Source organism: Rhea pennata, unplaced genomic scaffold (assembly GCF_028389875.1).
Source record: "Rhea pennata isolate bPtePen1 unplaced genomic scaffold, bPtePen1.pri scaffold_41, whole genome shotgun sequence".
Classification (NCBI taxonomy): Eukaryota; Metazoa; Chordata; class Aves; order Rheiformes; family Rheidae; genus Rhea; species Rhea pennata.
In genome coordinates, this window is record NW_026907682.1 from 2,058,797 (window position 1) to 2,129,108 (window position 70,312).

A 70,312-nucleotide genomic window follows, 5' to 3' on the forward strand; every position below is an offset into this window, starting at 1 on the left:
CCTGCCTTTCTCCAAAGACCACCACACCACAAGGCCTTCGCTCCTTCAAAGGGATTCCAGCAGGCTAAGGCCCAGCCAGAAAAGCGCATCTCCCACAAAGTCTTTCCCTCTCAGCAAACACTGCTGCAGACCAAAGCTCTTATGAGCAAGAGGAAATGAGAGGAAAGGAGGGAAAACGCAGGCTTGGTTCACATCCGGGAGCAAGGAGAAACACTCCCTGGCCTTCAGGAAAAATCCATGCTGCAGGTGCAGGCAAGCGCTTGGCAACCCCAAGGCCTGAACCTCAGTGCATCAAAGGCAGCAGGCTGCCAGCAACTCTGGCCCATGACACCAGGGCAGCCTAGGCCCAGCCAGCGTAGTCACGCCCTCACCTTGCAGTGCTCCCCAGCTCCACACTCTGGCAGCATTCATCATGCACAGCACCGCCCTCTCCAGCTATCTCCTCCCATGATGAGTACCAAAATACTGGGACCACCACCTGGCTCCCCAACAGGGAACCCCTGCACTGTGATACCCTGCCCACACCACTGCTCGCCTGACAGACGGGGGCCAGCAAACGTGCACCTCTGCATCAGCAACGCACAGTGCCCCACAAGTGCCCCACAACACAGCCCAGCTCTCCAACTCTGCAGTTCCCTTCTAGTCCTCCAAGGCTTTGCAACACGCACTGCCTCTCAGCATCTACTCACAGTCCTACACATGGTTACTTCCCTTCTCCAGGAAGCAGACGAGTGCTCTCACAAGCCCTGATCAGGCCACCTCTTGCCATTCGTTTGTGCCTCAACTTCCCTGAACAAGAAATCTCTTTCAAAATGTGGCCACTACCTGTTTGGGGGGGACATTCCTTCTGTCTCCTCCAACAGACTTTGCACCCATTCTCCACTGGCTGCATACTCGGACAAAAATCATCAATTTCTAAGGCGTTACAGATCCAAATGTGTCATAAAAGCATGTGGACACCTGAAAGACAGGCACAGCATTTAGACCTTGCAGGAACATCTCACAAGCTCCCTCCTGTTTCCACAGGGGGAATTTCCAAAGCACACACAGATGCTGGCAATCAGAGATAACTAACGCTGCTTACACTAGCATTAGATTGATTTAGCAGTTTAAAAAGCCCAGCTGGACTCCCTAGCTGTCTGGCAGCAGGGTGCAAGCTTCTACTTAGCAACAAGGGGGAAAAACAAACTCCATGTCCATATTCACTGGAGAACATCATCCACATTTTAAATGTAGTAGTACTAACTCAGGATCATGGAGTGGAATAGAATTTGTGTCAGACGATGGGGAACATCTGCTTGATTAATTAGTTGACTTTCTCTACTGCTGTAGAGTTCTGCAGCAATCAATCCCTCCTCTGGGCACACACAACAAACCCAGGAGTCACCTCACCACCACCATCCAGGCCATGTGGCTTCTCCTGACCTGTCAGCTGCTCACAAGGGCAAACCCCCAACACATGCCTGCTGATGTCCTACGGGCTTCAGAGACACTAGTTGTCTCAATATAACTTCCCCAGCCATGAACCACTGCTGCCTGAGCAGGGACTCGGACAAAAGAGACCTCACACTCAACGCCCAGGCCTAACTGCCTGCTGCTGGTCTATCAGGGACTCAGACGGGACCTCGCAGTCACCTGACCAACCAGGTCTCTGTCACTGGCCAGGAAGCCCCCAAGGCAGGAATTACCTCACTAGAACTTCCCCAGCCAGCAGACAAATCCTGGCTGATCCGCTGCTCAGGCAGAAACCATCTCAAAAACACATCCCAGTGCGGACCTGCTGCTGCCCTATCCACTGCTCCGCGGGAAGTGACATCACAAGCAACAGCCACGCCTTCTCCCTCCAGCCGGCCTATCAGGGACTCGCGCAGAACTGACCTCACCATCAACAGCTGAGCCATGGGCCTCCTCCAGCCCCACCAGCTACCTACAAACACTTGATGGGACACAGGGCATTTTCTCATACAGCCCTTTTAAACACTAGGGACCTCACTGCCCACCCTGCTGCTGCGTGCAGCTCCCCTGCCCTTTCCCACGGCTGAGCCACCTCCTGATTCACTTCCTGGCTTCACAATGCTCACAGTGCAGCAAAGCACCCATTACGTAGCAGTTGCAACCCCCCAAAAATACATTAGCTTTCACCTAGACAGTCTATGTATGTAGCAAGAGAGCAGGGCCTCATGTCCCAGTCAGAGGGAGAAGCCTTCCCACAGCTCACAGTCTACTTCCTTCCCCATTGCTGAACAAGCACAGCAAATCCTCTACACACCGAGCACAACAAGCATTCTCCTATTTTACACACTGACAATTTGAGACATGGCAACGGACTCCGTCCAGGACATTTCAATTGCTGAAACCAGCAGAGCCAGAATTCAGCAATTCTTCATCCTCATCTAGGATTATGGGAATAACAACGGCGAGTGTGAAAATGGCCTTTCGTCAACTTCCAAGGCCCCTGAAAAGCAAAACACCTCACACTTAACAGAGCTCTTCTGCAAACACCCTTCAGGCTGCTCCCAGGGTCACAGGTCCTGGAGCACACCAAGAACTATGGAGCAAGCACAACGACTTGGGCACGACACCTTGCGAGGACAGCAGCAACCTGCTCACACTTTGACCAGCAGATCCCAAACACAGCTCTGAGCAGCACCTGGGGGCTGTGGGGGCAGCAGCAACTCAGGGAAACCCTTGAAAATGCATCTCAGACCCACAAAAGGTTCAAAGTTTCCTGCACCCAAACCCCACCAAGCCGCCCAGGCCCAGCTGCTCGGCGCAGGCCGGCACGCCTGGCTCGCAGGTCAGTTCCCCTCGGTGACAGGGCGCTGGGTCCCCTGGTCACAGCCCCAACAGCCGCTTTGGGAGCCCCTGCAGGGAAGCAGCCCCCTCGCCAGCACCGCTGCCCCTGCTGCAGCGAGAGGGCACCCGCCGGCATTTGAACGCACGCGCAGCCCTCACCAGCCCCACTCGCACCCGCCCTCACTCCCGCTCCCGTCTCGCCTGCTTCGCTCCCTCCCTTCTCGCAACTCTCTCTTCTCTTGGCCTTTTCCCACTCTGGACTACGATTGGCTGACACAGCCGTCATTCCAATCCATCCCCGCGCTCCTCCTCAGGACAGCCAATAGGAGGGCCGCACTCAGGCGATGCCATGGCAACACTGCGCCCTCCTGCTCTGGCAGCCAGCTCTGCCCCCTCCCCTCCCACCACGGGCCGGCGCCATCTTGTGGGTGGCAGCGCAAGGTGTGGCGGGGCCTCAGGGCAGCCCGGCGCTGGGCAGTGCAGGGCCCTAGGGGCGGCCGCTCTGCCGCAGGGTCCCCGTGGGGCTCCTCGCTGCCCTGCGCCCTGGGGGCCGTGCTGGGCTTGGAGGGCAGCCCTGGGGCCTGTGCTGGTGCCAGCCCTGGTGCCGGCGGTGGGGCCCTGGGAATGGCCAGGGTGCCGGAGCCTGCGGGCAAAGTGCTGCTGCCGCCAGGGCAGGGCAGTGTCCTCTCGGCCCTCGTGCCCCAGCCCCTTCCCCAGGGAAACAACAGGGCTTGGCAGCCCTCCTGCTGCACCTGGCAGGGCTGGGCCACGGCCAAGCAGGGGCTGCTCTGTGTGGGGCCGGGCTGTGCCCCAAGGGGTCGCTCCAGAGAGCTGAGGAGCCCCATGGGGGCACAGGGCAGCGAGGTGGAGAACAGCTCTGGGCCTGCTGGTACCAGGGAGTGGAGGTTTTAGGTCAGGAGGGGGCTGGAGGAGATGGCCATATTGGGCTCACCCCATCAGTGCACCCCATAGAGAAAAGTCCTTGGGGTAGGGAGGTCTTACAGGGTGACAGTGTCGCTTCCACCTGTGCACAAAGTGCTCTTCCAAACAGGCTGCCTTTTGGGTGCAGAGGTTGGAGCCTGTTTTGCAGGAGGACAGAGGCTGTGGCCATCTCAAGATGGCATCTCAGAGTCCCAAATCTGCTCTGCCAAGTTACAGTCATAAAAGGGTAAAAATGGTGTCAATCCTCACTGGAGAGCTACAGAAGCACTGGAAACAAGGAAGTGCATTCCTGGCTGATGGTGTCCCTGCAGCAGTCCTCCATCTCGCTTGTCCCTTGCCCTCAGCTTACCTCTCAAGCCCAGGACAAGGGATGCTCTTCCCATCTCATCACCCAATACTCCTTTTCAACATGATGCTGCTCCTCCGCATGTCGACAAGGGCTCCTAGTGCAGTCCTGTTGCCTCCTGTCCCCCGTCATTGCCACGGAGCCACCACGAAGGACAGTGGTGGGGACTGCGTGAGCAGTGCCCAGCAGCGCCTGGGCCTCGCAGGGAAGTGAGGGCCCCCACCCACGGCACCAGGGAGACCTCCCTGTGAAGCAGCACGTCCCGCTGTGACCTCAGCTCGTGTCATGTGGGGGCTCATGATGCCATTGCCATGGAGATGGCCCAGCCAGGGAGCAGAGAGATTTCCTCCCACGTCCTGGAAAGCCATCCCCTCCCTTCCCCCAGTTATTTCCCAAACATTTCTGATAAATTCCTTCATCTCCAGAGGGGCCTTGGGCATCAGGGCAGCCCCAGCCCCAGCACCCAGGAGTCCTGGCTGCCACACGGTCTCCCGAGCCACACAAGCTTATCAGGCAGGATTTTGCCCGGGATCTACAGCAATTTTTTTCACTTAAGGGTTTCTGAGTGCCTCCTCAAACAGGAGCCCCAGAAGGCTCCCAGGGAGCTGCAGGAGCGTTGGGAACAAGCAACTGTTGCCTGGGCTGATGGTATTGGTCCAGCGGTCCTCCATCTCACTTGCTGCTTGTCGTTGGCTCACCTCTGTAGCTGAGGAGGAGGGATGCTCTTCCTGTTTTGGCACCCAAAACTCCTTTACAATGAGCCCCTGCCCCACTGCCTGCTGGCGAGGGGCCCATATGTGGACCCATTGCATCCTGTCCCCACTTCTTTCCATAGAGATGCTGTGGAAGACTGTTTCTTTACTCTTCTTGCTGTCCATTTCTTGCTTTTGCCCATAGCAAGACAGCAGAAAAATCTCACTCTTTCAGCAGAGTTCCCTACTTTTACACACCTGCTTTCGGCACTTTTTCAACACCCTCTGTATTCCCTGCCTACCGCCACCACTCACCCCAGCTCCTTTCCTTTGCTGCAGCAGCATGCTAAGATTGAGAAAGTCAAAGTGGGGTGTGTATGTGAGGGAAATAAAATAAATAACAAGATGCCAGCACGAACAGCAGTGGGATGGCAAAGCAGGTGGTATATGAAAATGCCATGTCAGACACCCCAAAGAAGTCACGTCCTTCCAAAATCTGCCAAGTGGAAATGACGTACAAAGCTAAACAATTCTGAAGGCTTGTGGAGTTTGGTGCCTCTGGTTGTACATGATGCCAGGGACACAGGGCTGTAAGAAGCACTTGGGAGAGGGCCAAGCCTGCAGGAGGCAGCCTTGGCTGGAGCTGAGCCCTGGCAGGAGCAGGAGAGAGCAAGGCAGGGGTCTTGTGGGTGCTCTGCTTCTCCTGCTAGCCAGGCTGTCTGGGCAGAGGCTTTGTCAGTGTGGGGCAAGAGATGGGAAATGGCAGCTGCCTTGGGCACCCCCAGGTAAGTCCTTGCAGGCTGCCAGGCAGAGCATGCAGTCAGCGTCCAGTAGGCAGACACCTCCTGCTTCTTGCCAGCACTTCCCACTTGCTCCTCGGCAGCTCCAGGAAGTCAGGCAGAGGCTTTCAAAGCCACCGTCATGGCTCAGCTCTACACCATTCCAGAAGCACGTGAGCCCTGTGCATTTGGCAGCCGAAGCAGCCTGTGCCTTTGGTGGGAGCAAGCTGGGATCCAGCTGCACTGCACTGCTGCGTGCAGCTGCTGCTGGCCACCTGTGGGCAGAAGGACTCACAGGGTGGAGGTGGTTGCCTTGGTCTGTGGCTGGTGAAGATGAGGAAACCTGAGGGCTGTGTGCAAGGGAAGCTCTGGCTGCACGCGGCCTGGCTGAGCTGGGCCCAGAGCTGCTCTCTGCCCCTCAGCACAGAGCTCATAGGCTCTGTGGGGGCCTTGGAGCATGCAGGTTGCTGTGCTTTGTCCCAGGGAAAATCCCGAGGACCGGCAAGAAATTCCCACCTGTCCACAGCAGCTCCTGCCTGCCTCTTTCACCCCAGCTCCTTTGCCAAACCAGCTGCCTGCTCTCCGGGCAGCTCCCATGCCTGCTGCCTGCCCCTGCCTCCAGCCCCATGGCTCACCTCGCCCCTGCGCTCCGGCGTGCCTGGCAGTGCGTGTGCAGCCTGGCAGCAGACGTTTGCTGCCGCTCCTCGTCCCTCTGCATGATCCTCTGCTGGGGTCCTGCTGCTCTGGCCCCAAGGGCAGCTGCTGCCTCCTCAGGGAGCAACTCTCCTCAGAGGGAGGACCCCGGGGGCTCTGTTCACAGCAGGGACACAGTCCCCATGGAGACAGCCCCATCAGCAGGGCCTTGGAGGCACCATGCCACCACCATCACAAAGCCCTGCTGCTCACTGTGGCAACAGCCCTCACCAAGCCCCGGGGATCGCTGGGGGCACCCCCAGCACAACGCCTTGGCAGTCCCCATGGGCACACCCATCCCTATGGCCTTGCCTCCAAGCCTCTGCTTTCAGCTTTGGAGCCTGCCTGGCAGCTGAGAGCTGGGCAGCACCACCAAGTTGCCTCTCTCCACCCCTGCACTCCATGCCCCTTGCACAGGATACCCTTCTTCAGGCACTCCAGAGCACACAGCCACTCCAAGGACACCCCTTGCTCTGCCCGCTAATCCTCCCGGCACCATCCGGCACCTTTCCTTGCCATCCGAGGCCATCTCTTCCATACTCACTGATCTTACAGTTACCCTCTCCTCCAAGTTGCTGGTGCTAGAAGGCTCTCCTCTCCAGCTTGCCCAGCTGATTCACCCTTACCAGCTGCAGCGCACAGCCCAGCTGGGCTAAGAGAGGGGCTGGGAACCTGCCCCAGGGAAAGCAGGGCTGTCAGCAGGGGCACCGGGGCGCTGGCTGCCTCCTGCCTCCAGCCTAGAGACACCACAAGCACCGCTGCAGCCACGGCCTCTCCTCACAGATGGGATGGTGCTGAGAAACTGGCACCACAGCTGGCACCGAGCCACGGGGCTGTTAGGAGAAAGGGTGCAAGAGCCGGGGACTCCCAGGGGCCGGAGGCGGCCCAGGCCTGGTCGGGCCTTCCCCACCGCTGCGGCCACACGGCCGGGCCGCGGCGGCTCTGGCTGCCCCACGCACATGGCCGCTCGCTCTGCCCAGCCTGCAGCCCTCGGCCCCGGCGCGGCAGCTTCTGTCGCTGCGGCTAAAGGCTCCGGGCGGCCCCGGGCCGGGAGACGCTGCCCCACGGCAGCAGCCGCCTCTCACCCCCTACCTGCCCACAGGGCCCGGCCAGCCCCACCCCTCACCGCCCTCCTCTGGGCCACTGCGCATGCTCCGCCCTGACCAGCCACGCCCCTCCCTCTTTGCCACGCCCCTCTTGGTCCCTCCCATCGGCTCCCCTGCCCGCCTCTCCCTCCCCACCCGGCCCCTGAAAATGCATGCGCACTGCTGCCTCCCTCCCGCCCCTCCCTGGGGTCCCGCCCCACGAGGTCACGTCCAACGGGAGCTATTGGAGGAGTGAGGGGTGGGAGGGTCTGTGGTGCAGGGGGCGTCACTTCCGGCTGCGGGGGCGGGGCCTGTGTTTCCCTGGCTGCTGGTGCTGGTGCGTGGGGAAATGCTGCTGCCGGGCGCTGCTGCCACAGGGCCCCGCTCTGCCCTGGGGCCTGGGCAAGTCTGCGGGAGGGGAGGAGAGGGGAGGGAGATGAGAGAAACTTCTGCACTGCGCTGGGGGCAGGTGCTGCCCGTGAGCATCCCTGGGACACAGCGGGGGTTTTCAGCCCGCGCTGCGGCCTGGCGGGTGCCGAGAAGCCCTGAGCTGTGAGAGCTGCAGCACTAGTGACCGCACAGGCATCAGGGGAGGAGGGAGAGGAACAGAGCAGCTGCTTCCTGTGCTGCTTCTGCCCCGGGATGTTCTCCCCTCATGGAAAGCTGAAACGCTCTGGGCGTGTGTGGGGAAACTGTTGGTGAAAGCAGATAGGCAGGAGCTGCTGTTGTAGTGTGCTGGGGCAGTGCAGTATTCAGTTTTCTCGATCAAGCTGTGAAAATTTGATTTATTTTCAGCTTTAAGTTACAAACGTTAGCAGTCTGTCCTCTGCAGTAATGAGGAAAGAAGATGGCTGTGAAAAAAAGCACGGCCTGAGCCCTGAGGTACGTACATGTAGAGCTCTAGTGCTGTTTTGGTATCTTCCTCCTGTCCTCCTTTTGCTAAGGAGGAAAGGAAAAAGATGGCCATAAATGGGCTCTGTCCTTGCTAGAGCAAGGAGAAGGATGTGAACACACCCTTGCATGGAGAGCTATTTCGAAGAGCTTACAGGTCAGACCCCGTTGTTACTGTTTATTTCTATTGACCCCGGTGTCCTTATTCCTTTTTCCCAGGCTCTTGGTTAAACCTACATTTTAAAGCCAGAGCATAAGGTGTGCATTGCTGTTGGAGACAAAGGTATCTAAGCAGAGATAGATTTCTTTTTCTTGCGCCTGTGTTGTGGCCAGCCGTGTTCCCTGGCTGCGGCTGCTTTAGCAAATCCAAGCTCTCTCCATTCATTCCTGAGTATGAAGAGAAGATGGCTCTTCCCGTCTGGTCAAACTACTTCTGACCCCCCCCCCCCCGAGTGTTTGATAAGGGCAGAACAAGGTCTCCCACATGGTGAGTGCTCTCCTAAAACTGGAGAAAGATATGCTTCTGTTCAACAGTAGGTATTGCTACTACAGCCAGGTATTTAAACTGTTGTCATCCCTGAATGTCACCTTGAGCAGGCTGTAGTGTTCTTTCTCTCTGCTGGCAGGCAGATGCTGGCCAGTTGTGACTGAAGAGAGCTCGGCACAAACTTGTGTCTTGCTCAAAGTTGACCTGGGGGACACAGAAATCATAAAAATCATAGAATCACAAAATAGGAAGGGTTGGAAGGGACCTCTGGAGATCATCTAGTCCAACTCCCCTTCTCCAGCAGGGTCACCTAGAGCACGTTAGAGAGGGTTGCATCCAGGCAGGCTTTGAATATCTCCAGAGAAGGAAAAAGATTCTGCCCTTATCACATGGGACAACTGAAAAGAGTTTGTCCCTGTCCCCTTGACACCCTCCCTTCAATACTGACGACATTGATAACATCCCCCCTCAGGCTTCTCTTCCCCAGGCTAAACAGGCCCAGCTCTCACAGCCGTTCCTCACAGGGCAGACTTTGAGCGTCTCTCTCTGCTGGATTCTGACCCACGCTTGCCCGCCTTGCGGTCACACCTGGTAGGTAATAGCAGCTGGACAGTGTGCATTTAGAAGTATAGCAACTGGTGCATAGGTGAAAATCCATTCCAAATGATATACTCAGGCAAATGGGGACTATCAAAATGTAAAAGTACCACTGAGACTGATGTTACCTCCTGCCTCCTGGGCACAGAAGCAAGACCATCCTAGCAGGGAACTGTACTATTTTAACACAGTGAAAAGACCTAAAAAATTAAATCAGTTAATGCGTGCACTGTTCCCAAGTGTGGGTGTCATCTCTGCCACCCTTGAAATCATTCAAAATGCTGCTGCTCTTAATTGCCTCAAAAAATCTAAAAGTAGAAGCGAAGTCTTTCTCTCCATTAGTCCTCTAGAATCGCTGGGCTTTAGATTACCTAGTGGCCACACAGAGGGGAGTGTGTGTGTGTTGGCATACACTGTCTGTGTCTTTTATGGAAACAAATAAAAACAAGTATTATGCAAACATCATTCAATGACCTGAGCGTACCTTCCATCGAGTAGCCAAAGAGCAGTAACTGCTTAATTTCCTAGCAACAGAACTGGTCATGGTTGTGGTCATGGCTGCCAGGTCTGGGAGTGTGGACCAGATGTGTTTTAATAATTTTAACATTAATCCTGGCAGTAGGAACGGTGCTTTTCTCTTGTCTCATGCATGGGTCAAATATGCCTCTCCATGTGTAAGGAGATATCGGTGTAGACCAGCGTAATATTGAAAGGTGGTATGCATGAAATGAAAGGAGGGAATGTTAAGGGAATTTCCACTGTCCTCTAGTTTAGCAGAAAAAAGAACATAGAAACTCATGTACCCTGCAAGCAGAACATCTTACCTGACTTCGCCTTAGGCCTGTTCTTGTACAAAGTTGAAGATCTGCAAAGAAGCCAGGTTAATCCAGCCAGCAGTACAAAAGTTGTTCCAAGGTACCAGCAGAAGAGGTGCAAAATCAGCTCATGAAGAAGATGGACCATATGAGGCTGTCACAGAACTCTCTTGTACTGTAACACAGCAAGAGGATGGGTAGAAGTAAAAATTGTGGATCGATCTGGCTGGTTGTGTAAATTAAAGTATTGAACATGTAACAATTAACTATTGCTTAAAAGTTGTAACAAAAAGCTGCTTGCGGCCCCTTCTTGTGCTGCCAGACAAGAGGCAGCTTATTGCTAGCAATAAAAATTAAAAAAACTTAAAAATCTGACTCCAGCTGCTCATTACTGGTGCCTGTGAATGCACAAACGAGAACAGGTAATTTTGACACCATAACCCACTTCCTGCTCACACAGTACCTCTGCCCTTCAACAGTTTTCATCCCCTGCCCAGCAGTTTTGCGGCCTCGTGTCCGAGCAGGACCTCTGGCTCACGTGTTCCTATTCCCATCATGTTCATTTTCTCTCTTTCCCACCCAGGCCCCTCAGACTTCTCTTGGCTCTCCCACTGGTGGGATCTGTGAGTGGAAGACCGTTTTCCCGACCTCCGGATGTCTCTCCTGCCTTGTGCTGACACATTCACTTCAGTGCAGGAGCAGGCCCTGCACAAACCTCCCAGCTTGCCAGACTCGAGCAACGCACTTGTGGGTGAAAAGGCTCCCTGCACTTGTGAATAGGGGCTGTCTGGTTTGTCAAGGAATTCTGCTCGGGAGGATCTAACAGCTGAGTAGGAAGGCTGAAAGCGATGTAGCAAAAAAACAGGCTTGGGGGAAATGTGAGGAAAGGTTATTGAAATTCTTTTTTACTCAGCAATATTGCCTGCCTCCTGGAGGCTGGGTTACAAAAAGCACTTAAGGTGTGCCTTACTCTGCTTCTTTACTGGCACGTCCTTTCCAAAGTCTATCAGGAGGTGTTACGTAGTTAAGCCTTGTTCTTGGCGCGTACTCACTGTTAAAAGGTATGGCCTTCTCCTAGAGCAGGCAGCAGATTGCTGAGCACATCACCATTTCTATTCTGGTTACAACACCCTGGAGTGAATTCGGGGCTGAATTTCTGTACTTGTGCACAGCTGTACAGGGATCCTTCACAACATCTCCTGCCCCTCCCTGCCCCAGCTATGTCCTGATCCAGCTGAGCAGTCCAAAGGACTTGGAAGGATAACCATTTTCCCTTCTGAAAGGGAAACCTTAATGGCAGCCCCGATGAGGACACCTCCGGGAGGCTGGGGGATCAACAGTGTTAGGACCAGCACCCAGCACAAGCCATACACTTTACTAGGGCTAAAATATAATCAGTCAGCGTTATAGAAGGCTCTCTCTTCTGCCCTGTGTCATCTTCCAAGAAAGAGAAGAAAGAGCATCCTGAGCAGCCACAAATGAAACCCAAGAGTTTCCCAAAGCATCTCCTGGCTGTGTCTTCACTGGCCTCTTGATGTGCTGGGAACCTTCTTGTGCCTCCCCTGCTCATGGGAAATGCTCTTTTCTGCTACCAGGAACTGACCCGGGAAACCCAGAGGGAAAAGGGAAAATTCCCCTCCTCACAACAGATGAGAGTGTGCAGGGTTGTTCAATTCAGCACTGCCTACAAGAGCACAGGACATGTAGTTCAGACTTCTCCCTGCTGCTCAGTCCCAATGTTCAAAAAAAGAAAAAAATCCTCACAAGTCCAGAAGTACCTACAATGGCTGGATTTGTTTTATTCAAAGTTGAAAAATACCAACTGCCAACAACAGCATGGCAGTGAGGTGGCCAGGGGGTTTACAGTGATGCACTGCTAATCTGTTCTGCACCATGCACACGGGCTCAATCAACATCCTCATCAAAGATGCTCCTGTTCCTGACTCAAGATCAGCCCGGAAGGAGTCTTTGGGGGCAGTGGGTGGTCTGCAGTCACTGTCCCCACAGGCAAGCATTTTCAAGGTCATTCTCAAAGCTGCCCAAGCAATCACCTGCTTCTCCCCACTCCTCTCACTTGAGCTCAGTCACAACAAAAGCCAAACATCTCTGGAGAGTACATCCCTGGGTCGGCAGACCTGCTGATGCCTGGGACATGCATGCTGCTATGGGACATCCTTTCTGGACCATATGGGATGGCCAGAGAAGCTGAAGAGCAGCACGGAGGATGCATGTGTGTCTTGTTGAAGCTGAGCTGAGCTGAGCTGTGCCATCCCCCTCCCTGATACAAAGGACAGACAAGGACCAGCATGTATCCATTTTGAGTGGTCATGTCTGTACATCTCCCTCCTGAATGGGGAGAAGGGAGGGTGCAGTGCCGTGGGGCAGCCAAAGAGGCCAGTTGAGTCCCTGCTCCTGTGACTGTGTGGGAATGTGGGAGCGCTTCAGAGCTCTGCCTGCTGTGCAGACAGCTCTGCCAGAGACCCCTGTGGCAGCGTTAGACCTTTATCTGCCCGGAGCACAACCTCAGCTGAGTGGGCAGTGCTCTTCCTCCAGTCTATGCTCAATCCTTGGCCTGACTTTTTGGCCGGAGAGAAGCTGAGACTGGAGACGGAGCAGGATGTCCTGTGTCACAGATGTAGCCGAGCTCCTGCTGGGACAGCAGGGTTGCAGCAGCAGCAGAACTTCTTCCCCTGTGCAGAGACAGGAGCTGCAAGGTGCTGCAGTTGGGCTGGCCCTGGCAGCCTGATGGATGAGAACATTTGGGTAAGGAAACTGGGAGGGGGGGGGATGCAGACATTTGTGCCGTGAGCTGACACAGAGAACAAAAAGTTCAGGAGATGTAGAAAAACCCAGTAAATTTGTAGAGCAAAACTGAGTAGCAGTCTCTGATCTGGGGCTCGTGTGAAGCCAAGGTTTTACAGTCAGGTTTCACCCTGCCTGCTACATCCCAGGGGAGTCACTGCGATTCTGCTGTGCCTTGGGCCCTTTCAGCAGGAAGGAGCTGATGCAGAGGAACATTCATTAGGGGTCCCAGGCAGATCTCTCTGTGCTCTTTCTCTTCCACAACACAGCCTGCTTTTTCTTTCCCTTTTACACCTCTCATTCCAAGCACCAGCTCCAAGAAATCTTTGGGGAATAAATCACAGCCAGGGATTCTGCATTTTTAACCATTTGCCCTTCCAAAAAGGAAACCTTAATGGCAGCCCTACAGAGGACACCTCAGGGAGGCTGGGTCCAAAGAGATCCATCCTTTCATGGCCTCCAGCACTTCACCTCAAGTCTTCAGCAGCTGCCACTGGCTTGGGAACAAGTGTCTCTCCTGGTTTAAACAATGTCATGCTTTATAAGAAACACCCTAGCAGAAACCTGAGCCCTTTGAAGGGACATCCCTAACAAGGAGAGGTGCCTGTGGAAAACAACATCGTGATACAGACCTCTGGAAAACATCCTCACAGGCTGATAACTGGAACCGCCCAATCAGTGGTCTAGGTGCCTTCAGGGTGTCTCCAGGCTGCTAAGGGCATTGCAGCATCAGCTATGGCCCCCTGAAAAAACACAGTATGCAGTTATACAAAGATACACAGGCTTGGAGTGACTGGGTTCAGCTACTGTCAACAGAGGCTCTTTTTCTGCAGAATCCAATGACATGCATGTACCTGAGAAAGAGTCATCACTAGGATCGGATCTGCTCCAGCCTCTAGGGTGAAGCGAAAAATCTGAAATATCACCATTACAACACAGGGTGTCCTAATTCACTAGCAGTGGACTAAGGCTACTCTTCAAGTCCTCATTTTCCATGGCAATGTCAGCCTCCTGCTTTCCTCGGCCTGAATTTGCTCTGCCTTCTTCCCTTTTACAGGCAGTGTTGGTGACAGGCCTAACTGGTTCCCTGATAGAATAAAAGCAAGCTTCAGCACAGCGTATTTGTTGGTATGAATCACAAGGCCAATTAAAAAACTTGAGAGCAGAAATCTCAACAGGACTGCTGACAGCTCACTTTGCATTCCACAGCACTAGAGCTCTGAATTGCTAAGAGCAGCCATCCACCAATACATGGGGAAAATAACGCAGTTTACCCTTCTCTCTTCTTCAGCAGCAAAGGGACTACTACCACCAAGACTACCCTCGCCACTACCACACCGGAGATGACTTCAGAAGCTATTACAATGCGTTTGTGTAGATCTTTATCAGCTGAAGCCTCCACTTTCTTCTTCTTACCCCACCTGGAGGAGAAATACTACCATTCTGCACACTAGAGTGGCAGACTCTGCATTACTCCTCACCTAATGGTGCCTCCAGATTTCCCAGGCAAGCTGAGGAGTTAACATGTCTGCCTGAGAGAAAACCCTGCAGCTGCAATGTTTTCTAGGTTCCACGAGGAACAGCGGGAACTCCCAGCTCCCTGCCAAGGAAGGCACTCCCAGCTCAGCACCCTAAGCCCAGCTCACAGAGGCAGGCTCTCTTGTGCTCCTGCTCTCTTGCTCAGGGACACTGGGGCCCTGGCTGCAGAGAGGCACAGCTGCAGCTGGAACAGTACCAGCTGCACTTCCCAGCCCAGCAGTCACTGTGTGCTCTGGCTTCCCTAACACACAGGCATCACCTCACCTTCCTCCTCTCACAGCTCTTCCAGGGAACACTTGAATGCATCCGGGTTCCAGCACTGCTCTCTGGGGACTTTTGCGTCCCCTCACAGCACCAAAGGCATGCAGCTAAGTGCGGGAAGCCCAGAAATAATCGTTACACCTACAAGCTGGTCCTCTAGCCTTGGCCAACAGAAAAATGCCCTTTAGGTCTCAGAGGCTCCCCTGAAAATGTATGTGAGGATCAAGAGAGACACGTATCGTGGGCTTTCACCACTATATTCCTCCTACAAGCAGCACCATTGCTGCACTCACAGAATCTTCCAAAATGTGCACACTACCTTTCCGTCAAGAGCAGGCTGCTCTACTAGACTCAGGAGAGAACTAGAATTCACACAGTGCTTTCCGAGGTTCGATTTGATGAGACCAAAGCGACACACCCGGGCTTCAGAATTAAAAGCACCAAACACAACAGGAGTCTTGCACAGGGTCTCCTTCTCCTGTCTCACTGCACATGAGGGTCCCCTTGCAGTTACACAGACTGCAACAACATCTGCCCCAGTAAATCACAAACAGCAATAATCGCCACATACCAGAGATGAAAGGCCGCTCCAAAAAGCCACTGCTGGCCAATCTTCCTATCTCCTAAGGAAGGAGCCCAGAGGCACACAAGCAGTTAGAGGTATTACACCAGCTGACAAGGGACAGCAATTACCTGGCATCCCTCTTCCTTCCATAGGCTTGGCTCCTCTATCGGAGACAAGCAGTCTGTGACTGCCTCCTTTCCAAAACATCTCCTCTTCCACAGTCTCATTATCTGTCCCTTTAGAAAGAAAGAAAGGAAAGGTGAAAGCAAGGGAAGTCTTTAGAAAGCAAGGAACTGTGAGCAGACCTAACTGGGACCTCATCAGGAACACAGTATCTTCAGGAGGCAATACTTCCCAAAGGGCTTGAAGACCAAAACTTCTGTCCTTGGTGGTCCAGCTAGCCCACTAGCCCAAACAATGTTTCATGTGCGGAGAAAAAGGTAAGGGCACAACATCTTCCAAGAAACTGGTGCAGACAGCAAAACCAGACAGGCTGGATGATGAGAAACTTGCATGTGCTCTTCCTGCTCACATGCCAATTTTTGGCATTTTGGTGGGGGCAATGTAAGAGGACACTGAATCATAGAATGGTAAAGTTGGAAGGAACCTCTGGAGGTCATCTATTCCAACCCTCAGCACAGCCCATACAGGGATTGAACCCGCGACCTTGGCATTAGCAGCACCACACTCTAAACAACTGAGCTAAACCTGCCCCCCAAGGATTCACATCACAGAGGACAGGAAAAAAGGGGCAGGCATTTCAGCTGGGGACAAAATCCTTCTGAGAAGCAAGTCCCATCATGCCAGGGAGCTTAACAGAAATTCCCCCTGCACTATTTTCCTCACAGCTTCTGAAAATCCCACAGAATATTCCGATGCTTTATCTAGGAAGCTTCTCTCTGAGGATCTTCAGAGAAAGTAGTAAGTTACATTTCAAAGAATACAACACAAAAACAGAAAGGTTTCTTTGTGCATGGAAATCCATGGAGACCATTAACCCACAGGATCCCTCCCAGGCTTTGAAGTCAGGAGCCACCTGAGAGGCAGGGTCACAAGTGTCTACAGGCACATCTACAACCAAATACAAATGAGAAGGTACCAGTGTTTTTTTTCCAATATGATACAAACTGCAGGGAAGGCGAGTGGATCATGTCACTCCACAGGATGTACATGTGGGTCTAGATTCTCAAAGTTGCAGAGTGGGGCAGGTGCCCTTTCAACTGGAACCGGCACCTCCCCAAATCCTGCATTGATGCAGGATTTTACATCCCTCAAAGATCAGCTATACCAACAGCCTGGCCCTTGGTGCAATGTCCCTGACAAGGAGGTCTCTAATGGGACATCAAAGAAGCCACAGCTGGAGAGGCAGCATTTTGACCCAGCACACAAAACAGACCCTTTACACTTGCCTTGTACAAGAGCCCGTTGTACAATTGGTATGAATCTGGGCTTCATACCAAAGATGTTTGCTGGGTAGCCTGGATTCATCTGGAGGGCAGACAAATATTACAAGAGAAAAGACGATTTGTGCCAGTATTGAATAGCCACACCTCACCTGTGCAATTCAGACCTCTCTCCAAAACCTCAGCTAGCTGAGAATCTGCAGAAGCCTCCCTCCAGCCACATCTGCAACTGGAGAAGAGATTTCCTTCACTTACGTATTCAGATAGATGGCTTTGGAGTCACAAAAGTGATCCCATAACATCACAAGCTGCTTCATTCAGGGAAAAAAGTATTAACTGCTTGCCTGTAGTGTTCTGCAGAGAGGCCAAAACCTCGTCCAGACGAAAGGCTGGGAAAGCTTCACCTACAGGCACATCTGCAATCAGAGAGGAGATTGGTTTTGCTTCTCTGTCATGGCAGACGTCTTTTGAGCTACCATCCAGATTACAGCACGGAAAAAATTGTTTAAAAAAATCTTGTCCCTGGCAGCAAATAAAACCTGACTCCTTACCCCTGGGGTCCTGCAGAGGCTCCCAAACCTCATCCAGCTGAGCAGCCACATGTGCAGCATCCACAGGCACATCTGTAAGTACCGAGGCACTGCCAGAGGCTGCTGGAGGGCTGCAGCAGAGCCAGCGACAGCCGTTCCCGTCTATGGCACAGCTCGGGGCAGCAGCAGGTTTGCAGGCAAAGCCAGTGCTGGGCTTGGCCAAGCTTTCCTCTGCCAGCCTCTTCAGGCTGTCTCCTGCCGCACCAGCTCCCCAAAAGGCCCCGTGGGCCCCATGTCCCCTCCTGCCCTGCACCTCCACACTACCTTCCCACCACCTGCTCACTGCAGGGGCCTATATTGGCTCCGGCACCAGCCCTGGCACCAGCACCAGTGGTGCTGCCAGCCAGGCCAGCGGTGCTGCTGTCTCTGTGCTGTCTGTCCACCCTACCTGGGCCCAGCGCTCCCTGCGCAGCAGCCTGGGCATCACGGGCACACAGAGACCCTTTCAAAGGTGAGAGAGTGCAGCCTTGCAAGGACCTAGGCTAAAACGTTCAGCTCCCACAGATGCAATCTGTGAGGGGCCCACGCACTTCTATGGGCAGAGCTCTGGCAAGGAATCCCTCCCTCGAACCTTGCACGCTGCCTGTAGTTCATCTCCCCCACAACCCCCCTCCACTAAGCATAGGAGCTGGGGGTGGGGGGGATGTTGTTGTTGAAGACCAAGGCAAAGAAGGCACCGAGGACCTCACCTTTACCTGCCTCTGCTCTCTATCTCTCCTGCTAGGGAGCTTTCTCTTTTCTAAGGCCATGCCCATGTGCCTGGGCAACACTTCTAAACTCTTCCTCTGTAGCCTTCTCCCTTCTCCCTGCTCCTATCCCCCACGTGCTGCCTTTTTGCCTTCTAACTGCATCAGGAATTCGCTGTTTACAGCAGTGGTCTCCTGCTGTGCCCGTTCTCCTGAGCACAGGGCTGCACTCTTCTGGCACTTGGAGGCAGCTGCTTTTAAAGGCTTGCCAGCTTCCCTGCTCTCCTTCCCCCTTCAGAGCTGCCTCCCATGACATGCCCCCCACCAGCTGCCTCAAGGAGGTGAAGTCTGCTCTCTCAAAGGCCACATCTCTACATTTGATACTGTCCTTCCCTATTGCCCTCAGCATCTTGAACCTCCAGGACTGCATGGCGACTACAGGCACCAGCACCTGCCCACCAGCATCCTGGGCTGCATTAGGAGGGCAGTCACCTCCACATGATTCTTCTCCTCTCCTCAGACCCAGTGAGGCCACACCTGGACTACTGTGTGCAGTTCTGCCCTCCCCAGTACAGGAGAGACATGGCCATACTGCAGCAAGTCCAGCAAAGTGTCATGAAGATGATTACGGGACTGCAGCATCACATGCAGAGAGGCTGGGAGTGGTCAGCGTGGAGAAAAGAAGTCTCGGGGGGAATCTGATCAATGTGTTTCAACACATTGGAAGAACAGCGGATGGAGGCCGACTCTTCTCCCTGGGGCCCAGTGACAGGACAAGAGGCAATGGGCACAAACTGGCATCTAGGAAATTCTCTTGAAACACAAGGGACAGGTTTTTCACTCAGAGGGGGTGGTCAAACACTGCCCAGGTCACCCAGAGAGGCTGTGGGGTCTCTGTTGTTGGAGATATTGAACACCTGACTGAACGCGACCCCAAGCAACCTGCTCTAGCTGACCCCCACCCTCTGCCGTTCCGTGGTTCCATGACCCTGAGGTTGTTGATGTTCAAATCTCGGAACAAGCCTGAGTTCTCCCAGGCAGAGAGGACGCCACGCAGCAAGCTAGAAAGCTTCCTGGTCTTCAGAGGTATGCAGGCAGTGTATTAAGAGAGAGCCAACAGGTAAATCTTCCTTTAAAAAGCAGAATCACCCAGAACTCACTGAGATCAAGGGCAGGTCCTTGCCACCTCCCTCTGCTCTGCAGGAAGCATGTCTGCTTGCCCTTAGATTGTTCTCGGTAGTTCTGCGTATCCCGCCCCACTTTCACGCCTCAGCTATACATTACCTGACACCCCAACCCCACCCCTGCCCCCTCCACAGGCAGCTCTGTCTGACGAATGCTTCCCTTCCTCCTTCAGAAATGCTGGGCAATTCCACAGATTCATCCCGTATTTCTGCCCCTCCTCATGTTACCTCTGACGACTTCTCTGAATTCCGGATCGGTTGCGGCCTTACTTACACGGTTTGAGGTACCAAGCCACAGGTCGGATTTTCCCCTAACTGCAGCCTGTTCCCTTCACAGCCACACGCACATACACACAGGGTCCTCCAGCCTGACAGCACCGCGCGGAGAGCGCACCTGAACCCTTGGAGGAGCCAAGACGCATCTGCATTCCCCACGCGCACTGCCCCCAGCAGAGAAGCCCATGGAGGTGGGTGCCATCTGCTCTCACTGAGCAGCCCACAACTGATGGGACACGCGGAGCGACGGGGCTTGCTCTTATTGTGCTGAGAGAGGCCATCACACTGCCGCCTGCTGCCAAAGCCCCCACCCTGCCCACTGTGAAGACACTGTCAGCTTGGGGAAGCTGCAGGGTCAGGAGAGGCCCCCGTCCTCTCCTCCAGCTCATCGCCTCTCCACCCTGCCTTGAAAAGAGCAGGGTCCAGAGCTGCCAGGGACAGGGGGTGTTGCTGAATTCTGCTGCCTTTGGCTGGATGGCAGCGCTGAGGGGCCCTCTCTCTGCCCAAAGAAATAACATTGCTCCCTGACAGAGAACTCACGTGTCTGGGCCTGAACCTTCAACCAGACAGCTCAGGAAGCACCCTGAAATCTGTGGAAAAGCGCAAAGATCCAGGAAGGCTTGCCAAAGGTGTCCAAGCCCTGGCACCATGTCCTTTCCCAAAGGAACACTGGTCCTGTGGTCAGGGCGTCCTCTCTGTGCAGCTCAGGGCACCCTTGTGATGGCACCTCTGAGCTTCTGGGGCTGCTCTGCTCTCAGTGCAGCTCTCCAGGGGCAGAGTCCTGCCCAGCCTAGCTCACCCCCAGGCTGCTGATGAGCCTGTGTGCAAGGCACAGCAGGAGCTCCGCTCACGCATGCCACTCTCACGGGGGCTGGGATGTTTTGGGGCTAGCAGCAGCCCAGGGTGCTCAATTCCAAAGGTGCCTTCTGTCTTTCCCATACTCCCACTGGGCTCACTGAGCTGACAGCGAGGCTGTGCATCTATGGCCAGTGCTCTGTGGGCACCAAGAGGCTGCAGGGGTCTCTGGAAACACTCAGGCACCTCGCTGCCTCTTCCTCAGTGCCCACCGGCAGCTCTGCGCTGCACCTGGCAATGTCCCGCAGGCTAGGCTAGGCAAGGAAGGGGTGATGGAGAGTGGGCTTTGGGGAAGTGCTGAGTCCCAAGCAGCACAGCAATGCTTTTGAAGAGGAGAAGCAGAAAGGGCTGCGCTGAGGCTGGGTACCCAAGAATGGCAAGGCCGCCCGTCGTCCCCAGGCACAATATGTTGGTTCCCCAGGTACCTGGCTGCTCCCAGTTCATCAAGGAAGAGTTGCTCTGAGGCATGACTGAATGCCTGTGCCCACAGCCTCCCGTGTTCGGCTGATGAAAGTGGTATTGGTGCAAACGGGCCTCTCCTGTTTCTGAGGAAGGAGGCAGAGAGCTTCTGCACATCCTAGGCAGTTCCTGAGCCTGAACATTTTGCAATGCCTTTCCTTGCTCTCTTCCTTAGTTGGCAGGAGCTTGACCCACAACACCTCCCTTTTGGAGGGCACCCAGGCCTTCCAGGTTATTAGCCCACCAGCGCCCACATTCTTTTGTCTCAGCCCCAAAGGTGCCTCCTCTGAGTTTCAGTGTGTGCCAATGGTTCTTCTGCACCCCCGCCTGCACCATAGTCCAGCCCCCACATCACCCTCACAGTCTTCCTGACAAAGGGAATGATCTTGGCCTCTCTTTCTTCAGCAGAGCACAGCAGCAGCAGTTAAGGCACCTGCCATGGATGGTAGTTCCTCATCCTCAGCTCTCCCCAGCCCTCTGCAGCACATCACACCAACACCAGCAGCTCCAGATGCTACATGTCCCATCTGTCTGGACAGCTTAGACGACGTTGCCTACGTGAAACCCTTCTTCCACAAGTTCTGCTTTGGTTGTGTGCTCCGCTGGTCGAAAACAAAGGCCGAATGCCCCCTCTGCAAGCAGGTTTTCCAGTCTATTCTGCACACAGTGCTGGCAGAAGATGACTACCAGGAGTATGTCGTGAGGCCTCCCAAAGATAGCTCTGGTGCCAGGCGGCCGCGACAGAGAGCTCCTCGGCGCCCTGCCACCAGGAGGCACCGTCGCCCTGCAGCTCACCCGCAGCAGCAGTCCCCTGCTCCTCTGATGCCATCCTCTGCCCAGGACGGCAGCAGCCTGGAGGGGCCTCCAAGCCACAGCAGGCAGAGGCAGAGAGCCGAGGGGCTGCGGGAGCCAAGCCAGAGGCTGTCTCTGCACAGGCAGACCAGTGCTGAGAGCAGACCTCAGAGACATGTGCCAGCGACAGAGGAGGAGATGCTGAACTTCCGCCGCACTCTGTACCGCACCGGGATGCGCGTGTAAAGGGTTCCCCATGGCGGCCACCCCCAAGACATCTCCGCAGAGTTCTCCCGCAATCCGGACAGCATTCAGAGGTTGCTGCCCTGGCTCCAGCGCGAACTGAGAGTCCTCTTTGGAGTCCACCAGTCACTGATCACCATCACGGAGCTCATCGTCTTGACAAACCTCAGGAGGTATGACCTGGACAGTCAGGCCTTTGCTGACGACTTAGAGCTGCTGCTGCTGAGTTGCACCAGACATTTTGTCCACGAGCTCATCAGCTTTGCCCAGTGCTCACGCAGCATGGAGACCTATGACCAGCAGGCCATATATGATTGCCACTCTCACAGCCAGCACGAAGGAGGCCCCTCAGCATCATTAAGCCCGGCAGCTGCTGCGGGTACAGCCACGACTCCAGGGCCAGCCCAGAGTCCATCCCCAGCTGGCAGCCCTGGCTATACAACGCTTCCTGTCACCTCGTATGCAGGCCCCCGTGACATTGCCACAGCCACACAATCTCACCAAGATCTACAGACAAACTCTGACAACAGGGCAGCTCAAGCAGGACGAGAAGCCCAGAGACAGTTGCCGGCTCCTGCCAACCCCCAGGACAGTGACTCCTCGTCAGACAGCTGTGTCCTTGTGGGATATTGGAAGCCCTCGGCAGAGAGAAGCCCTGAATGCATTGTGCTCTCCTCAGACTCGGAGCACTCAGCCCCAGCAGGGGAAGGTGACACCGGGTAGAAAGAGCAGCCACTCCACACACCCAGCTGCAGCCACAGCAAAGCCAGGGCGGGCAGCTCGCTAGTCTCTGCCATGCCAAACCAAACTAGCTGGAGCCACCCCAGCTGCTACCCTGCTGCCTCCAGGGAGGAGAGAGAGCTCCAGCAGGGGCACATGGAGGACACGGCTGCTTGCGCTGTGCAGGGCTGCAGCCACATCCCCTTTGCTGATGGCAGGAACAGGCAGCGCTCACCCGGGAGGACCCGGCTGCCCACCAAGAGGAAGGCAAGCAGCTCTGAGGCCTGTGCCCAGCCCAGCAAGAGGCACGCATGGCCTCGGCAGTAGGAGGGACAGTGGGACTGCCCAGCAGACGGTCAGCAAGCAGAGATGAGAGCAGTCCAAGAAGCCTGGGGAGATGGGGACTACAAAAGAACACCAAAGCAAGTGGAAAAGGGGCTGGAGTGCTGCACTCTGAGGGCTGTCTTCAGCACGACGAGCTCTGATAGTCAGTTGGTGAGTAGTGTCATCCTTGGTGGAGGGGGAACTGCAATGCTAGGGGCAAAGACTCGTTAAGGTCCTTCTCAATGAGCTGAAGAAGGGCATGAAGGGCTCCTGGGGAAACCTTGGAGCACGAGCTGGGCTAGGCACTGGCAGGTGCAGAGCCCACACACATGACCACGTCTGTCTGTCCCCACAGCTGTTAGTCGAGGAGCTGGCTGTCTAAAAGTACCTTTGGCAGGACACTGCAGCACCAGGTTTATAGAAAGACCAGCGCAATGCAGCTGGGTGCCATGACAAATGCTGAGCAGAGGGAAGGTGTCAGAACATCCCCATGCTGGGGATTCAGGGAGACCCTGAGGAGTCCCAGTGAGACAGTTTTCTCGTTGTCTGTGCCCTTTACACTAGTCTAAGAGATGAATGCCAACACCACTCCAGATACAGCATCTGGGCCCTGCAACATGGGCTCTCCTACTGCAGGATTTGTGTTTTCAATAGACACAGACCACTGCTGTGCTGTCCAGGAGCCCCAGACGGACACGTGAGGATCAATGGCAGAGAGCAGTAAAAGGCTGTGCCAAGAGAGCAGCCGAGCACTGACAGAGCAGGTCCTGTCTGGAAGCAAAGTCCCACAGCTGTGCGATGTCCCCAACATCTCCCTCCTCCATACCGGAGCTGACTTCTAAGAGGTTCCTCAGCGTGACTCACTTGCCTCCTGTCACCCTCTGCTCTCCCTCAGCAGGCAAAGGAATGACACCCTGACTCCTGTCCTTCCCTGCTTTGTCTGGTGTTCCTGCTGGTGCCTTGTTTGTAGGAGCTCTGCACAGCCATTGGAAGCTGGACAGAGGCAGGTAAGTGCGGTGGGAGAATTATGTGCACTGAGCTGCTTCGGGTAGGAATGGTTTGGATTGGGGTTTGGGTTTAGATTGCCTCCACGTTTTGCTCCTTTCACTCTCACCCCACCTGCCCATGGGATTTTATCTCCTTGTGTGTTTTAATTCTTCCCCTTTGTGCTGTTGCTGTGCAGTGCAAGCCACGGTGTTGGAGCGGGAGCTACCTTCCAGGTAAGAAGCTGGCACTGGCTCTCTTCAGCAGTGCTCTTGCTCTTGTTCATTTCAACTCCCTTAAGCCATGTAGCATGGGAGCTGCTGGAGAGCTGCAAGAGCTCAGGACACAAGAAGATTGCCTTCAGTTGCCTCGCTCTCCTCTGCTTGGAGGCAGAGCTAGCAGCACCAGGACATGACAACTTGACAACCCCATTTGGAAGCTTCTTTTAAGCAGCAGCACGATCACCTCCGGGAGGTGCGTCACCTCAGCACGTCCAATGGCTCCTGCGAACTGGGCTGCAGCCCTGGTGAGTATGGCTTTGGCTGTGGGAGTTGGCAGGGCTGAGCAATGCAGGCTCTGGCACTCTCTCCCCAGGGCCCCTGCAATGAGGTGAGGAAATGCATGGCGTCTCTGATGTCTCCTCCCAGGGCCACCCTGCAGATCTGCAAGAGCAGATCACGCTGCCTGACCCCTGCTCATCTTTCTCACAGGCACTTCCCCACCCCCATGCTCCCGGTGTCACCTCAGCACAAGGCTGGGGGGAAGCTTCCAGCATGAGCCCTTGTGCTGTTATGATGGAGAGCAGGCAGGTTGCTGAGAGCAGTGGGCAGGAGGGAGGCTGGTGCCAGATCAGGTGCAGACAGGAGCGTTGGCAGCTGGGCTGTAGGAGGGGTGGCCTGGGGAAAGCAGAGTGAGCTGCTGGGGGATGAGGGCTTCGTGATGGCGTGCCTGGCTTCAGGTCACGGGTGGACAATTCCAACTGTTTGCTTTCCTGTCTCCTGCCCAGCACCATCTTTCCATGCCATCTGCGTGGCTCCTCAGCGCTTCTGTCTCCCTTCTATGACTCACATGTGCTTTACGCTGGGGACGATGAAGTGTGTCCCATGTGAGCGAACGCTGACCTGTCCGGTTCTTCTCCCAGCCTGCATTGCATCACCCACCTTGCTCACGGTGAAGTCCAAGGTGCTCTTGAGGTGCGTGAACAAAAGGCCATGGGCTGATAGGATGCGGCTGGAGAGACCCTGCAGAATGAGTCCATATTTCCCACTGCCAGCGACATTCCTGCACATTCCACACCACAAGTTTCATGGGCAGGTACTTTGCAGAGCCCTAACCTTCCCACACAAGGATTTGGGCATGACTACGTTGGGAGGGGGTACATCCATTTGTGATGTTGCACAGCTTTGGGGACCAGGCACTCTCCCCACATCGTCATGCAGTGCCCCACAGCCTGGCTCAGAGGAGCTCATCTCTTTGCCTTTAGGGTGGTGGAAACAGACGGCACTAGGAGACCAGGCCCAAGACGCTGTGGCTGAACTACTTGCTGGAATATTGTTCCCATTTACCATAGAAGGGAATAGGGGAGTGGCAGTATGTACCTTTAGTGTCTCAGTAGGGTAATGGATTCTTGGTCTTCAGGGCCATCAGAGTTCAAAAGAGTAAGTGGTATGCAGAAAAGAGAGGGGGGCAGATGACAGCCTCCGTTTCCAGTTTGATGCATGTACCACTGTTGGCTCGACCCAATTTACCTCTGAAAGTGGGGGGCTTACTGGTGGAAGTGCCAGCAGAATCAAACAACTTAGCTCCCTAGCTTTGGTGAATGAATTTAATTGACGTTCCATTTCCAAAGGGGACCTGAGAAGCGTAAAACTCTCAGCTCCTTGGCACACCACTTGTGCTTGCAGGATGGGCAGCCTCACCTCAGTCTGACAGGCAGCGGGGTAAACTCTCCAGGGGGTCTGTCTCCCAGCAAGTTTTGGAGCCTCTAGAGAGCCCTGTGGATCTCAAGGCGGACAAGGCCTAGTGCACCTTGTGTCTTCAGCTGTGGGCTTGTGGAGTAGCGGAACGACACTTTGGCAGCTGCTGCTTCTCTGCAATGATGGTAAATGGAGCACAAAGAGAGTCATCCACAGGCAGACATCTGCATCACAAGGGTCTAAGGCTGCACAGGATGAATGCAGCACTCGCTGGGGGGTGATGTTAGCTTTCCCAGGGAGATTTGTGCCCTTTTCCTCTTCTGCTCTCCCACCAGGAATGATGCCAAAGAGAAACCTTCAAGTGGCAGCCTCTGAGATTTTTCCTTCCTACAAACTGAGCCCAGCCAAGAGCCTCACTGAGCCCAGCTCCATGTTTGTGCCTGCCGCGTAACTCTTTGCTGCAAGTGGGGAAATGCAACCACCACAAGCATCTACAAAATGACAGCAGGATGACACTTCCATTTCCAGGGCCTACGTAAAGGGATCAGCCCAGGGAGCAGCTGCACTGGAAAGGCTGTCTGACACTGACAGAGCAACTCAGCACTGCAACAGCCATCAACCTCATACCAGACCTCTGCTGTGCCAGCTAGTCTACAAACACACTGTCTCTGCCCCACACAGCTGCCTCGTCTGCTACATGCAACCAAGAGCCAGCAAGAAGATGGGTCTGCAGGACACTGGCCACTCACACTCCCCAGAAGGCAGCTCTGCTCACTGCCTTCTCGTCCCTCCAAAACACAGGCACACAGGGAAGCTCTTGTGCTAACATCACAAGGTGGCCAAGGCACTCTAGGCTCACAGGGCATGTGCAAATGATCAGCACAAGATCAAGCACAGGGCTGGCTCATTGGGCAATGCTGCTGTTTTCAGAGGGGAGGATTCTGCTTTCTTCAGGCAGAGCAGGCTGCTACTTTCCACCCCCACAATCTCAGGAACCTCCACCTACTCAGGGCAGGGATGGGGTTTTTCTTTAATAATACAACGCTACAGATATAATGTAGAAACATTTGAGAGTCCTTAAGGCCTCCTGAGATTGAGGCCTCCTGAGACCAAAGTAACCTCGCTTCCTTTCCTTTAGTTACTTGGACAAGAAGTCCCTGTGAAGGGAAAAAGTGTGCAGAGGCTTTGAAATGAGGCCCAAGCAAGCAGACAGCCCCAGCCTGGCGGTCTGCTGAAATGCCACCTGTCTGGCTGCACGGGCTTTGCAGCAGCACTCTGAGCTCCACAGCTGCATTCACAACCTGACCCTGGGCACATCTTCACCCCTCACAGAGACAGGAACCCAACAACTGTGAGACATCCTCAGTTTCAAGCTACAGAGGCTTTGGGACACTCAGACAAATATGTGGCACCACAGCCTTCTTGGAAAAGGAGGGAACACAGTAGCATTTGCAGAGCAAGCTGGCACTAACAGCATTTGTGCGATGCAGAAGTTGCAGCACAGCGGACGTGAACCTACACCCCAAGTCACCCATGGAAGCCAGGCGCACTTACAGAAGCCTTCACATCCACTCGAAGTAGCCTCACCTCATTCAGCACCTCACCTCTTGCAGCTGCTTTCACAGACAGATCACAATGGTGGCAAAGATGTTGACAGGTACAGGCACACACCCTGGCATCCTGCCTCCATCCTCAGCAGTTCTAGGACTACACCAGCAACATACAGGACTGGAGTAACCTAGAAAGAAAGAGAAAATCAGCGTGTTACTGTCAGCTCTGCTGGCCTTCCACAGTCGCAACAGTCGGTGGCAAATGTCTCCCCTCTGCGCTGAGCTGTATTTGTGAGAGTACAGCCTGTGGGGCCACAGAAAGCTTCTACTCCTCTTTTTGGCACAGCTGAGACCATGTCTGTATATCGGGTCCCCTCTGGACACCCCAGTTCTGCAAAGGCACAAACACACAGCAAGGGGTCCAGCACAGGGACACCAAGACAGTCAAGGCCTGGAGCATGGAGCATACAGGTAGAGGCTGAGAGAGCTGGGATTCTTAAGCCTAGACAAGACAAAGCCAAGAGGGACACGCATGCTGTGCACAGCTGGCTTATGTAGGGCACAGACAAGACAGAGATGGATTTTTTTTGGAGGTGCACACTGCGAGCATGAGAGGCCACAGGGACAAATTGGACAATGGCAAATTCTTCTTACATATTAAGAACCCTTGTTCTCCAGGAGGGTGGCCAAACTGTGGCACAGGGATCCAGGCACGTCCCCACATCTCCATCCAGGCAGATAATCAAAACTCTACTGAGAAAGGCCCAAATAGACCTGCTCCACTGGGACCTGCCTTCAGCAGGCTGTTAGATCCCTATCTCCAGATGTCTCCCCATTGCAGGCTCAAGGCATCTGCTGTTCTCAGACTCCTTCCAAAGGCACCAGTGGCTTTGCAGATGCTGCCTCCACCACTGACCAAGGACAGAAAGCCTTGAAGGAGTGAGAAGATTGCTTTCTCCAGGGGAAACGGTAAAATCTCAAAGACTCAGGAAAGCACAAGACCTTCAAAAACTGCAAGCCTGAACCTCAGCTGACAGAAATCACCAAACTGTAAGCATCTCTGGCTCACACCAGGATGCTCTAAGGTCAGAGCACGGTCATCAAGAGTCCTCACCCACGTTTCCCAGAAGGACACAGTGATCGCAGGCTGGGCTCTAGGAGCACAACACTGCTCTGTCCAGACACCTCCTCCCATGGCTGAGCACCAAACCACTGGGGCCACCACACAGCTCCAACACAGCCCCTTGACAGTCAGCTCCCAAGAACATACCTGCCTGCCTCCAACAACCATCTTGCCAGAAGGCCTTCACTCCTTCAAAGAGCTTACAGCATTCCCTTGCCCACTTCCCAACAAGCATCCCCCGCCTGCTCCTCCTCTCTCAGCAAACACTGCTGCAGATAAAAGATTTCATCAGGAAAAGCAAACAAGAGGCAAGGAAGGAAAAAGCAGGCTTTGTTTGCATCTCAGAACAAGGAGAAACACTCCGGATCCATTAGGCAGCATCCTACCTGCACATCCTGGCAAGAGCTTAGCAAGCTCAAGGCCTGGACCTCAGCGCACTGAAGGCAGCAGTCTGCCAGCATCTCTGGCCCATGACACCACAGCAGCCTCGGTCCTTTGAGCAAACACCTCCTTACTTCACAGGGCTCCTCAGCTCCCCAACCTGGCAGCACTTTCCCTGCACTGTACTGCTCTCTCCAGCTACCTTCCTCCATGTTGACCACCGAGACATTGCAGCTACCACCCAGCCCCACCACAGGCCATGCCTGCACAGGGATGCAAACCGCATTCATCGCCCCTCGCCTCTAAAAAGGGTTGTCAGCCAACATCCACAATTGTATCAGTGACACACACAGCACTGCACCACATATGACAGCTGGCAGGGCACCCCTATGTGCCCCACAACACACAAAGCCCAACTCTACAGCCTTCAACTCCCTTCTGCTCCTCCAAGGCCTTGCAACAGGCACTACCTACCTCTCAGCATCCACTCACAGCCCAGGGCCTGCTCACTTCCCACCTCCAGAAAGCACAGAGCAAGGGGCTCTCACAAGGGAGGAGCAGGCCAGCTCTTGCCTCTTGCTTGTGTCTCAGCTTCCATGAAAATGAAATCTCTTTGAAAATGGGGCCCATAACTTTGGGGGGATGACATTCCTTCATTTCCCTCCAACACCCTTTGCACTCCTTCTCCAGTGACTGCATACTCGGACAGAAACTCAGAGACCTCTAACGTGTTACACTTCCAAATGCGTCATAAAAGCAGGTGGACACCTAAAAGACAGGCACAGCATTCAGACCTTGCAGGAAAATCTCACAGCCTCCCTACTGTTTCAACAGGGGGAATTTCTAAAGCACACACACACCCTGGGAATCAGAGATTACTAATATCATTGTGCACATCAGCACTAGATTCATTTAGCAGCTTCAAAACTCTACTTGGACTCTAGCTGACCAGGAATAGGCTGCAAGACTCTACTCAGCAAGAAGTACAAAGTCAAACTGCATGTCCACGTTCACCAGAGAACATCATCTGCATTTTAAAAGTAGCAGGACTAACGCAGGATGATGGAGTGGAACAGAATTTGTGACAGATGGTATGGAGCATGTACTTCTTCTTGACTGAGTAGCTGCAGTTCCATATTGCTGCAGAGCTCTGCAGGGGTCAACTCCTACCCTGGGCACAAAACCAGGAGTCACCTCACCACCACCATCCAGGCCATGTTGCTTCTCCTGACCTGTCAGCTGCTCACAGAGAGGGGACCTCACAAGTGCAAACCCCCAACACATGCCTGCTGCTGCTATGGCCTTCAGGGACAGAAATTTCCTCAAAGTAACTTCCCCTGCCACGAACCACTGCTGCCCTAGCAGGGACTTGGACAAGAGACCTCACACTCAACGCCCAGGCCTAACTGCCTGCTGCCGGTCTATCAGGGACTCAGAAAGACGGGACTTCACAGTCACCTGCACAACCAGGTCTCTGCCTTTGGCCAAGAAGATTCTGAGGCAAAAATTACCTCACTAGAACTTCCTCAGCCACGAGACAAATCCTGGCTGATCAGCTGCTCAGGCAGAAATGATCTCAAAAACACACAGCCCTGCCGCAGACCTGCTGATGGCCGTGGTCACAGCCCCAACAGCCTCTTCGGGAGCTCCTGCAGGAAAGCAGCCCCCTCGCCAGCACCGTTGCCCCTGCTGCAGCGAGAGGGCACCCGCTGGCATTTGAACGCACCCGCAGCCCCCACCAGCCCCACTCGCACCCGCTCTCACTCCCGCTCCCTTCTAACCTGCTTCGCTCCCTCCCTTCTCGCACCTCTCTCTTCCCTTGGCCTTTTCCCACTCTGAACTACGATTGGCTGAGACAGCCATCATTCCAATCCATCCCCACCCTCCTCCTCAGGACAGCCAATAGGAGGGCTGCACACAGGCGATGCCATGGCAATGCTGTGCCCTCCTGCCCTGGCAGCCAGCTCTGCCCCCTCCTCTCCCACCGCGGGACGGTGCCATCTTGTGGGCGGCAGCGCAGGGTGCGGCGGGGCCTGGGGGCAGCCCGGCGCCGGGTGCCCGGGCAGTGCGGGGCCCCAGGGGCGGCCGCTCGGCTGCAGGGGCCCTGTGGGGCTTCTTGCTGCCCTGCGCCCTGGGGGCCGTGCTGGGCTTGGAGGGCAGCCCTGGGGCCTGTGCTGGTGCCAGCCCTGGTGCGGGCGCTGGGGCCCTGGGAATGACCAGGGTGCCGGAGCCTGTGGGCAACGTGCTGCTGCCGCCAGGGCAGGGCAGTGTCCTCTAGGCCCTCCTGCCCCAGCCCCTTCCCCAGGGTAGCCCCAGGGCTTTGCAGCCCTCCCGCTGTGCCTGGCAGGGCTGGGCCACGGCCCAGCAGAGGCTGCTCTGTGTGGGGCCGGGCTGTGCCCCGAGGGGTCGTCCAGAGGGCTGAGGAGCCCCATGGGGGCACAGGGCAGTGAGAGGAGGGACCAGCTCTGAGCCTGCTGGTGCCAGGGAGTGGAGGTGTGGGGTCGTGAAGGGACTGGGGGAGATGGCTCTTTTGGGCTTACTGCAGCACTGCACCCCATAGCTCAGAGAAAAATCCTTGGGTCAATCAGGACTTGGCAGTGGGGACCGTGCCTCCACCTGTTTCCAAGGTGCTCTCCCAAATAGGCTTTCTTTTGCATGCAGATGTTTTGAGTCCAATCTGCGCAAGGACACAGGCTATGACCATCTCGAGATGGCTTCTCTGAGCCCCAAACATGCTGTACCAACTTGTACCAAGCATGAAAGGAACAGATGTCCTCTCAAACAGGCAGAGGACCTGGGGTCATTACAAGGTGGTTTCCTTATTGTACAGGGACATTTCAGCAGGTTCTTGAGAGCCCCATGAGAGCAGCAGGCTGCCCCAGCCTCTGGGATGCAGGACCCCAATTCTTCTCAGAGCCAGATCGCAAAGGGGGACACGATCCGTGGAAAACCTGCCATGCATTCCCATGCCCCCCACAGACCCCAAAAGGCAATGGAGCTGGCCCCACAGAAGCCTTGAGGCTCAGCGCATCTCCTGCCCCATGACCCAGGAGTCCTGGCTGTCTACTAAGACAGATGGGACCCCCAGAGATGACTCTTGTGGCAGCCCCCAGTCCTGTCCAGCCACTCCCACAGCCCTGGATTCACAGCAGTTTTTGCAGTTACCAATCTTTGTGCAACATCTCGGGAAGAAGTACCCGAAGCCCTTACCCTCAGTGGAGAGCTGCAGGAGCCTTGGGAACAAGGAACTGTGGTCTCGGCTGATGGTGTCCATCCAGCAGTCCTCCATCTCGCCTCTTTGCCCTCGGCTCACCTCTGCAGCCCAGGAGGAGGGATGTTCTTCCCTTCACCCAACACTCCTTTTCATCGTGCTCCTGTTCCTCTGCATGTCAGCGACGGATCCCAGCACAGCCCCCATTAACTCTTGTCTCCAGTCTTGCCATGGAGTCACTACAAAGGCAGCGGCAGGGAGGGCATGAGCAGTGCCCAGCAGTGCCTAGGTCTCGGAGGGAAGTGAGGGCCCTCACCCAGGACACCATGGAGACCTCCCTGTGATGCAGCACATCCCGCTGTGACCTCAGCTTGTGTCATCTGGGGGCACAGCAGGTCAGTGCCATGGAGATGGCACCGCCAGGGAGAGAGCAGAGAGATTTCCTCTCCCCTCCTGGAAAGCAGGCATCTCCCTTCCCCCAGTTATTTTCCCAAACTTTCTGATAAATCCTTCAAGAATGTCTCCAAGTGGTGTCAAAGTCAGGGAAACATCTGAAGTGGGGACCTGGAGAGGTCACTGCTGTGCTCCTGCACTCCCTGGCTGCTGCACTAGGCAACAGGATTCTGTGCAGGAATCTGGGGTTTGGGGGTTGGATTGGGGTTTGACATTTTTACAGGATCAAAGTCCGGTGGGATGAAAAAGCACAAAGGGTGGCCACAGGCTGAGATGCTTAGGTGAGCCTCCAAACTGTGGATCACTCTTTTATTTGAAGTAGGGTATAGGAGAATAAGGGACAGGACGTAACCTTCCTCCTTTAGGCACCAAAGCAGGCTCTTTGATTTGAGAAGCCTTCAGCAAGGTTTCTCGGTCTGCGGTGCTTAAGATAGAGATGATATGCCAGAAAAGAGCAAACACACATCATCCAGAGAGCTCTACCCAGGACCCTCGTCCCTGCCAGACTCCAAAGCCATTGGTCAGGCCACGTAGCCAATTGGAGGAAGTTTTCCCATTTCCCATGAACTTAGGCCACCTTTCCTTCTGTGTGAGCCTGAGGAAAGCCAGGTCTCAACTCTGGGCTTCAGATGGTCCTTGGGCTTTTCAGTGTCACTTTGGGGCTCTGCTTCTCCCCTGGGTACGCTCCTCAGCCCCCTGCCCTTCCCCACACCAGCCCCCTGGCTCCTCCAGGGATCTGTGCAGCCCAGGCACCCTGGATCCACACTGGCACCCTTGCTCTCCCACGATCTGTACAGCTCTGGCACCCTGGATCTCCCACATTTGAGGATTCAAGGCTTCTCAGGACATCCCTCATACTGCAGTGCTGCTCTCTGGGCTCTGGTGCAGAGCCTACGAGGCACTGCAGTGCCTCAGGGCCTGCATTCAGAAGTTTGTAAGGGCACCTCCCCGCTCTGCAGCTGCTAAAGCTTGCAAGCGTCCCTACAGCCAACCTTCCTGCTCTTCCTAGTCTCTGCAGAGTGCTGGGGCAAGTCTTGCAGGAGGGAGACTCCACCCCCCTTAAATACTTCTCCATGCACCAGAGGCATGGGAAGTGTTGCCTGAGAGAACTCACCTGAAGCTATGACACGTTGTGGAGCTGAGGGCCTGATGGAAGCAAGTCTGGGATGACTGTTCCCCCATCTCCTCTCCTACTCCCAGCCCGAGGGTTAAGAAAGTCCTCTGGAGAGAGTGGTTGGTTTGGTATGGCTGGGATGGGTTTCCCTCGACATCGCTGGGTCCTGCCTGTGTTGCTCTGAGTGCCCAGAAAATTTCTCTTCTCTGGGGGCTTGCATCAATGTTTTCCAGACTTTTGTACAGAAAGATAGCTTGCTCCAAGAGCCCCCAAATCCCTCCCCCCACACACACACACCCGCAGGACGGTACAATCTTGTGGAGATTTGTTTTGCTTCTCTGTCGTGACAGACATCTTTTGAGCTACCGTCCAGATTACAGCAGGGAAAAAAAATGTTTGTTTAAAACAATCTTATCCCTGGAAGCAAATACAAACTGACTCCTTACCCCTGCACCTCCACCATTCAGTAGAGCAGCAGCTCATGCCTCTCTACTTTCCCTACCAGTTTCACCACCCACCCAGAGTGTTTCAGCTTTCCATTAGGAGGGAACATCAAGCAGTAGAAGTGGCAAAGAAAGCGGCTTCTCTCTTCTTTTCACTCTTCACCTGCTGCCTTAGGTTTCACTAGTGATGGAGCTCTCACAGCTCAGGGCTTCTCTGCACCTCTCAGGCTGCCGTGCTGCGACAAGAATTTCTGCTCTAAAGCAGGATTCAGGAAATGTGGAGGTTGCTGCGAGTTCTTATGCAGGCACAAAGCTGAGTGTATCAGCTAGTTACAGATTAATAATCTACAAGTAGAATCATGAAGAAAGGAATAGTTTCCCAGCAGATACAGAAGTATTCCTAATGGCACTTGAGGGATAGCATATGACGTACTGTGAGTAATTCTGGTTTCCTTGGAAAAAAAAAGGAACTGAGACTGCAACAAAAAGCAACAAAGGCAGGCTATGCAAATGCCCCAGAAGTGAAGTGCCAATCACACGGAAGTACACTCGGAGAATTCAGTTTGACATAGCCAAACTAAGACAGAGGAAACAGGATTGTTCCGTACAGGAGAAGTTGCTCTATGGAGAGAGAATCAGTTACCCTCACAAGCAATGCTGCCACAAGGAGCAATACCCATAAAGTTGCCATCAGGAAATGCCACTTGGATTTGAAAAGACTTCAAATTCCTGAAAAGGAAATTCTGCATGTGGCTCTCAATCAAGGAAATATCTCACAAGGGAACTTAAGTCTATCTATAAAATCGATTCTGCGATAGATTTGCCTGGAGCAGGTGACTGAACTCCAGGACCCAGGAGATTCTTTGGGAGGGGATGAGATGTCAAGGAAAAACAGGCAAATAGGGAACCAAACCTGACAGGCACAGGGACAGGCACAGGAAGCTAAGCAGTGCCCTTTTAGCCTCTAGGCTAACCCCACTGCTTAAGCACACAGCGTTCTTCTGTGCATAAGGAATAAGACAACTTAGTAACTGAGGAGCAAACCACAACAAATTAAAAGCTGCTTGTGCCTATGCGATGGAAGGCATCAGGCAGTCTTCTTGCCTCTTTCAACCCCAGGCATCACTTGGGTAAGTTTTAGAGTGGAAAAAAAAAGGAGCATGAAGTGTATATGCCAACTTCTCACTGTTCCTTCAGTTTTTCAAAGGAAGAAGATAGGTCCTCCCTGATTAGAGGATACCTCTAGTATGGCCATACTTATCAATTTGTAAGTTATAATGAGACAGGGATAATAAAAGTTCTCTCGGACTGTGACACTCTGAGAGCGTGTGAGAGACTGTGTCACTCTGAGAAATTGAGACAGGTACATAAAACCATAGAAAAGAGGAAAAAAAAGAAGGAAATGGTCCCTTTGGAAACATCATTAAGAACAAGCATTTGAGAACTTGCAATTACATGCTGCACTTAGATTCCATTTTCCCTCCTGCTGAGTGCAGTGAAAGAAAAGCAAAGAATTTGAAAAGAAACTTCACATACACAGTCAAGAGGTATGAGAACATGACTACACGGCAGCAGACATTACCTCATCCTTGAACTAGCAAAGGTTCCTTAGTCTATGGATATCCTCAGGGGTGGCAGTGAGGTCGAAAGCACTACTCCTGATCTCCTCTGGCTTGCCTTCCTCCGATGCAGCAGTGAGCTCTCTCACAGTGGCCTGAAAAAACACAGTGAAAGCGCAAAGGGCTCACTGAGCGCACGAACCGGGATGGAGCAGTCGCCTGAAAAAAGGCCCACCAAAAAGCCGGTCAAGTTAGACCTTGGAAACTGTCACAGTGTTTCAGAGCAGAGGATCACAGGCTTCCTCAGCTTGCTGCTCAGGCAGCAACAGCAGCCGGGTTCTTTGTTTCACACTCCTCGCTTGGAAGGGCACAGTTGTTTCAGGCTGTTCTCACTTCAGCAGTAACAGGGGAAAGAAAGGAAGCTGACAGAAAACAGGAGGACTAGCACAGGAGGACTAGCACAGGAGGACTAGCACTAGCACTGAAAACAGGAGGGCTACACAAGTAAGCAACTCAGGAATGAACACGAGAACAGCAAAGGCCTCTTGTGCCGCATGACGCTGTAGCCCTCCCAACACTGAGGTTTCAGACAACCACAGCAGGCGTTCTCCAGACCAAGGCACCAAAGACAGGAGTCTGGAAGAACTGGAGGCAGGTGAGCTCCAAAGGGAGCTGAGCTGACAACCAAAGGGGAACAGACAACAACACTGGAGTCAGGCAATAAAGACACCACGGTGTGCATTAGACTGGTTGCAACACGGCTGTTGGCATCCAAGTGTGCTTAAGGAAGGCAAACAACCCCTGGGCCTGTTAGGATAAAATACCTGGATCTGTAATAGGGCTGGGTTCACAAAAAACAACAACAAAAAAATAAATAAAGAAAAAATATCCCTTTTTCCTCAGGCTGTAGCATGACTCTGCAGGCCCTTGTTTTCCTAGCCTTCTGAAAGCCAAGTGCTAGCAAGCAAGGACAGACCGTCTGACTAGCAGACAGTGCAAAGAGTCTTCCTCATGCATAAAACAGCGAGAAGGATACTTTTGCACACAAAAGCACCCAACCAACCAGCACATTCCTCCCTTTCCAAACTCCCAAGGTCCTTCTTTGGGATGGCTGCTTTCAAACTATCCCACTGTGTACTACTGTTTCTGTGCTCAGAATGGCACAGAAACAAAATAAGTGACAGCAGGCAACCTCTGGGAAAGTGTCATTTCCTGAAGAACGCTCTCCTCTCCCCTGGGGAAAAATTAAGGCAGCAGAGCATTCTTTACAACATACAAAGAGTACAATGGCTGAATATACTCAACCATCATTCCCTAAAAATGAAATGATAAGGAACACTAGCTTACCTCTGCACTGGCTTGCTTCACTGGTTTGCCCTTGTCACAAGCATTTTCTGCTGGTCTGTAATGCCTGAGAGAAGCAGAGAAAGACAGCAACGAGTTGTTTCAATGCCATCACCTCCAGTGCTGATGAATCCACCTCAGGGTTAGGAGGTGCCCTTTTTGCAGTGCTCAGTCTGGCTACATCCTCCATTGCACAAATGGACAAGGGAAAACATCACATCAGCTTCCAGCACTTTTCTTTCTGAGCAGCAAGAGAAAAAAAGAGAAAAGAGAAAGAAGAGCTCACATGCTTTCCCACTGTCTTCTCTCAACGCATGGCAGGAGCCCTTCTCTTTTGCTGTGTCACTTTCTCTCATTGGAAAAGGGGGAAGCCACCAGCACCTCCTCTGTAAAGCCCTTGGTGATCTACTGGGGAGGAAGACTGCAAGCTGCATGTTATCCTGCCAGGGAAAACAGGAACATTTCCAAGCATACTTGCCTCCAAGCACAGTTAGCTCACTCCAAGTAAAGACCAGCACACCGAGTTACAACTGGACGTCTCCAAAATGCTCACTTGCATTTTAGAGGCCAGTCAGCAGAGTGACTATCTCCACCTGGAAAGGAGTACCATTAAACCACATAGACTCTGAACACCAAGCACATACACAGACATTCCCTGTATACACCTCTACTGCCCCCCAAAGGAGTACTTTCACTGTCACCAGAGATGGGACTGTTCACTCTGGCTCAGCCTTTGCGCCTAACACCTGGCTCCTGCTGAGGCCTGTCGTAGGCTGCAGGCAGCACCATTAGGCTACAGCGAGAGCAAACACATACACCACACCCTCGCGGACAAAAAGAATGAGGTCTGCCATCCTTGCAGGTTTTTCAGTAACTCTTTGTTTATACCTGCCAAGCCTGGAACTCTTTGGAATTAAGTCAATCCTTCCCCAGTAACCAAAAGGACCAATAGGGATGGTATGGACCAAACTTCCCAGCTCAAAGGTACTGGAAGGAAAATGCTCTCCACGCAAGGGTGTGTTCAAGTCCTTCTCCTTGGTCTAGCAAGGACAGTGCCCGTTTGCGGCCATCCTGTTGCTTTCTTCCTTAGCAACTGCAGGAAGAGAGGAAGCTTTCAACAAAGCTTTAGAGTGCTACATATAGTTACCTCAGTGCTCAGGCTCTTCTCTTTTCACAGCCCTCTTTTCTCCCCACTCCTGGACATGACACCTTGTGACTGTTCCTAATTGAAAGCTGAAGAAAGAAGTCACATTTTCACAGGTTGATCGAGAAAACTGAATACTGCACTGCCCCCGCACACTACGACAGCAGCTCCTGCCTATCTGCTTTCACCAAGTTTCCCCCCCACACACCCAGGGTGTTTCAGCTTTCCAGGAGGGGAGAACATCCCGGGGCAGAAGCAGCACAGGAAGCAGCTGCTCTGTTCCTTTCCCTCTTGCCCTGCTGCCTGTGCGGTCACTAGTGCTGCAGCTCTCACAGCTCAGGGCTTCTCGGCACCCGCCAGGCCGCAGCATGGGCTGAAAACCCCCACTGTGTCCCCGGGATGCTCACGGGCAGCAGCTGCCCCCAGCGCAGCGCAGAGGTTTCTCTCCCATCCCTCCCCTCCTCTCCCCTCCCCTCCCGCAGACTCGCCCAGGCCCCGGGGCAGAGCGGGGCCCTGCGGCAGCAGCGCCCGGCAGCAGCGTCTCCCCACGCACCAGCACCAGCAGCCAGGGACACACAGGCCCCGCCCCCACAGCCGAAAGTGACGCCCCCTGCACCACAGACCCTCCCACCCCTCACTCCTCCAATTGGCTCCCGTTGGACATGACCTCACGGGGCGGGACCCCAGGGATGGGCGGGAGGGAGGCAGCAGTGCGCGTGCGCTGTTCAGGGGCCGGGTGGGAGGGGGGCAGGGGAGCCGAGGGGAGGGACCAAGAGGGGCGTGGCAAAGAGTTGGGGGCGTGGCCGGTCAGGGCGGAGCATGCCCAGTGGCCCAGAGGAGGGCGGTGAGGGGCGGGGTGGGGGCAGGTGCGAGGCTGCCAGGGCCCTGAGGGTGGGGAGGGGGCGAGAGGCGGCTGCTGCCGCGGGGCAGCGTCTCCCGGCACGGGGCCGCCCGGAGCCTTTAGCCACAGTGGTGGGAGCTGCCGCGCCGGGGCCGAGGGCCGCAGGCTGGGCAGAGTGAGCGGCCAAGCGCGCAGGAGCAGCCAGAGCCACCGCGGCCCGGCTGTGTGGCTGCAGCGAACAGTGGCAGCAGTGGGGAAGGCCCAGCCTGGCCTGGGCCACCTCCGGCCCCCGGGAGTCCCCGGCTCTTGCGTCCTTTCTCCTTGTGGCCCCATGGCTCGGTGCCAGATGCTGTGGTGCTGGTTCCTCAGCACCATCCCAGCTGTGAGGAGAGGGTGCAGGTACAGCGGTGCTTGGCGTGTCTCCAGGCTGGAGGCAGGAGGCAGCCAGCACCACGGTGCCCCTGCTGACAGCCCCGCTTTTCCCCGGGACAGGTCCCCAGCTCCTCTCTGAGCCCAGCCCAGCTGTGGGCACCGTGAGGAGCAGGATGTGTGGAGGCTCCTGAGGGCCGTGGCCAGAGCCAGGATCTCAGGTATCGTGGCAAAGCGGCTGTGGAAGAGCTGTGCCCTTCTGGAGGGCACTCACAGCCCCTCGGGACACCTTCCCAGAGACAGTCGAGGGTCTGAAGGTGACATTTCCTCAGGAGAGCAATGACCCACAGGCCCATCACAGCCCTGTGTGCTCAGCTCTGCCCCACAGACACCTCCTGGCAGCGAGGCAGTGTTGAGGGGCATCTGCGTGTTGGCAGGTGCTCGGGGTAGCGAGGACAGATCCTGCTGAGGCCAGCAAAGGTGCTGCTGGTGCTGTGCATGTCGGGGAAGGAACTTTGTGAGCTTCCTTCAGACCTGCTGGTCTCTCCATCAGCTTTGGAGTCTCAGGCTCTTGTCCAGGCTTGGCAGCTCCTCTCCCTTCCCCCCACCCCAGCAGCTGGGACTTGAAAGCAGAGATTTGGGAAAGCTCCTTGCCTTTGGTGTCATCCCTGCCTGGAGCTACATGCTGAGAAGCCCCTGGGAAGTGTCCTGGGGGTGAGCAGGAGCTGTGAGGAGCCCTGCCCCATGCAGACCCCTCTCCGTGGGGGAATGGCCCTGCCCTGCGTGGGCCACTCCTTCACCCTAGAGCTTCCCCAGCCCGTGTTCAGCCTATTTGTAGTTATCCCTGTGTTGTCCCCAAACTGCATTCTATTATCCAGTGTGCAAGCACCCAACAGACACACAGGGTCCAGAAAATTGTTTCTTTCATTTCTGCACAGAGATGGGTGCCAGGAGGTAGATCCACAAAGCTAGCACACCTTCTCTGCTTCTTACTCTTCTTCCCTTCTTTTCCTTGAGTCTTGTTTACTATTTGCAGGGTTTTTTTCACAGCATCACTCAAACAAGGGTGGCAGCGTTCCTTTGGCAGGAGACTTGCCAAGTGCTGAGCTGATGGTGATTCAGCTGGGCAAGCTGGTGGGGGAGCAACCTGGAGGAGACACTGACTGCAAGAAGAGTGAGGAAGCAATGGCCTGGGATGGCAAGCAAAGGTGCCAGGTGGTGTGGGGAAAAACAAGCCCATCACGACAGCAGCAGGAATGCAGGGAGCTGTGGCATGGGCTGCACAAGGAGCCACTGGAGAGGGCTGAGGATTAACAGGCAGAGCGAGGGGTAGCCTTGGAGTGGCTGTGTGCTGTGGAGTGCCTGAAGAAGGGCAGCCTGTGCAAGGGGCATGGAGTGCAGGGGTGGAGAGAGGCAACTTGGTGGTGCTGCCCAGCTCTCAGCTGCCAGGCAGGCTCCAAAGCTGAAAGCAGAGGCTTGGAGGCAAGGCCATGGGGATGGGTGTGCCCATGGGGACTGCCAAGGCGTTGTGCTGGGGGTGCCCCCAGTGATCCCCGGGGCTTGGTGAGGGGTATTGCAGTGCCTCGTAGGCTCTGCACCAGAGCCCAGAGAGCAGCACTGCAGTATGAGGGATGTCCTGAGAAGCCTTGAATCCTCAAATGTGGGAGATCCAGGGTGCCAGAGCTGTACAGATCGTGGGACGGCAAGGGTGCCAGTGTGGATCCAGGGTGCCTGGGCTGCACAGATCCCTGGAGGAGCCAGGGGGCTGGTGTGGGGAAGGGCAGGGGGCTGAGGAGCGTACCCAGGGGAGAAGCAGAGCCCCAAAGTGACACTGAAAAGCCCAAGGACCATCTGAAGCCCAGAGTTGAGACCTGGCTTTTCTCAGGCTCACACAGAAGGAAAGGTGGCCTAAGTTCATGGGAAATGGGAAAACTTCCTCCAGTTGGCTACGTGGCCTGACCCATGGCTTTGGAGTCTGGCAGGGACGAGGGTCCTGGGTAGAGCTCTCTGGATGATGTGTGTTTGCTCTTTTCTGGCATATCATCTCTATCTTAAGCACCACAGACCGAGAAACCTTGCTGAAGGCTTCTCAAATCAAAGAGCCTGCTTTGGTGCCTAAAGGAGGAAGGTTACGTCCTGTCCCTTATTCTCCTATACCCTACTTCAAATAAAAGAGAGATCCACAGTTTTGAGGCTCACCTAAGCATCTCAGCCTGTGGCCACCCTTTGTGCTTTTTCATCCCACCGGACTTTGATCCTGTAAAAATGCCAAACCCCAATCCAACCCCCAAACCCCAGATTCCTGCACAGAATCCTGTTGCCTAGTGCAGCAGCCAAGGAGTGCAGGAGCACAGCAGTGACCTCTCCAGGTCCCCACTTCAGATGTTTCCCTGACTTTGACACCACTTGGAGACATTCTTGAAGGATTTATCAGAAAGTTTGGGAAAATAACTGGGGGAAGGGAGATGCCTGCTTTCCAGGAGGGGAGAGGAAATCTCTCTGCTCTCTCCCTGGCGGTGCCATCTCCATGGCACTGACCTGCTGTGCCCCCAGATGACACAAGCTGAGGTCACAGCGGGATGTGCTGCATCACAGGGAGGTCTCCATGGTGTCCTGGGTGAGGGCCCTCACTTCCCTCCAAGACCTAGGCACTGCTGGGCACTGCTCACGCCCTCCCTGCCGCTGCCCTTGTAGTGGCTCCATGGCAAGACTGGAGACAGGAGTTAATGGGGGCTGTGCTGGGATCCGTCGCTGACATGCAGAGGAACAGGAGCACGATGAAAAGGAGTGTTGGGTGAAGGGAAGAACATCCCTCCTCCTGGGCTGCAGAGGTGAGCCGAGGGCAAAGAGGCGAGATGGAGGACTGCTGGATGGACACCATCAGCCGAGACCACAGTTCCTTGTTCCCAAGGCTCCTGCAGCTCTCCACTGAGGGTAAGGGCTTCGGGTACTTCTTCCCGAGATGTTGCACAAAGATTGGTAACTGCAAAAACTGCTGTGAATCCAGGGCTGTGGGAGTGGCTGGACAGGACTGGGGGCTGCCACAAGAGTCATCTCTGGGGGTCCCATCTGTCTTAGTAGACAGCCAGGACTCCTGGGTCATGGGGCAGGAGATGCGCTGAGCCTCAAGGCTTCTGTGGGGCCAGCTCCATTGCCTTTTGGGGTCTGTGGGGGGCATGGGAATGCATGGCAGGTTTTCCACGGATCGTGTCCCCCTTTGCGATCTGGCTCTGAGAAGAATTGGGGTCCTGCATCCCAGAGGCTGGGGCAGCCTGCTGCTCTCATGGGGCTCTCAAGAACCTGCTGAAATGTCCCTGTACAATAAGGAAACCACCTTGTAATGACCCCAGGTCCTCTGCCTGTTTGAGAGGACATCTGTTCCTTTCATGCTTGGTACAAGTTGGTACAGCATGTTTGGGGCTCAGAGAAGCCATCTCGAGATGGTCATAGCCTGTGTCCTTGCGCAGATTGGACTCAAAACATCTGCATGCAAAAGAAAGCCTATTTGGGAGAGCACCTTGGAAACAGGTGGAGGCACGGTCCCCACTGCCAAGTCCTGATTGACCCAAGGATTTTTCTCTGAGCTATGGGGTGCAGTGCTGCAGTAAGCCCAAAAGAGCCATCTCCCCAAGTCCCTTCACGACCCCACACCTCCACTCCCTGGCACCAGCAGGCTCAGAGCTGGTCCCTCCTCTCACTGCCCTGTGCCCCCATGGGGCTCCTCAGCCCTCTGGACGACCCCTCGGGGCACAGCCCGGCCCCACACAGAGCAGCCTCTGCTGGGCCGTGGCCCAGCCCTGCCAGGCACAGCGGGAGGGCTGCCAAGCCCTGGGGCTACCCTGGGGAAGGGGCTGGGGCAGGAGGGCCTAGAGGACACTGCCCTGCCCTGGCGGCAGCAGCACGTTGCCCACAGGCTCCGGCACCCCGGTCATTCCCAGGGCCCCAGCGCCCGCACCAGGGCTGGCACCAGCACAGGCCCCAGGGCTGCCCTCCAAGCCCAGCACGGCCCCCAGGGCGCAGGGCAGCAAGAAGCCCCACAGGGCCCCTGCAGCCGAGCGGCCGCCCCTGGGGCCCCGCACTGCCCGGGCACCCGGCGCCGGGCTGCCCCCAGGCCCCGCCGCACCCTGCGCTGCTGCCCACAAGATGGCACCGTCCCGCGGTGGGAGAGGAGGGGGCAGAGCTGGCTGCCAGGGCAGGAGGGCGCAGCATTGCCATGGCATCGCCTGTGTGCAGCCCTCCTATTGGCTGTCCTGAGGAGGAGGGTGGGGATGGATTGGAATGATGGCTGTCTCAGCCAATCGTAGTTCAGAGTGGGAAAAGGCCAAGGGAAGAGAGAGGTGCGAGAAGGGAGGGAGCGAAGCAGGTTAGAAGGGAGCGGGAGTGAGAGCGGGTGCGAATGGGGCTGGTGGGGGCTGCGGGTGCGTTCAAATGCCAGCGGGTGCCCTCTCGCTGCAGCAGGGGCAGCGGTGCTGGCGAGGGGGCTGCTTTCCTGCAGGAGCTCCCGAAGAGGCTGTTGGGGCTGTGACCACGGCCATCAGCAGGTCTGCGGCAGGGCTGTGTGTTTTTGAGATCATTTCTGCCTGAGCAGCTGATCAGCCAGGATTTGTCTCGTGGCTGAGGAAGTTCTAGTGAGGTAATTTTTGCCTCAGAATCTTCTTGGCCAAAGGCAGAGACCTGGTTGTGCAGGTGACTGTGAAGTCCCGTCTTTCTGAGTCCCTGATAGACCGGCAGCAGGCAGTTAGGCCTGGGCGTTGAGTGTGAGGTCTCTTGTCCAAGTCCCTGCTAGGGCAGCAGTGGTTCGTGGCAGGAGAAGTTACTTTGAGGAAATTTCTGTCCCTGAAGGCCATAGCAGCAGCAGGCATGTGTTGGGGGTTTGCACTTGTGAGGTCCCCTCTCTGTGAGCAGCTGACAGGTCAGGAGAAGCAACATGGCCTGGATGGTGGTGGTGAGGTGACTCCTGGTTTTGTGCCCAGGGTAGGAGTTGACCCCTGCAGAGCTCTGCAGCAATATGGAACTGCAGCTACTCAGTCAAGAAGAAGTACATGCTCCATACCATCTGTCACAAATTCTGTTCCACTCCATCATCCTGCGTTAGTCCTGCTACTTTTAAAATGCAGATGATGTTCTCTGGTGAACGTGGACATGCAGTTTGACTTTGTACTTCTTGCTGAGTAGAGTCTTGCAGCCTATTCCTGGTCAGCTAGAGTCCAAGTAGAGTTTTGAAGCTGCTAAATGAATCTAGTGCTGATGTGCACAATGATATTAGTAATCTCTGATTCCCAGGGTGTGTGTGTGCTTTAGAAATTCCCCCTGTTGAAACAGTAGGGAGGCTGTGAGATTTTCCTGCAAGGTCTGAATGCTGTGCCTGTCTTTTAGGTGTCCACCTGCTTTTATGACGCATTTGGAAGTGTAACACGTTAGAGGTCTCTGAGTTTCTGTCCGAGTATGCAGTCACTGGAGAAGGAGTGCAAAGGGTGTTGGAGGGAAATGAAGGAATGTCATCCCCCCAAAGTTATGGGCCCCATTTTCAAAGAGATTTCATTTTCATGGAAGCTGAGACACAAGCAAGAGGCAAGAGCTGGCCTGCTCCTCCCTTGTGAGAGCCCCTTGCTCTGTGCTTTCTGGAGGTGGGAAGTGAGCAGGCCCTGGGCTGTGAGTGGATGCTGAGAGGTAGGTAGTGCCTGTTGCAAGGCCTTGGAGGAGCAGAAGGGAGTTGAAGGCTGTAGAGTTGGGCTTTGTGTGTTGTGGGGCACATAGGGGTGCCCTGCCAGCTGTCATATGTGGTGCAGTGCTGTGTGTGTCACTGATACAATTGTGGATGTTGGCTGACAACCCTTTTTAGAGGCGAGGGGCGATGAATGCGGTTTGCATCCCTGTGCAGGCATGGCCTGTGGTGGGGCTGGGTGGTAGCTGCAATGTCTCGGTGGTCAACATGGAGGAAGGTAGCTGGAGAGAGCAGTACAGTGCAGGGAAAGTGCTGCCAGGTTGGGGAGCTGAGGAGCCCTGTGAAGTAAGGAGGTGTTTGCTCAAAGGACCGAGGCTGCTGTGGTGTCATGGGCCAGAGATGCTGGCAGACTGCTGCCTTCAGTGCGCTGAGGTCCAGGCCTTGAGCTTGCTAAGCTCTTGCCAGGATGTGCAGGTAGGATGCTGCCTAATGGATCCGGAGTGTTTCTCCTTGTTCTGAGATGCAAACAAAGCCTGCTTTTTCCTTCCTTGCCTCTTGTTTGCTTTTCCTGATGAAATCTTTTATCTGCAGCAGTGTTTGCTGAGAGAGGAGGAGCAGGCGGGGGATGCTTGTTGGGAAGTGGGCAAGGGAATGCTGTAAGCTCTTTGAAGGAGTGAAGGCCTTCTGGCAAGATGGTTGTTGGAGGCAGGCAGGTATGTTCTTGGGAGCTGACTGTCAAGGGGCTGTGTTGGAGCTGTGTGGTGGCCCCAGTGGTTTGGTGCTCAGCCATGGGAGGAGGTGTCTGGACAGAGCAGTGTTGTGCTCCTAGAGCCCAGCCTGCGATCACTGTGTCCTTCTGGGAAACGTGGGTGAGGACTCTTGATGACCGTGCTCTGACCTTAGAGCATCCTGGTGTGAGCCAGAGATGCTTACAGTTTGGTGATTTCTGTCAGCTGAGGTTCAGGCTTGCAGTTTTTGAAGGTCTTGTGCTTTCCTGAGTCTTTGAGATTTTACCGTTTCCCCTGGAGAAAGCAATCTTCTCACTCCTTCAAGGCTTTCTGTCCTTGGTCAGTGGTGGAGGCAGCATCTGCAAAGCCACTGGTGCCTTTGGAAGGAGTCTGAGAACAGCAGATGCCTTGAGCCTGCAATGGGGAGACATCTGGAGATAGGGATCTAACAGCCTGCTGAAGGCAGGTCCCAGTGGAGCAGGTCTATTTGGGCCTTTCTCAGTAGAGTTTTGATTATCTGCCTGGATGGAGATGTGGGGACGTGCCTGGATCCCTGTGCCACAGTTTGGCCACCCTCCTGGAGAACAAGGGTTCTTAATATGTAAGAAGAATTTGCCATTGTCCAATTTGTCCCTGTGGCCTCTCATGCTCGCAGTGTGCACCTCCAAAAAAAATCCATCTCTGTCTTGTCTGTGCCCTACATAAGCCAGCTGTGCACAGCATGCGTGTCCCTCTTGGCTTTGTCTTGTCTAGGCTTAAGAATCCCAGCTCTCTCAGCCTCTACCTGTATGCCCCATGCTCCAGGCCTTGACTGTCTTGGTGTCCCTGTGCTGGACCCCTTGCTGTGTGTTTGTGCCTTTGCAGAACTGGGGTGTCCAGAGGGGACCCGATATACAGACATGGTCTCAGCTGTGCCAAAAAGAGGAGTAGAAGCTTTCTGTGGCCCCACAGGCTGTACTCTCACAAATACAGCTCAGCGCAGAGGGGAGACATTTGCCACCGACTGTTGCGACTGTGGAAGGCCAGCAGAGCTGACAGTAACACGCTGATTTTCTCTTTCTTTCTAGGTTACTCCAGTCCTGTATGTTGCTGGTGTAGTCCTAGAACTGCTGAGGATGGAGGCAGGATGCCAGGGTGTGTGCCTGTACCTGTCAACATCTTTGCCACCATTGTGATCTGTCTGTGAAAGCAGCTGCAAGAGGTGAGGTGCTGAATGAGGTGAGGCTACTTCGAGTGGATGTGAAGGCTTCTGTAAGTGCGCCTGGCTTCCATGGGTGACTTGGGGTGTAGGTTCACGTCCGCTGTGCTGCAACTTCTGCATCGCACAAATGCTGTTAGTGCCAGCTTGCTCTGCAAATGCTACTGTGTTCCCTCCTTTTCCAAGAAGGCTGTGGTGCCACATATTTGTCTGAGTGTCCCAAAGCCTCTGTAGCTTGAAACTGAGGATGTCTCACAGTTGTTGGGTTCCTGTCTCTGTGAGGGGTGAAGATGTGCCCAGGGTCAGGTTGTGAATGCAGCTGTGGAGCTCAGAGTGCTGCTGCAAAGCCTGTGCAGCCAGACAGGTGGCATTTCAGCAGACCGCCAGGCTGGGGCTGTCTGCTTGCTTGGGCCTCATTTCAAAGCCTCTGCACACTTTTTCCCTTCACAGGGACTTCTTGTCCAAGTAACTAAAGGAAAGGAAGTGAGGTTACTTTGGTCTCAGGAGGCCTCAATCTCAGGAGGCCTTAAGGACTCTCAAATGTTTCTACATTATATCTGTAGCGTTGTATTATTAAAGAAAAACCCCATCCCTGCCCTGAGTAGGTGGAGGTTCCTGAGATTGTGGGGGTGGAAAGTAGCAGCCTGCTCTGCCTGAAGAAAGCAGAATCCTCCCCTCTGAAAACAGCAGCATTGCCCAATGAGCCAGCCCTGTGCTTGATCTTGTGCTGATCATTTGCACATGCCCTGTGAGCCTAGAGTGCCTTGGCCACCTTGTGATGTTAGCACAAGAGCTTCCCTGTGTGCCTGTGTTTTGGAGGGACGGGAAGGCAGTGAGCAGAGCTGCCTTCTGGGGAGTGTGAGTGGCCAGTGTCCTGCAGACCCATCTTCTTGCTGGCTCTTGGTTGCATGTAGCAGACGAGGCAGCTGTGTGGGGCAGAGACAGTGTGTTTGTAGACTAGCTGGCACAGCAGAGGTCTGGTATGAGGTTGATGGCTGTTGCAGTGCTGAGTTGCTCTGTCAGTGTCAGACAGCCTTTCCAGTGCAGCTGCTCCCTGGGCTGATCCCTTTACGTAGGCCCTGGAAATGGAAGTGTCATCCTGCTGTCATTTTGTAGATGCTTGTGGTGGTTGCATTTCCCCACTTGCAGCAAAGAGTTACGCGGCAGGCACAAACATGGAGCTGGGCTCAGTGAGGCTCTTGGCTGGGCTCAGTTTGTAGGAAGGAAAAATCTCAGAGGCTGCCACTTGAAGGTTTCTCTTTGGCATCATTCCTGGTGGGAGAGCAGAAGAGGAAAAGGGCACAAATCTCCCTGGGAAAGCTAACATCACCCCCCAGCGAGTGCTGCATTCATCCTGTGCAGCCTTAGACCCTTGTGATGCAGATGTCTGCCTGTGGATGACTCTCTTTGTGCTCCATTTACCATCATTGCAGAGAAGCAGCAGCTGCCAAAGTGTCGTTCCGCTACTCCACAAGCCCACAGCTGAAGACACAAGGTGCACTAGGCCTTGTCCGCCTTGAGATCCACAGGGCTCTCTAGAGGCTCCAAAACTTGCTGGGAGACAGACCCCCTGGAGAGTTTACCCCGCTGCCTGTCAGACTGAGGTGAGGCTGCCCATCCTGCAAGCACAAGTGGTGTGCCAAGCAGCTGAGAGTTTTACGCTTCTCAGGTCCCCTTTGGAAATGGAACGTCAATTAAATTCATTCACCAAAGCTAGGGAGCTAAGTTGTTTGATTCTGCTGGCACTTCCACCAGTAAGCTGGCCACTTTCAGAGGTAAATTGGGTCGAGCCAACAGTGGTACATGCATCAAACTGGAAATGGAGGCTGTCATCTGCCCCCCTCTCTTTTCTGCATACCACTTACTCTTTTGAACTCTGATGGCCCTGAAGACCAAGAATCCATTACCCTACTGAGACACTAAAGGTACATACTGCCACTCCCCTATTCCCTTCTATGGTAAATGGGAACAATATTCCAGCAAGTAGTTCAGCCACAGCGTCTTGGGCCTGGTCTCCTAGTGCCGTCTGTTTCCACCACCCTAAAGGCAAAGAGATGAGCTCCTCTGAGCCAGGCTGTGGGGCACTGCATGACGATGTGGGGAGAGTGCCTGGTCCCCAAAGCTGTGCAACATCACAAATGGATGTACCCCCTCCCAATGTAGTCATGCCCAAATCCTTGTGTGGGAAGGTTAGGGCTCTGCAAAATACCTGCCCATGAAACTTGTGGTGTGGAATGTGCAGGAATGTCGCTGGCAGTGGGAAATATGGACTCATTCTGCAGGGTCTCTCCAGCCGCATCCTATCAGCCCATGGCCTTTTGTTCACGCACCTCAAGAGCACCTTGGACTTCACCGTGAGCAAGGTGGGTGATGCAATGCAGGCTGGGAGAAGAACCGGACAGGTCAGCATTCGCTCCCATGGGACACATTTCATCGTCCCCAGCGTAAAGCACATGTGAGTCATAGAAGGGAGACAGAAGCGCTGAGGAGCCACGCAGATGGCATGGAAAGATGGTGCTGGGCAGGAGACAGGAAAGCAAACAGTTGGAATTGTCCACCCGTGACCTGAAGCCAGGCACGCCATCACGAAGCCCTCATCCCCCAGCAGCTCACTCTGCTTTCCCCAGGCCACCCCTCCTACAGCCCAGCTGCCAACGCTCCTGTCTGTACCTGATCTGGCACCAGCCTCCCTCCTGCCCACTGCTCTCAGCAACCTGCCTGCTCTCCATCATAACAGCACAAGGGCTCATGCTGGAAGCTTCCCCCGAGCCTTGTGCTGAGGTGACACCGGGAGCATGGGGGTGGGGAAGTGCCTGTGAGAAAGATGAGCAGGGGTCAGGCAGCGTGATCTGCTCTTGCAGATCTGCAGGGTGGCCCTGGGAGGAGACATCAGAGACGCCATGCATTTCCTCACCTCATTGCAGGGGCCCTGGGGAGAGAGTGCCAGAGCCTGCATTGCTCAGCCCTGCCAACTCCCACAGCCAAAGCCATACTCACCAGGGCTGCAGCCCAGTTCGCAGGAGCCATTGGACGTGCTGAGGTGACGCACCTCCCGGAGGTGATCTTGCTGCTGCTTAAAAGAAGCTTCCAAGTGGGGTTGTCAAGTTGTCATGTCCTGGTGCTGCTAGCTCTGCCTCCAAGCAGAGGAGAGCGAGGCAACTGAAGGCAATCTTCTTGTGTCCTGAGCTCTTGCAGCTCTCCAGCAGCTCCCATGCCACATGGCTTAAGGGAGTTGAAATGAACAAGAGCAAGAGCACTGCTGAAGAGAGCCAGTGCCAGCTTCTTACCTGGAAGGTAGCTCCCGCTCCAACACCGTGGCTTGCACTGCACAGCAACAGCACAAAGGGGAAGAATTAAAACACACAAGGAGATAAAATCCCATGGGCAGGTGGGGTGAGAGTGAAAGGAGCAAAACATGGAGGCAATCTAAACCCAAACCCCAATCCAAACCATTCCTACCCGAAGCAGCTCAGTGCACATAATTCTCCCACCGCACTTACCTGCCTCTGTCCAGCTTCCAATGGCTGTGCAGAGCTCCTACAAACAAGGCACCAGCAGGAACACCAGACAAAGCAGGGAAGGACAGGAGTCAGGGTGTCATTCCTTTGCCTGCTGAGGGAGAGCAGAGGGTGACAGGAGGCAAGTGAGTCACGCTGAGGAACCTCTTAGAAGTCAGCTCCGGTATGGAGGAGGGAGATGTTGGGGACATCGCACAGCTGTGGGACTTTGCTTCCAGACAGGACCTGCTCTGTCAGTGCTCGGCTGCTCTCTTGGCACAGCCTTTTACTGCTCTCTGCCATCGATCCTCACGTGTCCGTCTGGGGCTCCTGGACAGCACAGCAGTGGTCTGTGTCTGTTGAAAACACAAATCCTGCAGTAGGAGAGCCCATGTTGCAGGGCCCAGATGCTGTATCTGGAGTGGTGTTGGCGTTCATCTCTTAGACTAGTGTAAAGGGCACAGACAACGAGAAAACTGTCTCACTGGGACTCCTCAGGGTCTCCCTGAATCCCCAGCATGGGGATGTTCTGACACCTTGCCTCTGCTCAGCATTTGTCATGGCACCCAGCTGCATTGCGCTGGTCTTTCTATAAACCTGGTGCTGCAGTGTCCTGCCAAAGGTACTTTTAGACAGCCAGCTCCTCGACTAACAGCTGTGGGGACAGACAGATGTGGTCATGTGTGTGGGCTCTGCACCTGCCAGTGCCTAGCCCAGCTCGTGCTCCAAGGTTTCCCCAGGAGCCCTTCATGCCCTTCTTCAGCTCATTGAGAAGGACCTTAACGAGTCTTTGCCCCTAGCATTGCAGTTCCCCCTCCACCAAGGATGACACTACTCACCAACTGACTATCAGAGCTCGTCGTGCTGAAGACAGCCCTCAGAGTGCAGCACTCCAGCCCCCTTTCCACTTGCTTTGGTGTTCTTTTGTAGTCCTCATCTCCCCAGGCTTCTTGGACTGCTCTCATCTCTGCTTGCTGACCGTCTGCTGGGCAGTCCCACTGTCCCTCCTACTGCCGAGGCCATGCGTGCCTCTTGCTGGGCTGGGCACAGGCCTCAGAGCTGCTTGCCTTCCTCTTGGTGGGCAGCCGGGTCCTCCCGGGTGAGCGCTGCCTGTCCCTGCCATCAGCAAAGGGGACGTGGCTGCAGCCCTGCACAGCGCAAGCAGCCGTGTCCTCCATGTGCCCCTGCTGGAGCTCTCTCTCCTCCCTGGAGGCAGCAGGGTAGCAGCTGGGGTGGCTCCAGCTAGTTTGGTTTGGCATGGCAGAGACTAGCGAGCTGCCCGCCCTGGCTTTGCTGTGGCTGCAGCTGGGTGTGTGGAGTGGCTGCTCTTTCTGCCCCGTGTCACCTTCCCCTGCTGGGGCTGAGTGCTCCGAATCTGAGGAGAGCACAATGCATTCAGGGCTTCTCTCTGCCGAGGGCTTCCAATATCCCACAAGGACACAGCTGTCTGACGAGGAGTCACTGTCCTGGGGGTTGGCAGGAGCCGGCAACTGTCTCTGGGCTTCTCGTCCTGCTTGAGCTGCCCTGTTGTCAGAGTTTGTCTGTAGATCTTGGTGAGATTGTGTGGCTGTGGCAATGTCACGGGGGCCTGCATACGAGGTGACAGGAAGCGTTGTATAGCCAGGGCTGCCAGCTGGGGATGGACTCTGGGCTGGCCCTGGAGTCGTGGCTGTACCCGCAGCAGCTGCCGGGCTTAATGATGCTGAGGGGCCTCCTTCGTGCTGGCTGTGAGAGTGGCAATCATATATGGCCTGCTGGTCGTAGGTCTCCATGCTGCATGAGCACTGGGCAAAGCTGATGAGCTCGTGGACAAAATGCCTGGTGCGACTCAGCAGCAGCAGCTCTAAGTCGTCAGCAAAGGCCTGACTGTCCAGGTCATACCTCCTGAGGTTTGTCAGGACGATGAGCTCCGTGATGGTGATCAGTGACTGGTGGACTCCAAAGAGGACTCTCAGTTTGCGCTGGAGCCAGGGCAGCAACCTCTGAATGCTGTCCGGATTGCGGGAGAAGAACTCTGCGGAGATGTCTTGGGGGTGGCCGCCATGGGGAACCCTTTGCACGCGCATCCCTGTGCAGTACAGAGTGCGGCGGAAGTTCAGCATCTCCTCCTCTGTCGCTGACACATGTCTCTGAGGTCTGCTCTCAGCACTGGTCTGCCTGTGCAGAGACAGCCTCTGGCTTGGCTCCCGCAGCCCCCCGGCTCTCTGCCTCTGCCTGCTGTGGCTTGGAGGCCCCTCCAGGCTGCTGCCGTCCTGGGCAGAGGATGGCATCTGAGGCGCAGGGGACTGCTGCTGCAGGTGAGCTGCAGGGCGACGGTGCCTCCTGGTGGCAGGGCAACGAGGAGCTCTCTGTCGCGGCCGCCTGGCACCAGAGCTATCTTTGGGAGGCCTCACGACATACTCCTGGTAGTCATCTTCTGCCAGCACTGTGTGCAGAATAGACTGGAAAACCTGCTTGCAGAGGGGGCATTCGGCCTTTGTTTTCGACCAGCGGAGCACACAACCAAAGCAGAACTTGTGGAAGCAGGGTTTCACGTAGGCAACGTCGTCTAAGCTGTCCAGACAGATGGGACATGTAGCATCTGGAGCTGCTGGTGTTGGTGTGGTGTGCTGCAGAGGGCTGGGGAGAGCTGAGGATGAGGAACTACCATCCATGGCAGGTGCCTCAACTGCTGCTGCTGTGCTCTGCTGAAGAAAGAGAGGCCAAGATCATTCCCTTTGTCAGGAAGACTGTGAGGGTGATGTGGGTGCTGGACTATGGTGCAGGCGGGGGTGCAGAAGAACCATTGGCACACACTGAAACTCAGAGGAGGCACCTTTGGGGCTGAGACAAAAGAATGTGGGCGCTGGTGGGCTAATAACCTGGAAGGCCTGGGCACCCTCAAAAGGGGAGGTGTTGTTGGTCAAGCTCCTGCCAACTAAGGAAGAGAGCAAGGAAAGGCATTGCAAAATGTTCAGGCTCAGGAACTGCCTAGGATGTGCAGAAGCTCTCTGCCTCCTTCCTCAGAAAGAGGAGAGGCCCGTTTGCACCAATACCACTTTCATCAGCCGAACACGGGAGGCTGTGGGCACAGGCATTCAGTCATGCCTCAGAGCAACTCTTCCTTGATGAACTGGGAGCAGCCAGGTACCTGGGGAACCAACGTACTGTGCCTGGGGACGACGGGCAGCCTTGCCATTCTTGGGTACCCAGCCTCAGCGCAGCCCTTTCTGCTTCTCCTCTTCAAAAGCATTGCTGTGCTGCTTGGGACTCAGCACTTCCCCAAAGCCCACTCTCCATCACCCCTTCCTTGCCTAGCCTAGCCTGCGGGACATTGCCAGGTGCAGCGCAGAGCTGCCGGTGGACACTGAGGAAGAGGCAGCGAGGTGCCTGAGTGTTTCCAGAGACCCCTGCAGCCTCTTGGTGCCCACAGAGCACTGGCCATAGATGCACAGCCTCGCTGTCAGCTCAGTGAGCCCAGTGGGAGTATGGGAAAGACAGAAGGCACCTTTGGAATTGAGCACCCTGGGCTGCTGCTAGCCCCAAAACATCCCAGCCCCCGTGAGAGTGGCATGCGTGAGCGGAGCTCCTGCTGTGCCTTGCACACAGGCTCATCAGCAGCCTGGGGGTGAGCTAGGCTGGGCAGGACTCTGCCCCTGGGGAGCTGCACTGAGAGCAGAGCAGCCCCAGAAGCTCAGAGGTGCCATCACAAGGGTGCCCTGAGCTGCACAGAGAGGACGCCCTGACCACAGGACCAGTGTTCCTTTGGGAAAGGACATGGTGCCAGGGCTTGGACACCTTTGGCAAGCCTTCCTGGATCTTTGCGCTTTTCCACAGATTTCAGGGTGCTTCCTGAGCTGTCTGGTTGAAGGTTCAGGCCCAGACACGTGAGTTCTCTGTCAGGGAGCAATGTTATTTCTTTGGGCAGAGAGAGGGCCCCTCAGCGCTGCCATCCAGCCAAAGGCAGCAGAATTCAGCAACACCCCCTGTCCCTGGCAGCTCTGGACCCTGCTCTTTTCAAGGCAGGGTGGAGAGGCGATGAGCTGGAGGAGAGGACGGGGGCCTCTCCTGACCCTGCAGCTTCCCCAAGCTGACAGTGTCTTCACAGTGGGCAGGGCGGGGGCTTTGGCAGCAGGCGGCAGTGTGATGGCCTCTCTCAGCACGATAAGAGCAAGCCCCGTCGCTCCGCGTGTCCCGTCAGTTGTGGGCTGCTCAGTGAGAGCAGATGGCACCCACCTCCATGGGCTTCTCTGCTGGGGGCAGTGCGCGTGGGGAATGCAGATGCGTCTCGGCTCCTCCAAGGGTTCAGGTGCGCTCTCTGCGCGGTGCTGTCAGGCTGGAGGGCCCTGTGTGTATGTGTGTGTGGCTGTGAAGGGAACAGGCTGCAGTTAGGGGAAAATCCGACCTGTGGCTTGGTACCTCAAACCGTGTAAATAAGGCCGCAACCGATCCGGAATTCAGAGAAGTCGTCAGAGGTAACATGAGGAGAGGCAGAAATACGGGATGAATCTGTGGAATTGCCCAGCATTTCTGAAGGAGGAAGGGAAGCATTCGTCAGACAGAGCTGCCTGTGGAGGGGGCAGGGGTGGGGTTGGGGTGTCAGGTAATGTATAGCTGAGGCGTGAAAGTGGGGCGGGATACGCAGAACTACCGAGAACAATCTAAGGGCAAGCAGACATGCTTCCTGCAGAGCAGAGGGAGGTGGCAAGGACCTGCCCTTGATCTCAGTGAGTTCTGGGTGATTCTGCTTTTTAAAGGAAGATTTACCTGTTGGCTCTCTCTTAATACACTGCCTGCATACCTCTGAAGACCAGGAAGCTTTCTAGCTTGCTGCGTGGCGTCCTCTCTGCCTGGGAGAACTCAGGCTTGTTCCGAGATTTGAACATCAACAACCTCAGGGTCATGGAACCACGGAACGGCAGAGGGTGGGGGTCAGCTAGAGCAGGTTGCTTGGGGTCGCGTTCAGTCAGGTGTTCAATATCTCCAACAACAGAGACCCCACAGCCTCTCTGGGTGACCTGGGCAGTGTTTGACCACCCCCTCTGAGTGAAAAACCTGTCCCTTGTGTTTCAAGAGAATTTCCTAGATGCCAGTTTGTGCCCATTGCCTCTTGTCCTGTCACTGGGCCCCAGGGAGAAGAGTTGGCCTCCATCCGCTGTTCTTCCAATGTGTTGAAACACATTGATCAGATTCCCCCCGAGACTTCTTTTCTCCACGCTGACCACTCCCAGCCTCTCTGCATGTGATGCTGCAGTCCCGTAATCATCTTCATGACCCTTTGCTGGACTTGCTGCAGTATGGCCATGTCTCTCCTGTACTGGGGAGGGCAGAACTGCACACAGTAGTCCAGGTGTGGCCTCACTGGGTCTGAGGAGAGGAGAAGAATCATGTGGAGGTGACTGCCCTCCTAATGCAGCCCAGGATGCTGGTGGGCAGGTGCTGGTGCCTGTAGTCGCCATGCAGTCCTGGAGGTTCAAGATGCTGAGGGCAATAGGGAAGGACAGTATCAAATGTAGAGATGTGGCCTTTGAGAGAGCAGACTTCACCTCCTTGAGGCAGCTGGTGGGGGGCATGTCATGGGAGGCAGCTCTGAAGGGGGAAGGAGAGCAGGGAAGCTGGCAAGCCTTTAAAAGCAGCTGCCTCCAAGTGCCAGAAGAGTGCAGCCCTGTGCTCAGGAGAACGGGCACAGCAGGAGACCACTGCTGTAAACAGCGAATTCCTGATGCAGTTAGAAGGCAAAAAGGCAGCACGTGGGGGATAGGAGCAGGGAGAAGGGAGAAGGCTACAGAGGAAGAGTTTAGAAGTGTTGCCCAGGCACATGGGCATGGCCTTAGGAAAGAGAAAGCTCCCTAGCAGGAGAGATAGAGAGCAGAGGCAGGTAAAGGTGAGGTCCTCGGTGCCTTCTTTGCCTTGGTCTTCAACAACAACATCCCCCCCACCCCCAGCTCCTATGCTTAGTGGAGGGGGGTTGTGGGGGAGATGAACTACAGGCAGCGTGCAAGGTTCGAGGGAGGGATTCCTTGCCAGAGCTCTGCCCATAGAAGTGCGTGGGCCCCTCACAGATTGCATCTGTGGGAGCTGAACGTTTTAGCCTAGGTCCTTGCAAGGCTGCGCTCTCTCACCTTTGAAAGGGTCTCTGTGTGCCCGTGATGCCCAGGCTGCTGCGCAGGGAGCGCTGGGCCCAGGTAGGGTGGACAGACAGCACAGAGACAGCAGCACCACTGGCCTGGCTGGCAGCACCACTGGTGCTGGTGCCAGGGCTGGTGCCGGAGCCAATATAGGCCCCTGCAGTGAGCAGGTGGTGGGAAGGTAGTGTGGAGGTGCAGGGCAGGAGGGGACATGGGGCCCACGGGGCCTTTTTGGGAGCTGGTGCGGCAGGAGACAGCCTGAAGAGGCTGGCAGAGGAAAGCTTGGCCAAGCCCAGCACTGGCTTTGCCTGCAAACCTGCTGCTGCCCCGAGCTGTGCCATAGACGGGAACGGCTGTCGCTGGCTCTGCTGCAGCCCTCCAGCAGCCTCTGGCAGTGCCTCGGTACTTACAGATGTGCCTGTGGATGCTGCACATGTGGCTGCTCAGCTGGATGAGGTTTGGGAGCCTCTGCAGGACCCCAGGGGTAAGGAGTCAGGTTTTATTTGCTGCCAGGGACAAGATTTTTTTAAACAATTTTTTCCGTGCTGTAATCTGGATGGTAGCTCAAAAGACGTCTGCCATGACAGAGAAGCAAAACCAATCTCCTCTCTGATTGCAGATGTGCCTGTAGGTGAAGCTTTCCCAGCCTTTCGTCTGGACGAGGTTTTGGCCTCTCTGCAGAACACTACAGGCAAGCAGTTAATACTTTTTTCCCTGAATGAAGCAGCTTGTGATGTTATGGGATCACTTTTGTGACTCCAAAGCCATCTATCTGAATACGTAAGTGAAGGAAATCTCTTCTCCAGTTGCAGATGTGGCTGGAGGGAGGCTTCTGTAGATTCTCAGCTAGCTGAGGTTTTGGAGAGAGGTCTGAATTGCACAGGTGAGGTGTGGCTATTCAATACTGGCACAAATCGTCTTTTCTCTTGTAATATTTGTCTGCCCTCCAGATGAATCCAGGCTACCCAGCAAACATCTTTAGTATGAAGCCCAGATTCATACCAATTGTACAACGAGCTCTTGTACAAGGCAAGTGTAAAGGGTCTGTTTTGTGTGCTGGGTCAAAATGCTGCCTCTCCAGCTGTGGCTTCTTTGGTATCCCATTAGAGACCTCCTTGTCAGGGACATTGCACCAAGGGCCAGGCTGTTGGTATAGCTGGTCTTTGAGGGATGTAAAATCCTGCATCAATGCAGGATTTGGGGAGGTGCCGGTTCCAGTTGAAAGGGCACCTGCCCCACTCTGCAACTTTGAGAATCTAGACCCACATGTACATCCTGTGGAGTGACATGATCCACTCGCCTTCCCTGCAGTTTGTATCATATCGGAAAAAAAAACACTGGTACCTTCTCATTTGTATTTGGTTGTAGATGTGCCTGTAGACACTTGTGACCCTGCCTCTCAGGTGGCTCCTGACTTCAAAGCCTGGGAGGGATCCTGTGGGTTAATGGTCTCCATGGATTTCCATGCACAAAGAAACCTTTCTGTTTTGGTGTTGTATTCTTTGAAATGTAACTTACTACTTTCTCTGAAGATCCTCAGAGAGAAGCTTCCTAGATAAAGCATCGGAATATTCTGTGGGATTTTCAGAAGCTGTGAGGAAAATAGTGCAGGGGGAATTTCTGTTAAGCTCCCTGGCATGATGGGACTTGCTTCTCAGAAGGATTTTGTCCCCAGCTGAAATGCCTGCCCCTTTTTTCCTGTCCTCTGTGATGTGAATCCTTGGGGGGCAGGTTTAGCTCAGTTGTTTAGAGTGTGGTGCTGCTAATGCCAAGGTCGCGGGTTCAATCCCTGTATGGGCTGTGCTGAGGGTTGGAATAGATGACCTCCAGAGGTTCCTTCCAACTTTACCATTCTATGATTCAGTGTCCTCTTACATTGCCCCCACCAAAATGCCAAAAATTGGCATGTGAGCAGGAAGAGGACATGCAAGTTTCTCATCATCCAGCCTGTCTGGTTTTGCTGTCTGCACCAGTTTCTTGGAAGATGTTGTGCCCTTACCTTTTTCTCCGCACATGAAACATTGTTTGGGCTAGTGGGCTAGCTGGACCACCAAGGACAGAAGTTTTGGTCTTCAAGCCCTTTGGGAAGTATTGCCTCCTGAAGATACTGTGTTCCTGATGAGGTCCCAGTTAGGTCTGCTCACAGTTCCTTGCTTTCTAAAGACTTCCCTTGCTTTCACCTTTCCTTTCTTTCTTTCTAAAGGGACAGATAATGAGACTGTGGAAGAGGAGATGTTTTGGAAAGGAGGCAGTCACAGACTGCTTGTCTCTGATAGAGGAGCCAAGCCTATGGAAGGAAGAGGGATGCCAGGTAATTGCTGTCCCTTGTCAGCTGGTGTAATACCTCTAACTGCTTGTGTGCCTCTGGGCTCCTTCCTTAGGAGATAGGAAGATCGGCCAGCAGTGGCTTTTTGGAGCGGCCTTTCATCTCTGGTATGTGGCGATTATTGCTGTTTGTGATTTACTGGGGCAGATGTTGTTGCAGTCTGTGTAACTGCAAGGGGACCCTCATGTGCAGTGAGACAGGAGAAGGAGACCCTGTGCAAGACTCCTGTTGTGTTTGGTGCTTTTAATTCTGAAGCCCGGGTGTGTCGCTTTGGTCTCATCAAATCGAACCTCAGAAAGCACCGTGTGAATTCTAGTTCTCTCCTGAGTCTAGTAGAGCAGCCTGCTCTTGACGGAAAGGTAGTGTGCACATTTTGGAAGATTCTGTGAGTGCAGCAATGGTGCTGCTTGTAGGAAGAATATAGTGGTGAAAGCCCACGATACGTGTCTCTCTTGATCCTCACATACATTTTCAGGGGAGCCTCTGAGACCTAAAGGGCATTTTTCTGTTGGCCAAGGCTAGAGGACCAGCTTGTAGGTGTAACGATTATTTCTGGGCTTCCCGCACTTAGCTGCATGCCTTTGGTGCTGTGAGGGGACGCAAAAGTCCCCAGAGAGCAGTGCTGGAACCCGGATGCATTCAAGTGTTCCCTGGAAGAGCTGTGGGAGGAGGAAGGTGAGGTGATGCCTGTGTGTTAGGGAAGCCAGAGCACACAGTGACTGCTGGGCTGGGAAGTGCAGCTGGTAGTGTTCCAGCTGCAGCTGTGCCTCTCTGCAGCCAGGGCCCCCAGTGTCCCTGAGCAAGAGAGCAGGAGCACAAGGGAGCCTGCCTCTGTGAGCTGGGCTTAGGGTGCTGAGCTGGGAGTGCCTTCCTTGGCAGGGAGCTGGGAGTTCCCGCTGTTCCTCGTGGAACCTAGAAAACGTTGCAGCTGCAGGGTTTTCTCTCAGGCAGACATGTTAACTCCTCAGCTTGCCTGGGAAATCTGGAGGCACCATTAGGTGAGGAGTAATGCAGAGTCTGCCACTCTAGTGTGCAGGATGGTAGTATTTCTCCTCCAGGTGGGGTAAGAAGAAGAAAGTGGAGGCTTCAGCTCATAAAGATCTACACAAACGCATTGTAATAGCTTCTGAAGTCATCTCCGGTGTGGTAGTGGCGAGGGTAGTCTTGGTGGTAGTAGTCCCTTTGCTGCTGAAGAAGAGAGAAGGGTAAACTGCGTTATTTTCCCCATGTATTGGTGGATGGCTGCTCTTAGCAATTCAGAGCTCTAGTGCTGTGGAATGCAAAGTGAGCTGTCAGCAGTCCTGTTGAGATTTCTGCTCTCAAGTTTTTTAATTGGCCTCGTGATTCATACCAACAAATACGCTGTGCTGAAGCTTGCTTTTATTCTATCAGGGAACCAGTTAGGCCTGTCACCAACACTGCCTGTAAAAGGGAAGAAGGCAGAGCAAATTCAGGCCGAGGAAAGCAGGAGGCTGACATTGCCATGGAAAATGAGGACTTGAAGAGTAGCCTTAGTCCACTGCTAGTGAATTAGGACACCCTGTGTTGTAATGGTGATATTTCAGATTTTTCGCTTCACCCTAGAGGCTGGAGCAGATCCGATCCTAGTGATGACTCTTTCTCAGGTACATGCATGTCACTGGATTCTGCAGAAAAAGAGCCTCTGTTGACAGTAGCTGAACCCAGTCACTCCAAGCCTGTGTATCTTTGTATAACTGCATACTGTGTTTTTTCAGGGGGCCATAGCTGATGCTGCAATGCCCTTAGCAGCCTGGAGACACCCTGAAGGCACCTGGACCACTGATTGGGCGGTTCCAGTTATCAGCCTGTGAGGATGTTTTCCAGAGGTCTGTATCACGATGTTGTTTTCCACAGGCACCTCTCCTTGTTAGGGATGTCCCTTCAAAGGGCTCAGGTTTCTGCTAGGGTGTTTCTTATAAAGCACGACATTGTTTAAACCAGGAGAGACACTTGTTCCCAAGCCAGTGGCAGCTGCTGAAGACTTGAGGTGAAGTGCTGGAGGCCATGAAAGGATGGATCTCTTTGGACCCAGCCTCCCTGAGGTGTCCTCTGTAGGGCTGCCATTAAGGTTTCCTTTTTGGAAGGGCAAATGGTTAAAAATGCAGAATCCCTGGCTGTGATTTATTCCCCAAAGATTTCTTGGAGCTGGTGCTTGGAATGAGAGGTGTAAAAGGGAAAGAAAAAGCAGGCTGTGTTGTGGAAGAGAAAGAGCACAGAGAGATCTGCCTGGGACCCCTAATGAATGTTCCTCTGCATCAGTTCCTTCCTGCTGAAAGGGCCCAAGGCACAGCAGAATCGCAGTGACTCCCCTGGGATGTAGCAGGCAGGGTGAAACCTGACTGTAAAACCTTGGCTTCACACGAGCCCCAGATCAGAGACTGCTACTCAGTTTTGCTCTACAAATTTACTGGGTTTTTCTACATCTCCTGAACTTTTTGTTCTCTGTGCCAGCTCACGGCACAAATGTCTGCATCCCCCCCCCTCCCAGTTTCCTTACCCAAATGTTCTCATCCATCAGGCTACCAGGGCCAGCCCAACTGCAGCACCTTGCAGCTCCTGTCTCTGTACAGGGGAAGAAGTTCTGCTACTACAGCAACCCTGCTCTCCCAGCAGGAGCTCGGATACATCTGTGACACAGGACATCCTGCTCTGTCTCCAGTCTCAGCTTCTCTCCGGCCAAAAAGTCAGGCCAAGGATTGAGCATAGACTGGAGGAAGAGCACTGCCCACTCAGCTGAGGTTGTGCTCCGGGCAGATAAAGGTCTAACGCTGCCACAGGGGTCTCTGGCAGAGCTGTCTGCACAGCAGGCAGAGCTCTGAAGCGCTCCCACATTCCCACACAGTCACAGGAGCAGGGACTCAACTGGCCTCTTTGGCTGCCCCACAGCACTGCACCCTCCCTTCTCCCCATTCAGGAGGGAGATGTACAGACATGACCACTCAAAATGGATACATGCTGGTCCTTGTCTGTCCTTTGTATCAGGGAGGGGGATGGCACAGCTCAGCTCAGCTCAGCTTCAACAAGACACACATGCATCCTCCGTGCTGCTCTTCAGCTTCTCTGGCCATCCCATATGGTCCAGAAAGGATGTCCCATAGCAGCATGCATGTCCCAGGCATCAGCAGGTCTGCCGACCCAGGGATGTACCCTCCAGAGATGTTTGGCTTTTGTTGTGACTGAGCTCAAGTGAGAGGAGTGGGGAGAAGCAGGTGATTGCTTGGGCAGCTTTGAGAATGACCTTGAAAATGCTTGCCTGTGGGGACAGTGACTGCAGACCACCCACTGCCCCCAAAGACTCCTTCCGGGCTGGTCTTGAGTCAGGAACAGGAGCATCTTTGATGAGGATGTTGATTGAGCCCGTGTGCATGGTGCAGAACAGATTAGCAGTGCATCACTGTAAACCCCCTGGCCACCTCACTGCCATGCTGTTGTTGGCAGTTGGTATTTTTCAACTTTGAATAAAACAAATCCAGCCATTGTAGGTACTTCTGGACTTGTGAGGATTTTTTTCTTTTTTTGAACATTGGGACTGAGCAGCAGGGAGAAGTCTGAACTACATGTCCTGTGCTCTTGTAGGCAGTGCTGAATTGAACAACCCTGCACACTCTCATCTGTTGTGAGGAGGGGAATTTTCCCTTTTCCCTCTGGGTTTCCCAGGTCAGTTCCTGGTAGCAGAAAAGAGCATTTCCCGTGAGCAGGGGAGGCACAAGAAGGTTCCCAGCACATCAAGAGGCCAGTGAAGACACAGCCAGGAGATGCTTTGGGAAACTCTTGGGTTTCATTTGTGGCTGCTCAGGATGCTCGCTCTTCTCTTTCTTGGAAGATGACACAGGGCATAAGAGAGAGCCTTCAATAAACCCTGACTGATTATATTTTAGCCCTAGTAAAGTGTATGGCTTGTGCTGGGTGCTGGTCCTAACACTGTTGATCCCCCAGCCTCCCGGAGGTGTCCTCATCAGGGCTGCCATTAAGGTTTCCCTTTCAGAAGGGAAAATGGTTATCCTTCCAAGTCCTTTGGACTGCTCAGCTGGATCAGGACATAGCTGGGGCAGGGAGGGGCAGGAGATGTTGTGAAGGATCCCTGTACAGCTGTGCGCAAGTACAGAAATTCAGCCCCGAATTCACCCCAGGGTGTTGTAATCAGAATAGAAATGGTGATGTGCTCAGCAATCTGCTGCCTGCTCTAGGAGAAGGCCATACCTTTTAACAGTGAGTATGCGCCAAGAACAAGGCTTAACTACGTAACACCTGCTGATAGACTTTGGAAAGGACGTGCCAGTAAAGAAGCAGAGTAAGGCGCACCTTAAGTGCTTTTTGTAACCCAGCCTCCAGGAGGCAGGCAATATTGCTGAGTAAAAAAGAATTTCAATAACCTTTCCTCACATTTCCCCCAAGCCTGTTTTTTTCCTACATCGCTTTCAGCCTTCCTACTCAGCTGTTAGATCCTCCCGAGCAGAGTTCCTTGTCAAACCAGACAGCCCCCTATTCACAAGTGCAGGGAGCCTTTTCACCCACAAGTGTGTTGCTCGAGTCTGGCGAGCTGGGAGGTTTGTGCAGGGCCTGCTCCTGCACTGAAGTGAATGTGTCAGCACAAGGCAGGAGAGACATCCGGAGGTCGGGAAAACGGTCTTCCACTCACAGATCCCACCAGTGGGAGAGCCAAGAGAAGTCTGAGGGGCGTGGGTGGGAAAGAGAGAAAATGAACGTGATGGGAATAGGAACACGTGAGCCAGAGGTCCTGCTGGGACATGAGGCCACAAAACTGCTGGGCAGGGGATGAAAACTGTTGAAGGGCAGAGGTACTGTGTGAGCAGGAAGTGGGTTATGGTGTCAAAATTACCTGTTCTCGTTTGTGCATTCACAGGCACCAGTAATGAGCAGCTGGAGTCAGATTTTTAAGTTTTTTTTAATTTTTATTGCTAGCAATAAGCTGCCTCTTGTCTGGCAGCACAAGAAGGGGCCGCAAGCAGCTTTTTGTTACAACTTTTAAGCAATAGTTAATTGTTACATGTTCAATACTTTAATTTACACAACCAGCCAGATCGATCCACAATTTTTACTTCTACCCATCCTCTTGCTGTGTTACAGTACAAGAGAGTTCCGTGACAGCCTCATATGGTCCATCTTCTTCATGAGCTGATTTTGCACCTCTTCTGCTGGTACCTTGGAACAACTTTTGTACTGCTGTCTGGATTAACCTGGCTTCTTTGCAGATCTTCAACTTTGTACAAGAACAGGCCTAAGGCGAAGTCAGATAAGATGTTCTGCTTGCAGGGTACATGAGTTTCTATGTTCTTTTTTCTGCTAAACTAGAGGACAGTGGAAATTCCCTTAACATTCCCTCCTTTCATTTCATGCATACCACCTTTCAATATTACGCTGGTCTACACCGATATCTCCTTACACATGGAGAGGCATATTTGACCCATGCATGAGACAAGAGAAAAGCACCGTTCCTACTGCCAGGATTAATGTTAAAATTATTAAAATACATCTGGTCCACACTCCCAGACCTGGCAGCCATGACCACAACCATGACCAGTTCTGTTGCTAGGAAATTAAGCAGTTACTGCTCTTTGGCTACTCGATGGAAGGTACGCACATGTCATTGAATGATGTTTGCATAATACTTGTTTTTATTCGTTTCCATAAAAAACACAGACAGTGTATGCCAACACACACACTCCCCTCTGTGTGGCCACTAGGTAATCTAAAGCCCAGCGATTCTAGAGGACTAACGGAGAGAAAGACTTCGCTTCTACTTTTAGATTTTTTAAGGCAATTAAGAGCAGCATTTTGAATGATTTCAAGGGTGGCAGAGATGACACCCACACTTGGGAACAGTGCACGCATTAACTGATTTAATTTTTTAGGTCTTTTCACTGTGTTAAAATAGTACAGTTCCCTACTAGGATGGTCTTGCTTCTGTGCCCAGGAGGCAGGAGGTAACATCAGTCTCAGTGGTACTTTTACATTTTGATAGTCCCCATTTGCCTGAGTATATCATTTGAAAAGGATTTTCACCTATGCACCAGTTGCTATACTTCTAAATGCACACTGTCCAGCTGCTATTACCTACCAGGTATGACCGCAAGGCGGGCAAGCGTGGGTCAGAATCCAGCAGAGAGATACGCTCAAAGTCTGCCCTGTGAGGAATGGCTGTGAGAGCTGGGCCTCTTTAGCCTGGGGAAGAGAAGCCTGAGGGGGGATGTTATCAATGTCTTCAGTATTGAAGGGAGGGTGTCAAGGGGACAGGGACAAACTCTTTTCAGTTGTCCCATGTGATAAGGGCAGAATCTTTTTCCTTCTCTGGAGATATTCAAAGCCTGCCTGGATGCAACCCTCTCTAATGTGCTCTAGGTGACCCTGCTGGAGAAGGGGGGTTGGACTAGATGATCTCCAGAGGTCCCTTCCAACCCTTCCTATTCTGTGGTTCTATGATTTTTATGATTTCTGTGTCCCCCAGGTCAACTTTGAGCAAGACACAAGTTTGTGCCGAGCTCTCTTCAGTCACAACTGGCCAGCATCTGCCTGCCAGCAGAGAGAAAGAACACTACAGCCTGCTCAAGGTGACATTCAGGGATGACGACAGTTTAAATACCTGGCTGTAGTAGCAATACCTACTGTTGAACAGAAGCATATCTTTCTCCAGTTTTAGGAGAGCACTCACTATGTGGGAGACCTTGTTCTGCCCTTATCAAACACTCGGGGGGTCAGAAGTAGTTTGACCAGACGGGAAGAGCCATCTTCTCTTCATACTCAGGAATGAATGGAGAGAGCTTGGATTTGCTAAAGCAGCCGCAGCCAGGGAACACGGCTGGCCACAACACAGGCGCAAGAAAAAGAAATCTATCTCTGCTTAGATACCTCTGTCTCCAACAGCAATGCACACCTTATGCTCTGGCTTTAAAATGTAGGTTTAACCACGGGCCTGGGAAAAAGGAATAAGGACACCGGGGTCAATAGAAATAAACAGTAACAACAGGGTCTGACCTGTAAGCTCTTCGAAATAGCTCTCCATGCAAGGGTGTGTTCACATCCTTCTCCTTGCTCTAGCAAGGACAGAGCCCATTTATGGCCATCCTTTTCCTTTCCTCCTTAGCAAAAGGAGGACAAGAGGAAGATACCAAAACAGCACTAGAGCTCTACATGTATGTACCTCAGGGCTCAGGCCGTGCTTTTTTTCACAACCATCTTCTTTCCTCATTACTGCAGAGGACAGACTGCTAACGTTTGTAACTTAAAGCTGAAAATAAATCAAATTTTCACAGCTTGATCGAGAAAAATGAATACTGCACTGCCCCAGCACACTACGACAGCAGCTCCTGCCTATCTGCTTTCACCAACAGTCTCCCCACACACACCCAGGGCGTTTCAGCTTTCCATGAGGGGAGAACATCCCGGGGCACAAGCAGCACAGGAAGCAGCTGCTCTGTTCCTCTCCCTCCTCCCCTGATGCCTGTGCGGTCACTAGTGCTGCAGCTCTCACAGCTCAGGGCTTCTCGGCACCCGCCAGGCCGCAGCGCGGGCTGAAAACCCCCGCTGTGTCCCAGGGATGCTCGCGGGCAGCAGCTGCCCCCAGCGCAGTGCAGAGGTTTCTCTCCCCTCCCTCCCCTCTCCTCCCCTCCCGCAGACTCGCCCAGGCCCTGGGGCAGAGCGGGGCCCTGCGGCAGCAGCGCCCGGCAGCAGCGTCTCCCCACGCACCAGCACCAGCAGCCAGGGACACACAGGCCCCGCCCCCACAGCCGGAAGTGACGCCCCCTGCACCGCAGACCCTCCTACCCCTCACTCCTCCAATAGCTCCCATTGGACGTGACCTCACGGGGCGGGACCCCAGGGAGGGGCGGGAGGGAGGCAGCAGTGCGCGTGTGCTGTTCAGGGGCCGGGTGGGAGGGGGGCAGGGGAGCCGAGGGGAGGGACCAAGAGGGGCGTGGTAAAGAGGGAGGGGCGTGGCTGGTCAGGGCAGAGCATGCGCAGTGGCCCAGAAGAGGGCGGTGAGGGGTGGGGCTGGCCGGGCCCTGTGGGCAGGTAGGGGGTGAGAGGCGGCTGCTGCCGCAGGGCAGCGTCTCCCGGCCCGGGGCCTCTTGGAGCCTTTAGCCGCAGCACCGGGAGCTGCCGCGCCGGGGCCGAGGGCCGCGGGCTGGGCAGAGCGAGCGGCCGTGTGCGTGGGGCAGCCAGAGCCGCCGCGGCCCGGCCGTGTGCCCGCAGCGGTGGGGAAGGCCCGACCAGGCCTGGGCCGCCTCCGGCCCCCAGGAGTCCCCGGCTCTTGCACCCTTACTCCTAACAGCCCCGTGGCTCGGTGCCAGCTGTGGTGCCAGTTTCTCAGCACCATCCCAGCTGTGAGGAGAGGCCGTGGCTGCAGCGGTGCTTGTGGTGTCTCTAGGCTGGAGGCAGGAGGCAGCCAGCGCCCCGGTGCCCCTGCTGACAGCCCCGCTTTCCCTGGGGCAGGTTCCCAGCCCCTCTCTTAGCCCAGCTGGGCTGTGGGCTGCAGCTGGTAAGGGTGAATCAGCTGGGCAAGCTGGAGAGGAGAGCCTTCTAGCACCAACAACTTGGAGGAGAGGGTATCTGTAAGATAAGTGAGTATGGAAGAGATGGCCTCGGATGGCAAGGAAAGGTGCCGGATGGTGCCGGGAGGATTAGCAGGCAGAGCAAGGGGTGTCCTTGGAGTGGCTGTGTGCTCTGGAGTGCCTGAAGAAGGGTATCCTGTGCAAGGGGCATGGAGTGCAGGGGTGGAGAGAGGCAACTTGGTGGTGCTGCCCAGCTCTCAGCTGCCAGGCAGGCTCCAAAGCTGAAAGCAGAGGCTTGGAGGCAAGGCCATGGGGATAGGTGTGCCCATGGGGACTGCCAAGGCGTTGTGCTGGGGGTGCCCCCAGTGATCCATGGGGCTTGGTGAGGGCTGTTGCCACAGTGAGCAGCAGGGCTTTGTGATGGTGGTGGCTTGGTGCCTCCAAGGCCCTGCTGATGGGGCTGTCTCCATGGGGACTGTGTCCCTGCTGTGAACAGAGCCCCCGGGGTCCTCCCTCTGAGGAGAGCTGCTCCCTGAGGAGGCAGCAGCTGCCCTTGGGGCCAGAGCAGCAGGACCCCAGCAGAGGATCATGCAGAGGGACGAGGAGCGGCAGCAAACGTCTGCTGCCAGGCTGCACACGCACTGCCAGGCACGCCGGAGAGCAGGGGCGAGGTGAGCCAAGGGGCTGGAGGCAGGGGCAGGCAGCAGGCATGGGAGCTGCCCGGAGAGCAGGCAGCTGGTTTGGCAAAGGAGCTGGGGTGAAAGAGGCAGGCAGGAGCTGCTGTGGACAGGTGGGAATTTCTTGCCGGTCCTCGGGATTTTCCCTGGGAAAAAGCACAGCAACCTGCATGCTCCAAGGCCCCCACAGAGCCTGTGAGCTCTGCGCTGAGGGGCAGAGAGCAGCTCTGGGCCCAGCTCAGCCAGGCCACGTGCAGCCAGAGCTTGCCTTGCACACAGCCCTCAGGTTTCCTCATCTTCACCAGCCACAGACCAAGGCAACCACCTCCACCCTGTGAGTCCTTCTGCCCACAGGTGGCCAGCAGTAGCTGCACGCAGCAGTGCAGTGCAGCTGGATCCCAGCTTGCTCCCACCAAAGGCACAGGCTGCCTCGGCTGCCAAATGCACAGGGCTCACGTGCTTCTGGAATGGTGCAGAGCTGAGCCATGACGGTGGCTTTGAAAGCCTCTGCCTGACTTCCTGGAGCTGCCGAGGAGCAAGTGGGAAGTGCTGGCAAGAAGCAGGAGGTGTCTGCCTGCCAGACGCTGACTGCATGCTCTGCCTGGCAGCCTGCAAGGACATACCTGGGGGTGCCCAAGGCAGCTGCCATTTCCCGTCTCTTGCCCCACACTGACAAAGCCTCTGCCCAGACAGCCTGGCTAGCAGGAGAAGCAGAGCACCCACAAGACCCCTGCCTTGCTCTCTCCTGCTCCTGCCAGGGCTCAGCTCCAGCCGAGGCTGCCTCCTGCAAGGCTTGGCCCTCTCCCAAGTGCTTCTTACAGTCCTGTGTCCCTGGCATCATGCACAACCAGAGGCACCAAACTCCACAAGCATTCAGAATTGTTTAGCTTTGTACGTCATTTCCACTTGGCAGATTTTGGAAGGACGTGACTTCTTTGGGGTGTCTGACATGGCATTTTCATACACCACCTGCTTTGCCATCCCACTGCTGTTCGTGCTGGCATCTTGTTATTTATTTTATTTCCCTCACATACACACCCCACTTAGGCTTTCTCAATCTTAGCATGCTGCTGGAGCAAAGGAAAGGAACTGGGATGAATGGTGGCGGTAGGCAGGGAATACAGAGGGTGTTGAAAAAGTGCAGAAAGCAGGTGTGTAAAAGTAGGGGACTCTGCTGAAAGAGTGAGATTTTTCTGCTGTCTTGCTATGGGCAAAAGCAGGAAATGGAGAGCAAGAAGAGTAAAGAAACTTCTGTCTTCCACAGCATCTCTATGGAAAGAAGTGGGGACAGGATGCAATGGGGCCACATTGGGGCCCCTCGCCAGCAGGCAGTGGGGCAGGGGCTCATTGTAAAGGAGTTTTGGGTGCCAAAACAGGAAGAGCATCCCTCGTCCTCAGCTACAGAGGTGAGCCAAGGACAAGCAGCAAGTGAGATGGAGGACTGCTGGCCCAATACCCTCAGACCAGGCGACAGTTCCTTGTTCCCAATGCTCCTGCAGATCCCTGGGAACCTTCAGGGGCTCCTGTTTGAGGAGGCACACAGAAACCCTTAAGTGAAAAAAACTGCTGCAGATCCCGGGCAAAATCCTGCCTGAGAAGCTTGTGTGGCTCAGGAGACCGTGTGGCAGCCAGGACTCCCAGGTCCTGGGGCTGGGGCTGCCCTGATGCCCAAGGCCCCTCTGGAGATGAAGGAATTTATCAGAAATGTTTGGGAAATAACTGGGGGAAGGGAGGGGATGGCTTTCCAGGACATGGGAGGAAATCTCTCTGCTCCCTGGCTGGGCCATCTCCATGGCAATGGCATCATGAGCCCCCAGATGACACGAGCTGAGGTCACAGCGGGACGTGCTGCATCACAGGGAGGTCTCCCTGGTGCCGTGGGTGGGGGCCCTCACTTCCCTGCGAGGCCCAGGCGCTGCTGGGCACTGCTCACGCAGTCCCCACCACTGTCCTTCGTGGTGGCTCTGTGGCAATGATGGGGGACAGGAGGCAATGGGGCTGCACTGGGAGCCCTTGTCGACATGTGGAGGAGCAGCATCATGTTGGAAAGGAGTATTGGGTGATGAGATGGGAAGAGCATCCCTTGTCCTGGGCTTGAGAGGTAAGCTGAGGGCAAAGGGAGAAGCGAGATGGAGGACTGCTGCAGGGACACCATCAGCCAGGAATGCACTTCCTTGTTTCCAGTACTTCTGTAGCTCTCCAGTGAGGATTGACACCATTTATATCCTTTTATGACTGTAACTTGGCAGAGCAGATTTGGGACTCTGAGATGCCATCTTGAGATGGCCACAGCCTCTGTCCTCCTGCAAAACAGGCTCCAACCTCTGCACCC

General features: G+C 54.6%; 1 protein-coding gene across 1 annotated transcript; it reads right to left on the reverse strand.

Annotated features, from left to right (window-relative positions):
• Positions 1–27,429: 27,429 nt before the first annotated feature.
• LOC134154786 (E3 ubiquitin-protein ligase Topors-like) lies at positions 27,430–52,939 on the reverse strand (the record flags this gene model as incomplete). The annotated part of the gene is made up of 3 exons (XM_062601443.1): positions 27,430–27,460; positions 49,176–49,227; positions 51,688–52,939. Coding segments are annotated over 3 exons (1,335 nt in total), but the record flags the coding sequence as incomplete, so codon positions are not given.
• Positions 52,940–70,312: the final 17,373 nt, after the last annotated feature.